Raw genomic sequence first — 69,890 nt, 5'->3', positions numbered from 1 at the left:
GGCTCCAGCCCCACTGAGAACCATAGAATGAGGGGATTTATTCCTTCCAGGGCTTTCCACCTGTAGAGGCCAAGTGTCTGCTGTTAGGAGGGCAAAATGCATTCTCATTCAAGTGAAGATCACAGTGAGCAAATGTGGGTTTTTAATTCCTGACCTTGGAGGTCTTTTTGCAACCAAAACATTTCCCTGGTTCTATGACTTCTATGATTCTGTGATTTCTGTGCATCAAGAGAAGCAGAGCCAGCAGGTCAAGGGAGCTGATTCTCCCCCTCTGCTCTGGTGAGACCCCACCTGGAGCTCTGTGTCCAGTTCTGGAGCCCCTAGCACAGGAAGGATCTGGAGGTGCTGGAAGGTGTCCAGAGAAGGGCCATGAGGATGAGCAGAGGGCTGGAGCTGCTCTGCTCTGAGGACAGACTGAGGGAGTTGGGGCTGTTCAGTCTGGAGAAGAGAAGGCTCTGAGGAGACCTCATTGTGGCCTTCCAGGATCTGAAGGGGGCTCCAAGAAAGCTGGGGAGGGACTTTTGAGGGTGTCAGGGAGTGATAGGACTGGGGGGAATGGAACCAAACTAAAAATGGGTAGATTGAGATTGGATGTGAGGAAGAAGTTCTTGCCCATGAGGGTGGTGAGAGCCTGGCACAGGTTGCCCAGGGAGGTGGTGGAAGCCTCATGCCTGGAGGTTTTTGCAGCCAGGCTGGATGTGGCTGTGAGCAACCTGCTGTAGTGTGAGGTGTCCCTGGCCATGGCAGGGGGGCTGGAACTGGCTGAGCCTTGAGGTCCCTTTCTGCCTGGCTGCTCTCAGCCACTCTGCCCCCAGCCTGTAGCACTGCATGGGGTGGTTGTGGCCAAAGTGCAGCACCCAGCACTTGGACTTGTTAAATGTCATCAAGTTGGACTCTGCCCATCTGCCCAGCCTGTCAAGGTCCCTCTGCAGAGCTCTCCTACCCTCTAACAGATCAACCAACTCCTGCTCCTAACTTGGTGTCCTCTGCTAACTTCCTGATGATGAACTCCATGACCTTTAAGCTCTCTTCCAACCCAAATGATTCTGTGACTCTAAAACATTACCACCTCCTTTGCAGGCTGGTTGGACTGGATGGTCACAGGATCACAAAATCCCAGAATGATCTGGGTTGGGAGGGACCTCCACAGGTCCTCTAGATCCTAGAGGTCTTTTCCAGCTGAACCAATTCTGTGATTCTGGGATCCCATGCAAGGAGCACTCCCTCATGTCTGTGCTGTTCACACTCCTCCAGCACACAAACACCAACAGTTTTTGCTTCTGTGGTCTGCTTAATCTTTCTGCTTCTCATGCCATGTCACTTGTCACCAGAAGGGACCTGCTCTTCTCATTGTGGCACCTACACAGGCAGCAAACCACCTTCTCACGAGCCAACAGCTTGGATTTCACTCAGGTTTACTTCCCCCAAAGCTTTCACAGTTTGCACATTCCTTCCCACAAAGTTTAACCCTTGCTTGCAGTAATTTATGGCTCAGGTGGAACAAGGGCTGGTAAAGAGCCACAGCTGAACCCTTCACTGTGCAGAGCAGCAGGGGGGAGCCCACACTGCCCTCCTTAGCCGTGAGGCATGTGCATGCATGGTGCCACCAGCTGCATGGACAGCATCATTGCTTCACCTTGAACACAAGAAATCAGAACCCAAGCTCCATTCAGGGGATGTTAGGAAGAAGTTCTTCCCAGCAAGAGAGATTGGCCATTGGAATGTGCTACCCAGGGAGGTGGTGGAGTCACCATCCCTGGAGGTGTTTAGGAAGAGCCTGGCTGAGGCACTTGGTGCCATGGTTGAGTTGATGAGATGGTGTTGGGTGATAGGTTGGACTCAATGGTCTCAAAGGTCTTTTCCAAACTGGTTAATTCTGTATTCTGATATCTTTCCAGAAAGGAGTTGGGAAGTTCATGGCCAAGCCTTGGGCTGGACTCTCCAATGCCCATCCATGCTCCAACCTCCTGCCACACATGCTCTAGAGCAGAGCATTCTTCACAGAATCACAGAAACACTCAGGTTGGAAAAGCCCCTCAGGATCACCAAGTCCCACCCAGAACCCCACTCTGCAAGGGTCACCCCTAAACCATAGCCCCAAGCACTACAGCCAAACCACCTTCAAACACACCCAGGCCTGGGGACTCCCCCACCTCCCTGGGCAGCACATTCCAATCTCTGACCTCTCTTGATGGGAAAAACTTCTTCCTGCTGTCCAGTCTAAACCTACCCAGTGCAGCTTGAGGCCATTCCCTCTTGTTCTGTCCCTAATTACCTGTGAGAAGAGACCAGCAGCAGCCCCTCCACAACCTCCTTTCAGGCAGTTGTAGAGAGCCAGGAGGTCTCCCCTCAGCCTCCTCCTTTCCAAACTAACCATCCCCAGCTCCTTCAGTCACTCTTCATCAGATTTATTCTCCAGGCCCTTCCCAGCTTCCTTGCCCTCCTCTGCCCTGGCTCCAGCACCTCCACATCTCTCCTGTACTGAGCTGCCCAAAGCTGGACACAAGACTCCAGGTGTGGCCTCCCCAGAGCTGAGTGCCAGGGGACAATCCCCTGCCTGCTCCTGCTGGACACAGCCTTGCTGATCCCAGCCAGGATGCCTTTGGCTTCCTTGGCCACCTGGGCACACTGCTGGCTCCTATTCAGCTGCTTGTCCCTTAGAACCCTCAGGTCCCTTTCAGCCAGCAGCTTTCCAGCCACACTGCCCCAAGCCTGGAGCACTGCTCTGGGTTGTTGTGCCCCAAGTGCAGGACCTGGCACCTGGCCTTGTTGAAGCTCATCCTGTTAACCTTGGCCATGGATCCAATCAATCCAAGTCCCTCTGTAGAGCCTCCCTACCCTCATGAAGATCAACACTCCCACCTCACTTGGTTTGCTGCCTTTCAGTCTGATTTTTCACACAAATCACAGATTCTGTGCCAAAATTGTGCTGTAGGGAGGCTGCCTGGTTGCTCAGCAACTGCATTTGTACAGAAGAAGGCTTGGGGTGCCTGCACGCCCCTGATGGAAAGAGAACTAGGTCAAGAGTTGGAGAAAGCTCCATAAAGAGAAGAGCAAGCACTGGTGACCAAGGCAAGGAACACTCCACTCGATTTTAGTTGAGGAAAATCAGCAGCAAAGTGTTGCAGGAAGAGAAGAATACACTGAAGGGGGCCAGCAGCAAAGCTCTGGGTAGAAAAGTGTTGTTTTGCTTTCCCTGTTCTTCATTGCTCCAATTAGCTGTCAAAAGGAAGGGAATAAAATGGGCTGCAAAGATGCTGAGGGGCCTGGAGCATCACTGTGAGGAGGAAAGGCTGAGAGCCCTGGGGCTGTGGAGCCTGGAGAAGAGCAGCCCCAGAGGGGATCTGAGCAATGCTCAGCAAGAGCTAAAGGAGCTGTGGGGGGCAAGAGGCTGGGGCCAGACTCTTGTCAGTGGTGCCCAGGGACAGGATGCAGAGCAACTGGCACAAACTGGGACCCAGGAGGTTGCATCTGAAGATGAGGAGAAAATTGTTTGGTGTGAGGGTGCTGGAGGACAGATGCAACAAATGCAAGGGTGCTCTGGAGTCCAAACATCCAAGTAGGTTTTCTTCCACTGGCTTCAGCTCTCCATCACTGTAATCACAGATTCATGGAATGGTTTGGGTTGGAAGGGACCTCAAACATCATCTAGGTGTAACCCCCCTGCCATGGGCAGGGACACCTTCCACTAGCCCAGGTTGCTCAAGGCCTCATCCAGCCTGGTCTTGAACCCCTCCAGGGAGGGGGCAGCCACAGCCTCCCTGTGCTAATATACTCTTGTGCAGAGAGTTAGGGCTAGAAGAGTTTGGTTTGAAGGAAACTTAAAGTCATCCCTGCTCCATATTGTCCCTCCTGGGATGCCAGAAAGCCAGAAGTGATGGAGGGATCCCATCCTTACACATCACCCAGCTCCCAGGCAAAGCCTATAAGACAATTACCTTCTGCTTTAACCTCCAACCACCTCAGCTCAAAGGTCAGTGCCCAGTAAATGAGATTTCTGCTCAATTGGCTAATCACCATTAATCTCATTAGAGTGATCCTCAGCTCCATCTGCTCTCTGATGCTTCTTATTGCCCTTTTCCCAATCCCTTCCATCTTTCTTCCTTCTTTTCATTCCCTAGGGCTTCTCCAAGTACATCTGTTTATCTTCTCCCATCGCCCTATTTGTAGTTCTCAAAGCTTTTTATTGTCCATTAACCAAAATTGCAGACCAGAATATTCCATTTTCTGAGTATCTCTTATTTTTAGTCCAACAAAATCACAGAATGGTAGGAATTGGAAGGGACCTCTGGAGTCCATTGAGTCCAGCACTCTGCCAAAGCAGGATCAGCTGGGGCAGGTCACACAGGAACATCTCCAGAGAAGGAGACTCCACAACCTCTCTGGGCAGCCTGCTCCAGGCCTCCAGCACCCTCACAACAAACAACTTTCTCTTCATCTTCAGATTCAACCTCCTGGGCTCCAGTTTGTGCCTGTTGCCCCTTGTCCTGTCCCTGGGCACCACTGACAAGAGTCTGGCCCCAGCCTCTTGCCCCCCACAGGTCTTTTAGCTCTTGCTGAGCATTGCTCAGATCCCCTCTGGGACTGCTCTTCTCCAGGCTCCACAGCCCCAGGGCTCTCAGCCTTTCCTCCTCACAGAGATGCTCCAGGCCCCTCAGCATCTTTGCAGGCTCCACTGGACTCTCTCCAGCAGTTCCCTGTCTCTTGAACTGGGGAGCTCAGAACTGGACCCAGGCATCCAGCTGTGGCCTGACTAAAGCAGAGTAGATGGGGAGGAGAAACTCCCTCAACCTGCTGGTCTCACAGAGATGATTCATTCCCCTCAGCACCTCTGGAGCCACTTCTTGACACCCAACCCTTCAGATATTGATAAACATTAACAAGATCTCCTCTCAGCCTTCCCTTCTCCAGACTAAACAGCCCCAGGTCTCCCAGTCCTATTGAAAATGCTCTTTGTTCTCAAGCTGGCTTCCTATATCTCCCAACCTCTGCCACGTTTTCAGCAGCTATTTTCTCCTGCCTCCTTTGAATAACTCACTCTGAAGCTCTAACTCAACACAGCCTAGCTCCAGAAACCCTTTCACCTTGTCTAAAGCCTTTCCTCTCCATTACATCTCCCTCTCCACTAAGTTTTATTCTCCTGGTTTTGGCCATTATTTCCAGCCTTAGCTCTATGGAGACTCTCTATCTCATCCTCTTCACAAGGCTTTTTCTCCACCTCTCCTGATTTTCTGCTGGCCCTCTGTGTCTGTGAACTTCTCCTTTATCAAAATAAGAACAAGAGAGAGAATAAGAGAGAGAAAATAAGAACAAGAGAGAGAATTAAAAGACAAATACAGGGAGTAGGATTTGCTGTGCTCTCTCAGTTTCCAAAGCATTGATTCAATCACCTAATCATCTACTGGGATTTTCTCCACTGCTGGAGGGGGGGAAAAATAATAACAGCTGCTTAAAAGGTAATCAAAAACTAATAATAACAAAAAAAAAGAGAGAAGCTTTAATGCAATGTGCAGAACAAAACTGGAAGTTTTGAATCCTCAGCTATGTCATTTTGGTGTCAAATTGTAAAAATCCCAGGCATTATCCAGCTGACAGTACACAGGCATCTGCTGCTATATTTAGCAGCCAGGAGAGAAGCTTAATAGCTAGGTTGTGGTTGCCATCATGGGACAATGCTCGGCTTCTACACCCTGAACCTTCTGTTCCCTGCTCCACTGCTTTGGAAAAAAAAGGAGGGAAAGTGAGAGAGAGAAAAAGAAGGAAAGAAGGAAGGAAAGAAAGAAGGAAAGAAGGAAGGAAGGAAGGAAAGAAGGAGAGAAAGAAGGAAAGAAGGAAGGAAAGAAAGAAAGAAAAAAGAGAAAGAGAAAGAGAAAGAGAAAGACAAAGAGAAAGAGAAAGAGAAAGAGTTAAGAGAAAGAGAAAGAGAAAGAGAAAGAGAAAGAGAAAGAGAAAGAGAAAGAGAGAAAGAGAGAGAAAGTGAAAGTGAAAGTGAAAGTGAAAGTGAAAGAGAAAGAGAAAGAGAGAGGAAGGAAGGAAGAAAGAAGGAAAGAAAGAAGGAAAGAAGGAAGGAAAGAAAGAAAACATAAAAAGAGAAAGAGAAAGCGAAAGAGAAAGAGAGAGGAAGGAAGAAAGAAAGAAAGAAAGGAAGAAAGGAAGAAAGAAAGAATGAATAGAGAAAGAAAGAGAAAGAGAGAGGAAGGAAGGAAGGAAGGAGAGAAAGAAAGGAAGGACAGAAAGACAGAAAGACATCAAGAAAGAAAGAAAGAAAGACAGAAAGACATCAAGAAAGAAAGACAGAAAGAAAGAAAGAAAGAAAGACAGAAAGAAAGAAAGAAAGACAGAAAGACAGAAAGAAAGAAAGACAGAAAGAAAGAAAGACAGAAAGACAGAAAGACAGAAAGAAAGAAAGACAGACAGAAAGAAAGACAGAAAGAAAGAAAGACAGAAAGAAAGACAGAAAGACAGAAAGAAAGACAGAAAGAAAGAAAGACAGAAAGACAGAAAGAAAGAAAGACAGAAAGACAGAAAGAAAGACAGAAAGACAGAAAGACAGACAGAAAGAAAGACAGAAAGAAAGACAGAAAGAAAGACAGAAAGACAGACAGAAAGACAGACAGAAAGAAAGACAGACAGAAAGACAGACAGACAGACAGAAAGAAAGAAAGAAAGAAAGAAAGAAAGAAAGAAAGAAAGAAAGAAAGAAAGAAAGAAAGAAAGGAAAGAAAGAAAGAGAGAAAGACCATCCAGAACTCAGATCTTAATTCTTTCAATGTCTACCCTGCAAGTACTCAGGGTACTTGAGGAGTTTCCTGCTGGAAGCTTTAGGGTTGCTCTGGAGGAGAGATTTGGGAGACACAGTCTTAAGTTAGCCTGAAATTGTGGGGTGCACGAAGACAGGTCAAAGGGGGTTATGCTCCCACTATGCTCTGCTGTGGTGAGGCCTAAATCCAGAATATTGGATCCAGATCTGGGCTCCCCAGTTCAGGAGAGAGAGGGAACTGCTGGAGAGAGTCCAGTGGAGGCTGCAAAGATGCTGAGGGGCCTGGAGCATCTCTGTGAGGAGGAAAGGCTGAGAGCCCTGGGGCTATGGAGCCTGGAGAAGAGCAGCCCCAGAGGGGAGCTGAGCAATGCTCAGCAAGAGATAAAGGAGCTGTGGGGTGCAAGAGGCTGGGGTCAGACTCTTGTCAGTGGTGCCCAGGGACAGGACAAGGGGCAACAGGCACAAACTGGATGCCAGGAGGTTGCATCTGAAGATGAGGAGAAAGCTGTTTGTTGTGAGGGTGCTGGAGGCCTGGAGCAGGCTGCCCAGAGAGGTTGTGGAGTCTCCTTCTCTGGAGATCTTCCAAAGCCAACTGGGCATTGTGATGCTGAGCAAGGTGCTGTGGGTACCCCTGGTGTAGCAGGGGGCTGGACTGGATGATCTGCAGAGGTCCTTTCCAACCCCCAGCATGCTGGGATTCTGTGAAATAACATTGGACATATGCAGACCATTGTGGCAACAGAGGCAGGCATTGAGTGCTTGGCCATGGAACTTGCCCTCAGCAGAAAGGCTGCAAATGCTGCATTGAACTGAGCCTCATGGAGCACACCTCTGCTTTCCTTGTGAAAGCCCTCTGGGCAAGAAAACCTCCTTGTCAGGCTCTGTGAGTACCTTGTGAACTTCAAGATTCCTGGGGCTGTTTAGTCTTGAGAAGGGAAGATTGAGAGGGGATCTGATCAATGTGTATCAATATCTGAGGGGTGGGTGTCAAGTGGAGGGGGCCAAGCTCTTTTCAGTGGTGCACAGTAATGAGACAAGGAACAACAGGCTCAAGCTTGAACACAGAAGGTTTCACCTCAACATGAGGAGGAACTTCTTTACAGTGAGGGTGGCAGAGCCCTGGAGCAGGCTGCCCAGAGAGGTTGTGGAGTCTCCTTCTCTGGAGCCTTTCCAACCCCACCTGGATGCATTCCTGAGCAGACTGCCCTGGGTGATGCTGCTCTGGCAGGGGGGTTGGACTGGATGATCTCTGGAGGTCCCTTCCAACCTCTAATGTCCTGTGACACTGTGAAGCTGGAAGCACAGCAGAGCCCTCAGATGGCAGAAGAGAAGGACATCTGGGGTGGGTGAGAAAAACCCAGGCTGGCACATCTGGGTTTGATTATGTGCTGCATGGACCAAGCCACACAGGGAAAGGCTGTTTGCTGGGATTAAGATTTCCACACCCCACTCCCCCTCTATTTTTCCCTCTTCTCCAAACTGCAGGTCAGAGCACACCCAGGGCTTATAGTTTCTTGCTCCCAGTGGTGCATAAATGTTGGATTTGGGAGAGTTTTCTGCTTTCACCTTTGTGTTCAGGGGCCTCATAAAGAGGAGAAGGTGCAGGGTTGGCGTAGGACCTTTCCTGTGCTGGGGACAAATGTCTGGGTTTGTGCTTTTGCCACCCCCCCTTCTTCTCTCTTGCTTTTACAGTGCATTCCACTGCTGTTTACAACTATTTGGAGAAAAAGACTCCATTTGCCCTGAGAGCTGCTTATGGGCTTGTAATGATGAAATAAAAAGCAGAATGATTTCATCCTGGCCATCAATGATGGCCTCAGCCAGGCAGTTAAAAAGGTCCCTGTGGTGAACAGGGCTGGGCTGAGCTGCAAGCCCACAACGTGTCTGCTGCAGGAATGGAGGTGGTGGTTAAGGCAGCCCTGGAGGAGAAAAAGACCATTTGAACAAACAGAATGGAATGGAATGGAATGGAATGGATTGGAATGGAATGGAATGGAATGGAATGGAATGGAATGGAATGGAATGGAATGGAATGGAATGGAATAGAATAGAATAGAATAGAATAGAATAGAATAGAATAGAATAGAATAGAATAGAATAGAATAGAATTAACCAGATTGGAAAAGACCTCAGAGACCATCCAGTCCAACCTATCACCCAACACCATCTCATCAACTAAACCATGGCACCAAGTGCCTCAGCCAGGCTCTTCCTAAACACCTCCAGGGATGGGGACTCCACCACCTCCCTGAGCAGCACATCCCAATGGCCAGTCTCTCTTGATGGGAAGAACTTCTTCTCACCTCCAGCCTAAACCTCCCCTGGCACAGCTTGAGACTGTGTCCTCTTGTTCTGGTGCTGGTTGCCTGGCAGAAGAGACCAACTCCCACCTGGCTACAGCCTCCCTTCAGGGAGTTGTAGAGAGCAATGAGGTCTCCCCTGAGCCTCCTCTTCTCCAGGCTAAGCAACCCCAGGTCCCTCAGCCTCTCCTCACAGGGCTGTGCTCCAGACCCCTCCCCAGCTTTGTTGCCCTTCTCTGGGGAAGGATGATAAGAAGCTTTTGGAGAAGGAGACCCTGGCTCATGCCAAGGGTGGTGAAAGCTGAATCTGTGCATTGGAGCTCTCCTGCTTGGCTGAGAAAGGACAACTCCCATCACTGGTGGTCCTATTGCAAGGGGCAGGGGAAGGAAAAGGAGATATAAACCCATGGAAGATCATGGATTCATAGAACGGTTTGGGTTGGAAGGGACCTTAAAGATCATCTAGTTCCAATCCCCTTGCCTTGGGCAGGGACACCTTCCACTAGAGCAGGTTGCTCAAGGCCTCCAGGTGTGATTTCATGGGTTGCTGAGTTCCCTGGCTTGGGATAACCACATGCTGCTTGGATGAAAGGGGAAGATGAATGCTAGCACAGCTGCTTGGGAAGGAATTGGAGGATGTGTGGAGGAATATTACCAAAGCTTAAGCAAATAGTTTGTCCATTAGAGCAATTTATTTGTCACAACTGAGCTGGAATGCAAGTTCTTGGGACAGGTGGCCAAGAAGCCTTCAATGACAGCCCAGCAGAGGGATCAGCTGGCTCTGGACAGCTGCAGAGCACAAAGATGTTGTGTTCTGACCTCCCATCTCCATGGTTTCCACAGGCTACACAGTACCCTACATGTGCCTGCTGAGGTTTCAGCCCTTGAAGGTCTGGCTGCACCTTCTCCTTAAGGCTCCCTCATGGACCACATGCGCACTATCCACAGCTTCCAGGTGCCCCAAGCCACACTGTGGGTGGTTTCTCACAGCATGCAGAGACATTGACACCATGAGAAGGGACCTGGGGCACCCCCAACACAAATACAGGGACCCCCTGGACCATCCTTCACCCTTTTTCTCCTTCCCTGTTCCTAGCTTTGCTTGTGCCGCTGAGCTGGTGCTGAGGTTCCACTACAACACAGGAGGTTCCACTTCAACATGAGGAGGAACTTCTGCACTGGGAGGGTCACAGAGCCCTGGAACAGGCTGCCCAGAGGGGTTGTGGAGTCTCCTTCTGTGGAGCCTTTTCAGCCCCATCTGGATGTGTTCCTGTGTGACCTGTGCTGGATCCTATGGTCCTGTCCCTTCCAACCCCTGACATCCTGTGAGAACATGCAGGAGCCTTGCCCCAGACCTCCTGCCAGGCTTTGGTGTTGAAGAGCTGCCTCTCACTCCTCCAGCTTCACCATGCCCAGCAGTGTGCCAGCTCTCCCTACCACTCACCTCCAGCCCCTAAATCCTTCTCTCCTCCAAGCCTTTCATAGAGTCACACACTGCCAGGTTGGAAGGGACTTCAAGGATCACCTGGCCCAACCTCTCTAGTTGAAATGAGGTGGCCCAGAGCCTTAGCACCGTCCTTTGGGACAGGGCAGTCCAAAACTACTCCCCAAAACTAAGCTTTCCCCCATCCCTTCCTTAAAAGGGTGATCAAACCATCTGGAGATGATGAAACCTCTGTTGTGGTGTTTGAAATGAAGCTGGGGGGGGATGGTGTGTCAGAGAGACCCTTGCACAGCCTGCAAAGTTCAAGGGTGGGCTTTAAAAGGCCATCAGCTTCTCCAAAAGCCGTGGCCCTTCAAGAGAAAGGTCTTTTTCGAGGGCCACGATGGCAGCAGAGTGCCTCTCAGATTGGCTCATCATCAGGCTTAAAAGTCAATGCTGATAAGGCCCCAATCCAGCAAAGCACTTAAGCAGGAGGGGTACTTTGGGTTAAGCACCTCTTTTGTCAGGGCTGAGTGAGCTTTCCAGCCTCAACTGCAGCCTCTTAACATGGAAATGACATTTTGTCCTCCTCCTCAGCAGAGCACTGGTAGCTTCTTGCCCTGCTTCAACAATCAGGAGCTGAAAGAGCTGACACTTGGGCTTGAATTCTTTTCCTCTGGAGGTGCAAAAGGGGTTCAGCCCTTCCTCCACAACATCCCACGGAGGTGTCTGAGGGATTACAGCACAGGTCCCACTGAGACCTCCTCCCTGCCTTTCAGAAGTCAGTTTTGGGGGTGCTCCACACCACCCATATGGGGCTATTTTGGGCTCCTTGAGGTGACACCTCAGCGGGGGAAAATGAGCATTCAGCTGAATTTATCAGTCTCAGTATGCCCCAAGTGGTCTCAGCTCTGCATGTTCAGACCTGGCTATCAGTCTTAAATCTACCCTGAGCTCAGCCCAGGGGACCATCACTGCAGGGGCGTTGGACAAGATGACCTTTGAGGGCCCCTTCCAAACTGTGATCAAAAATGATCTGGAGTCCTCAGCACAGACAGGGACCTGATGGAGCAGGGCCAGAGGAGGCCACAGCAATGCTGGCAGGGCTGGAAGCCCTCTGCTGTGAGGCCAGGCTGAGAGAGTTGGGCTTGTTCAGCCTGGAGAAGAGAAGGCTGCAGGGAGACCTTCTGGTGGCCTTGCAGTGCTTCAAGGGCTGAGCAGAAAGCTGGGGGCAGACTTTTGAGCAGGGCCTGTTGTGACAGGACAAGGGGGGATGGTTTGAACTGAAAAAGGGAGATACAGACTGGAAAGAAGGGAGAAAGATGGTAAGGCCATGACCTGGGTTGCCCAGAGAGGTGGTAGAATCCCCATCCTTGGAACCATTGCAGGTCAGGCTGGTTGTGGCTCTGAGGAAGCTGCTCAGATATCCCTTAGAATCACAGAATCAATAAGGTTGGTAAATACTTCAGAGATCCTCAAGTCTAACCTGTCACCCAGCACCTCCTGACAACTAAACCATGGCACCAAGTGCCACATCCAAGCCTTTTTTGAACACCTCCAGGGATGGGGACTCCACCACCTTCCTGGGCAGGACATCCCAATGGCCAATCTCTCTTGAAGGGAAGAACTTTCTCCTCACATCCAGCCTAAACCTCCCCTGGCACAGCTTGAGACTGTGTCCTCTTGTTCTGGTGCTGGGTGCCTGGGAGAAGAGACCAACCCCCACCTGGCTACAACCTCCCTTCAGGCAGTTGTAGAGAGCAAGAAGGTCTCCCCTGAGCCTCCTCTTCTGCAGGCTAAGCAACCCCAGCTCCCTCAGCCTCTCCCCACAGGGCTGTGCTCCAGACCCCTCCCCAGCTTTGTTGCCCTTCTCTGGACACCTTCAAGAGTCTCAATGTCCTTAAACTGAGGGTCCCAGAACTGGACACAGGACTCAAGGTGTGGCCTAACCAGTGCTGAGCACAGGGCACAATGACCTCCCTGCTCCTGCTGGCCACACTGTTCCTGATGCAGGCCAGGATGCCATTGGCCTTCTTGGCCACCTGGCCACACTGCTGGCTCATGTTTAGCTGCTATCAACCACTACCCCCAGATAGTACAGGGCACAATGACTTCCCTGCTCCTGCTGGCTCCTGGCTTCAGGCAGGGGGTTTGTTTGGATCAGATGGCCTTGACAAGTCCCTTCCAACCCAAAGCCCTGGCTGCTTCTTTGCTCCCTAGCAGCACACCTCAGTATCACAGTCTCACAGTATAACTAAGGTTGGAAGAGACCCCAAGGATCATCAAGTCCAACCTGTCACCACAGACCTCATGCCTAGACCATGGCACCAAGTGCCACATCCAATCCCCTCTTGAACACCTCCAGGGATGGTGACTCCACCACCTCCCTGGGCAGCACATTCCAATGGCGAATGACTCGCTCAGTGAAGAACTTCCTCCTCACCTCCAGCCTAAACCTCCCCTGGCACAGCTTGAGACTGTGTCCTCTTGTTCTGGTGCTGGTTGCCTGGGAGAAGAGACCAACCCCTTCCTGGCTACAAACACCTCTCAGGTTGTTGTAGAGGGCAATGAACCTAGGCACCTCCTAGGCACAAGCAGAGAAACCCCTCCTCAGCAGAGAGCTTCCAGCTCTCCCCCAGAGCACCTGCATGCAAAGAAATGACATCAGGGATGATTTCCCTCAAGCTCAGTAAAAAGCACATTAGGAAAAGGGAAGGGAAAAAAAACCACCCAAAAACCCATGAAAAAACCCACCCTTCCATTTCCAGGAGAAGCACTTGACAGCTGTGTTGAAATTACCTCTGGTAATTGTAAGTGAGTGGAAGAGGGTTTTTTTTTCCCTATTTGATTGCACCCAAGGAAAAAAAATGAGAATGTAAAGCGTGGCACTTATTAAGCTTTTATGTCTGACACTCAGACTGCTACCTGATGACATCTCCCCAGCAAACCCTGCAGATCCTGCAGCTAATGTGCTTGGAAATGGGAGAATTAGGGGTGGTGGAGAGTCACTCCATTTGAAATGAAATGGGCTGGCTTGGCTGGGGGGTGCTTTGGGGTTGGGGGTTTTGTTCCCCCAAGGTAGAGTGCCTCTGCACTGGATTGACAGCTGCCTAAACATGAGCCAGCAGTGTGCCCAGGTGGCCAAGAAGGCCAATGGCATCCTGGCCTGCATTAGGAACAGTGTGGCCAGCAAGAGCAGGGAGGTCATTATGCCTCTGTACTCTGCACTGGTTAGGCCACACCTTGAGTCCTGTGTCCAGTTCTGGGCCCCTCAGTTTAGGAAGGACATTGAGACACTTGAACATGTCCAGAGAAGGGCAACAAGGCTGGTGAGAGGCCTTGAGCACAACCCTGTGAGGAGAGGCTGAGGGAGCTGGGGTTGCTTAGCCTGGAGAAGAGGAGGCTCAGGGGAGACCTTCTTGCTCTCTCCAACTACCTGAAAGGTGGTTGTAGACAGGAAGGGGTTGGTCTCTTCTCCCAGGCACCCAGCACCAGAACAAGAGGACACAGTCTCAAGCTGTGCCAGGGGAGGTTTAGGCTGGAGGTGAGGAGAAAGTTCCTCCCAGAGAGAGTCATTGGCCACTGGAATGTGCTGCCCAGGGAGGTGGTGGAGTCACCATCCCTGGAGGTGTTCAAGAGGGGATTGGATGTGGCACTTGGTGCCATGGTCTAGTCATGAGGTCTGTGGAGACAGCCCTCAGGTTGGACTCGATGATCTCAAAGGTCTCTTCCAACCTTGGTGATACTGTGATACTGCAGAAGGTAGAAAACATCTCTCCTGTCTGCTGCCTGAGCTTTCTGGCTCTTCCCACTAATGGGATTCATAGAATCATACAATCAGCCACGTTGGAAAAGATCTCAGAGATGATCAGGTCCAACCTATTACCTAATAACCAACACCTCATGACAGCTAAACCATGGCTCCAAGTGCTACATCCAATCCCCTCTTGAACACCTCCAGGGATGGGGACTCCACCACCTCCCTGGGCAGCACATTCCAATGGCCAATCTCTCTTGCTGGGAAGAACTTTCTCCTCACCTCCAGCCTAAACCTCCCCTGGCACAGCTTGAGACTGTGTCCTCTTGTTCTGGTGCTGGTGGCCTGGCAGAAGAGACCAACCCCCACCTGGCTGCAACCTCCCTTCAGGGAGTTGTAGAGTGCAAGAAGGTCTCCCCTGAGCCTCCTCTTCTCCAGGCTAAGCAGCCCCAGCTCCCTCAGCCTCTCCTCACAGGGCTGTGCTCCAGACCCCTCCCCAGCTTTGTTGCCCTTCTCTGGACCTGTTCAAGTCTCTCAATGTCCTTCTTAAACTGAGGAGCCCAGAACTGGACACAGGACTCAAGGTGTGGCCTAACCAATGCAGACTACAGGACACAATGACCTCCCTGCTCCTGCTGGCCACACTGTTCCTGATGCAGGCCAGGATGCCATTGGCCTTCTTGGCCACCTGGGCACACTGCTGGCTCATGTTCAGCTGCTATCAACCACCACCCCTGGGTCCCTTTCTGCCTGGCTGCTCTCCAGCCACTCTGACCCCAGCCTGTATCTAATAGATACCATTAGAATCATGAAATAGAGTCATAAAATCACAGAATCATTTAGGATGGAATCACAGAGTGGTTTGGGTAGGAAGAGACCTCAAAGATCATCTGCTCCAACTCCTCTGCCATGGGCAGGGACACCTTCCACTAGAGCAGGGTCCTCAAGGCCTCATCCAGCCTGGGCTTGAACACCTCCATGGAGGGGACATCCACACCTCCCTGGGCAACCTGTCTCAGAGTCTCACCACCCTCACTGCAAAGAATTTCTTCCTAATCTCCTGTCTAGATCTGTAGCTCAAAGCCATTGCCCCTTGTCCTGTCACTACAAGGCCCTGTGAAAAGCCCCTCCCCAGCTTTCTTGTAGCCCCCTTCGAGTACTGGATGGCTGCTCTAAGGTCCTTTCAAGTCATCAAATGCAACCCTTAACCCAGCACTGCCAGGTCACCACTAAACCACCTTCATCAGCACCACATCTCATGGCTTTGAAGGGCTGGGGACTCCACCACTGCCCTGGGCAGCCTCTTACAGGGCTTGACAACCCTTTTGGGGAGTAAACCTTTCCCAATGGCCAACATAATCCTCCCCTGGTGCAAGCTGGAGAGGTTGTTTCCTCAGCTGACCTGAGTATCACACCAGCTTCCCTGTCACTGAGGGAGGGAATCATAGAATGGTTGAGGTTGGAAAAGGCCTTCAAGAGTCCAACCATCAACCCAACACCACCATGGCCATCAAACCATGGCCCAAAGTGCCATGGCCACAGGCTTCTGGAACACCTCCTGGCCTGGTGACTCCACCACCTCCCTGGGCAGCCTGCTTCAGTGCCTGACCGCTCTCACAGCAAAGAAATTGTTCTCTCCAAGCCTCCCCTGGAGCAGCCTGAGGCCATTTGCTCTCATTCTAACCTGCAGGCTCCCTTACAAATGAAGCTCTCCTCAGCATTGCCACCAGGCAGGTCCTAGGCTGAGCTTTTCTAGCCCAGTTTCACAGGTTGCAACAATGCCATGCACGTGATGTGACGCTCCAGCAAGCCAAATTCTTTGCCTGCCTAAGGGTTTGAAGCAAGAAACTTCCAACACACTGAGTCATTGAGGCTGCCTTTAAGGGGCAAGTGCAGGGAGGGACAAAACTCTGGCTTAGGCCACCCTGTTAAAATCCACATAAACCCCCACACAAATAGCCAAAGGAGGGAAATAAAAGCCTGTAAAATGTTCAGGCCAAATTAAAGAGCCTGGAAATGCTGGAAACAGCGTTGCCATGGTTTCATACTCCCACAAGATGCTGTGCCAACTGCACTCCCCGGTTCCTCCAGGCAAACTGGGAGGCCCAGGGCCATAAAGGCTGATGGATGTAAGCACCAGGGCAGGGCTGGCTCCTCACCCCATGGCTCAGAAGGGCATTCCCTCAGGATCAAGAGAGCTGGGAAAAGCCACGTGGCACCCAGTCCTCAGCAGGAGCCTGGTGGGTGAGCCTATGGTGCCACAGTCACAGAATCACTGTGCTTAGAAGTCTCCTTTAAGATCATCAAGTCCAACCAGCACTGCCAGGACACCACTAAACCATGGCCCTCAGTACCACATTCACAAAGCTCTGGAACCCCTCCAGGGATGGGGACTCTACCACTGCCCTGGGCAGCCTGGGCCAGGGCTTGACAGCCCTTTTGGGGATGAAATTGTTCCTCATATCCAGCCTAAACCTCCCCTGGTGCAACATGAAACATTTCCAAAGAAGGGCAGCAAAGCAGGGGAAGGGTCTGGAGAACAGCTCTGGTGAGGAGCAGCTGAGGGAGATTACTCTGGAGGAGGCTGAGGGGAGACCTCATTGCTCTCTACAGCTCCCTGGAAGGAGGATAGAGTAGAGGTGGGGGTTGGTCTTTTCACCCTACTATCAGGTGAATGAATGAGAGGACATGGCCTGAAATTGTGCCAGGGGAGGTTTAGGTTGGAGATGAGGAACAATTTCTTTGCTGCAAGAATGGTCAGGCACTGGAACAGGCTGCCCAGGGAGGTGGTGGAGTCACCACCCCTGGAGGCGTTCAAGCAACCTGTGGCCATGGCACTTGGGGACATGGTTTCATGGCCATGGTGGTGGTGGATTGATGGTTGGACTGGATGAACTTGGAGGTCTTTTCCAGCCCAAAGAATTCTCTGAGGCAGTTTCCTCTTGTTCTATCACTTGTTCCTTAGGAGAAGAGACCAACTCTCACCTCCAACAAGGTGTCAGTGCAACAAGCTGAAGCCTCTCCGTTGCTGCCACTCACCATGTTCTCTGGAATCAGCCATGCTCAGCTAACCAGCAACCAGAACAAGAGGACACAGTCTCAAGCTGTGCCAGGGGAGGTTTAGGCTGGAGGTTAGGAAGAAATTCTTCACAGAGATTGGCCATTGGAATGTGCTGCCCAGGGAGGTGGTGGAGTCACCATCACAGGAAGAGCCTGGCTGAGGCACTTGGTGCCATGATTGAGTTGAAGAGATGGTGCTGGGTGATAGGTTGGACTCAATGATCTCAAAAGTCTCTTCCAACCTGGTTTATTCTATTCTATTCTATTCTATTCTATTCTATTCTATTCTATCCTATTCTCAAGCAGCACTGGTGGCTCTTAGAGCTCTTTGGACCATCTTGGTTCCCACAGTAGGGCTGAGCTGAGGCTGTGCTCACCTGAGCAAATGACTTGTAAACATGGAAAAGGCCTCTGGGTGGACCATTAATGGTCTTTCACTGAAGCACAGAAACACTGAGCTTGGAAAAGACCCTCAGGATCAGCAAGTCTTTGTGTGAGTAGAAAAGGTTTCAGGGCTGCCAAATGTCTGGCTGTGGTTAACAGCTCAAGGTAAGCACCAGAGAGGAAAATCAACCTTGCAGGACAATGAACCCAAACCAGTTAGAAGAGAAGCACCTCCCCTTGTGCCTCTCTGCTGCAGCACAGGCCACAGAACATCTGGTCTGTGAGATCCCCCCACAGACCTGGGCTTCCTGCACAGGACCTCCAGATGGGGACCAGCAAGAAGTGTTTGCCTTCACTGCTGCTACCAAGAACCTCTTCTGCAGCCCACGTGGCTCTCACCCTGATGAGGAAGGCTCTTACAAGCCACTAACCAACATCCTTAGCAGTGCAGGCAATCCACATGGGTGTCACAGAGTCCCAGCATGGTGGGGGTGGGTGGAAGGGACCCTGCACATCATCCAGTCCAGTCCCACTGCTACACCAGGGGCACCCACAGCAGTTTGCTCAGCATTACAATGGCCGGGGGGGTTGGAAGCTCTCCAGAGAAGGAGACTCCACAACCTCTCTGGGCAGCCTGCTCCAGGCCTCCAGCACCTTCACACCAAACAACTTTCTCCTCCTCTTCAGATGCAACCTCCTGGCATCCACTTTGTGCATGTTGCCCTTTGCCCTGTCCCTGGGCACCACTGCCAAGAGTCTGGCCCCAGCCTCTTGCCCCCCACAGCTCCTTTAGCTCTTGCTGAGCATTGCTCAGATCCCCTCTGGGGCTGCTCTTCTTCAGGCTCCACAGCTCTCAGCCTTTCCTCCTCACAGTGTTGCTCCAGGCCCTTCAGCATCATTGTAGCCTCCTCTGGACTCTTTCTTGTCTCTCTTGAACTGGGGAGCCCAGAACTGGACCCAGGACTCCAGAGGTGACCTCCCTAGTGCAGAGTAGAGGAGGAGCAGAACCTGACACATCTCCTGACAAACAGAGGGCAAAGAAGTGAGTTGGTTGTACCTGAGCATAGCCATGGGACCTGCTGGAAGCCCCACTCCTGAAGTTCTTCAGCTGAAGTGCATCTTCACAGGGACCAAGCCTGCAGCCTCATTCCCTGTTGTCTGCAGGGTATCTGCAGCATCTGGGTGAGGACCTGCCACGTGAAGTGCAGCTGACAGGATGAAGGCAGCCTCCTAAAACCTGCTTTGATTTCTTTAATGAGCTGCTTGCTGCCAAGGATGAAAGGAAGGAGCATGGCAGCAAAGACACCTGGGAAGAGTTATTGATGTTGGGTTTAGCACATCTTGATGGGGGGGCAAAATAAGCAGCCCTATTTTGTGGCTTTATACAGGAGCTGACTTGCAGCAGGCTCTGTAAAGGTGTGCACAGGGAGTGTTGAAGCCCTTGGATATGATGTTGGGAAGGGCCTCAAGAATGACACCTAGGGGACATACTGTCCCCTGCAGTATCTATCCTTCCTCCTCAATCCCACCTGCAAAGTCCTACAGCACCACCAGTGGGGAAGGGGCCAAGGATGAGAGCCCATTGGTCACATCATTAGCTGACATCTAATTAACCACAGGATGGGTTTGGTTGGAGGGGACCTTTTAAGGTCATTTAGTCTAACCCCCCTGCACTCAGCAGGGAGACCTGCAACTAGTGGTCATCCTAGTTGGGTTACACTTGGGCTCAATGATCTTAAAGATCTTTTCCAAGCTTAATGATTCTACCATTCAAGAGCAGGTTGCTCAGAGCCACAGACAACCTGTCCTGCAGTGGTTCCAGGGATGGGACATCTATCAGCCCTCTGGGCAGCATGGGACAGAATCTCACCATCCTCAGTGTCAAACATTTCTCCCTTCTCTCCACTCTCAGTCTCCCTCTTTCAGTTCAAACCATTCCCCCTTGTCCTGTCACAGCAGGCCCTGCTCAAATGTCTGTCCCCAACTTTCTGCTCAGCTCTTGAAGCACTGCAAGGCCACCAGAAGGTCTCCCTGCAGCCTTCTCTTCTCCAGGCTGAACAAGCCCAACTCTCTCAGCACCATTCCTGGACTCATTGCAGGTCAGGCTGTCTGGCACTCTGAGCAACCTGCTCCAGTTGCAGATGTCCCTGCTGCCTGCAGAGTCCCTTGTCCTGTGCTTCCTGAATGCCTCAGCCTGACAAAGTGTTAATATTTCTCTGGCCTGACCTTAATGTGTGATTATAAACTCCAGCACAGGAGGTTCCACCTCAACACGAGGAGGAACTTCTGCACTGGGAGGGTCACAGAGCACTGGAACAGGCTGCCCAGAGGGGTTGTGGAGTCTCCTTCTCTGGAGCCTTTCCAGCCCCATCTGGATGTGTTCCTGTGTGACCTGTGCTGGATTCCATGCTCCTGCTCTGGCAGGGGGGGTGCACTCAGTGATCTTTGGAGGTCCCTTCCAAACCCTGACATCCTGTGAGCTTGTGAGAACATGCAGGAGCCTTGCCCCAAACCTCCTGCCAGGCTTTGGTGTTGAAGAGCTGCCTCTCACTCCTCCAGCTTCACCATGCCCAGCAGTGTGCCAGCTCTCCCTACCACTCACCTCCAGCCCCTAAATCCTTCTCTCCTCCAAGCCTTTCATAGAGTCACAGACTGCCAGGTTGGAAGGGACTTCAGGGATCACCTGGCCCAACCTCTCTAGTTGAAATGAGGTGGCCCAGAGCCTTAGCACCGTCCTTAGGGACAGGGCAGTCCAAAACTACTCCCCAGAACTAAGCTTTCCCCCAGCCCTTCCTTAAAAAGGTGATCAAACCATCTGGAGATGATGAAGCCTCTGTTGTGGTGTTTGAAATGAAGCTGGGGGGAAGGGGGAGCGTCAGAGGGACCCTTGCACAGCCTGCAGAGTTCAGAGTCCTGCTCTTGCAGGGGGGTTGGACTCGATGACCTCCTGAGGACCCTTCCAGCCCCTGGCATCCTGTGAGCCTGTGACCGTCGGGTTTTTGTTCTGCTCTCGAAGGTGCAGCCTTGGGGCAAGCATTTGCCCTCTTGCCCTGGATTCTTCAACCCATAAAAGAAGAAAGAAATGCCAAGCCTTGGCCAGTTATGAAAACACCGAGACATTAGCACTCACTTTGCATAGTGCTTACTATTCACGAGACAAATAATGCCTCGAATGTCATCTGAATGAGCTGGATTCTCCTGGGGGAGATCTCCGGAGGCTAACAGGCATAGGATTAAAAGTTCAGGGCAGGTGGAACCAAACCCTCGCAGCAGGAGGCTGCAGGAAACCTTTTGCATGTGAGGGGAACCAAATCCTACTGTTGCAGGAGCCCAAAATGAACCGAAGAACTGTAGTGCTTCGGCAAGGCAAAGCCTCCTAAGCCTAAGGTGCCACAAACACATCTAGATGAATGATTTGAGAGCAGGTAGATGTCTTAATATTGAAGATGTCAGCTGCAGTAATGTGTAAGTAATTATGATGTGCTTTCAGTCACTTTTTTGTCAGGGGTACAGACTGATGGCCCTGGAGACTGCAGGCATCAGGCTAGAAACTGCAAATCCTCCTTTCTAACAGAGTGAGCACAAGCTTTGCCTGGCACATGCTCCCAAAGGGGCCAAAAGCAGGACTGATCTATTCAGCTCTGGTGGAATCTTGGCCAGAAGAAAATAGCCCTGCCTTTGGTACTCTGTGGAAATAGGTTTGTATATGGAACGTGTATGGTCCTGCACCTGGGGGCACAGCAGCCCTGTGAAGGCTCCAGGCTAGGGGCAGAGTGGCTGGAAACTGCCTGGTGGAACAGCACCCAGCTGATGATGAGCCAGCAGTGTGCTCAGGTGGCCAAGAAGGCCACCAGCATCCTGGCCTGGATCAGCAATGGTGTGGCCAGCAGGAGTAGGGAAGTGAGGGTTCCTCTGCACTGGGCACTGGAGAGGCTGCACCTTAATCCTGGGGTCAGTTTTGGGTCCTTCACTCCAAGAAGGACATTGAGGGTTGCAGTGGGTCCAGAGAAGGGGAACAAAGATGGGGAAGGGTCTGGAGAACAGGGCTGGTGAGGAGCAGCTGAGGGACCTGAGGTTGCTCAGCCTGGAGAAGAGGAGGCTGAGGGGAGACCTCATTGCTCTCTACAGCTCCCTCAAAGGAGGCTGGAATGAGGTGGGGGTTGTCTCTTCTCCTTAGTGTCAGGTGATAGAAGGAGAAGAAATGACCTCAAGCTGCACCAAGAGAGGTTTAAGTTGGACATGAAGAACAATTTCTTTCCTGTAAGAGTGGTCAGGGATTGGGACAGGCTGCTCAGGGACCTGGTGGAGTCACCATGCCTGGAGGTAGTCAAGAAAGGAGTGGACATGGCACCTGGGGACATGGTTTAGTGGCCATGGTGGTGTGGGACTCAGTGACCTCAGAGGTATTTTCCAACCTGAACAATTCTGTGATTCTCTTCTGCCCAGCTCCCCTATTAAGGAATGCTGGTCATTTGCAAAGCAATTTGAGAACAAATGGCAAGGAAGCCACTCCCCAAGCTCCCAGGCCTGTAAAAATTAATTCCTCTCATGGGGGGGAAAAAAAAGAAAGAAAGAAATGAAGAAAAAAAATTAAATCATTAAACTTCATGACAGAAACTCAGCAGCACTCTGCCCTGTGCTACTCTCTTCCCCACTGTGGTTAACTTGCCCTGTTTTGTCCTCCCCTGATCGAACCCACTGCATGTGTCACAGAGTCATAGACTCAAGAGTCTATGATTCAATCATAGAATCAATCAATCAGGTGGGAAAAGACCTCAGAGATCATCAAGTCCAACCTACTACCTAACACCCAACACCTCCTGACAACTAAACCATGGCTCCAAGTGCCACATCCAAGCCCCTCTTGAACACCTCCAGTGGTGGTGACTCCACCACCTCCCTGGGCAGCACATTCTAATAGCCAGTTACTCTTTCTGGGAAGAACTTTCTCCTCACCTCCAGCCTAAACCTCCCCTGGCACAGCTTGAGACTGTGTCCTCTTGTTCTGGTGCTGCTTGCCTGGCAGAAGAGACCAACCCCCACCTGGCTACAACCTCCCTTCAGGGAGTTGTAGAGAGCAAGAAGGTCTCCCCTGAGCCTCCTCTTCTCCAGGCTAAACACCCCCAGCAGCCTCTTCTCACAGGGCTTGTGGGATCATGGAATCAGAGAATGGTTTGGGTTGGAAGAGGCCTCCAAAGGTCATCCATCCCAACCCCCCTGCAACCAGCAGGGACATCCTCCACCAGATGAGGTTGCCCAGAGCCCAGTGCCATCCTTACCTGGCTCAATTAGCACCAGCCCACAGGATAAACATCTGAAAGGAGGAACTCCCCAGCCTGATGAGCAGGCTCTGTGCATGTTAAGCATGATAACAGTAGGAGAAACAAGAACCTGTGAGAAACACCAGTGAGAGCTATCAAAGGGACTTCTGGGGCTCACGTGCCAGAGCTGGGGCTACAGCTGGGCTCAGGCATCTGAGTTTTGCTGATCTTGAGGCTCATTAGTGAAAACACAGCTGTTTTCTCCAGGAAATTGTCAGCCTCTCCATGTCACAGTGGCTTGTGGGGGAGAAGCTGGTTTAATCACCACCTGGAATTAGACAGCAAGCGTTTACAAGCTACAATAGGCTCTCCCCTGGGGAAGAGCACAGAGCTTGCTTAACTCTTCTGCTGCTGCTGCTGCCGCTGCTCAACCCACGTTTCTACTGAGTTCTGTTTGTCTGGCAGTGCTGGGGGATCCTGGGCTGCATCAGAAGAAGTGTGACCAGCAGGATGGGGGAGGTGATTCTGTCCCTCTGCTCTCCTTTGCTCTGGTGAGACCCTACTGGTGTCCAGTCCTGCTGTCCCCAGCAGAAGGAGGACATGGAACTGTTGGAGCAGGTCCAGAGGAGGCCACAAAGATGATTGAGAGGTGGAGCACCTCTCCTATGAAGATAGGCTGAGAGAGGTGGGGCAGTTCAGCCTGGAGAAGAGAAGGCTTGGGGGAGACCCTAGAAGATCATTCCAGGGTTCTAAGGGGACTACAGAAGAGCTGGAGAGGGACTTTGGACAAAGGCATGGAGTGGCAGGCCAAGGGTCAGTGGCTTCAAACTGGGAGAAGCTCCATTTAGATTAAACACTAGGAAGAAATTCTTCCCCAGGAAGGTGGTGAGGCACTGGAACAGGTTGTCCAGAGAAGTTGTGGAGGATCCAGCCCTGGAAAGTGATCATGGGTTGATGATCATGGGTTTAAGGCTGGTGAGAGGCCTTGAGCACAAGCCCTATGAGGAGAAACTGAGGGAGCTGGGATTGTTTAGCCTGGAGAAGAGGAGGATCAGGGGTGACCTCATTGCCCTCTACAACTACCTGAAAGGTGGTTGTAGACAGGAAGGGGTTGGTCTCTTCTCCCAGGCAACCAGCACCAGAACAAGGGGACACAGTCTCAAGCTGTGCCAGGGGAGGTTTAGACTCGAGGTGAGGAGAAAGTTCTTCACTGAGCGAGTCGTTCGTCATTGGAATGTGCTGCCCAGGGAGGTGGTGGAGTCACCGTCCCTGGAGGTGTTCAAGGGGAGATTGGATGTGGCACTTGGTGCCATGGTCTAGTTGTGAGGTCTGTTGGGACAGGTTGGACTTGATGATCCTTGGGGTCTCTTCCAACCTTGGTTATACTGTGAGACTGTGATACTGTGATGAGGCCTGGAGCAACCAGGTGCAGTCGGAGGTGTCCCTGCCTGTGGCAGTGGTTGGGAACTAGGTGGTCTCCGAGGTCCCTCCCAACCCAACCCATTCTGTGATTCTTCTGCAGCTCTGACACTCCCCAGACGAATGTCTGGTACCCAGAGAGCTGCAGGCCAGGCAGAGGAGGGGTGGTGTGAATGCTGGCCTTGCTTCTGCAGCATCTCTGCAGCGCTGGAGACAGCCAAGCATGGCTCTGGCGCGGTGCGAGCGCTTTAACAGGAATGCAAAGTGGTGTGGGAAGGAGGAGAGGGAGCCAAGCAGCTGGCTTCCATTAATCATCAGCTCCCTTGGAGGATGGGAGGATGACTCTGGGGTGGTGAAGCCCAGACCTTATTGGCTGGGGAGAGGGACTGAGGGGAGGTGGGTGGTGTGGGCAGGCTGGGCCGTGGTGGTTTGGAATATTGAGGAGCAGTGATGGGAGGTGGGGGGATAGCTCTGCAAGCAGCATTGAGCCAACAGTGAGATAAACACAGTCATCTGGGGGCTGACTTCAGGATTTGGGGGGAGGGCTGGCAAGTGTGGTTGTTACACACACTGCTATTTTGTGGGTTTTCTTAATCCTTCCATCTCTGAGTTCTCCTCTTTCTGTCCTCCGCAGCTGATTCATCCTTGTTTGCTCTCGCTCGCTAGCAGCGAGATGCTGAGGGAGCTGAACTCCTAACAGCTCCAGCTGGGGGAAAAAGGCAGAATTAGAGAGTAGTATAGGTTGGAAGGGACCTTTGAAGGTCATCTAGTCCAACTGCCCTGAAGCAGCAGGGTCATCTCCAACTAGATCAGTTTACTCAGGGCCACATCAAGTTTGACCTTGAATGTCTCCAGGGATGGGGTCTCAACCACCTCTCCGGGCAACCTGTTCCACTATTTCACCACCCTCACTGTGAAGAGCTTCCTCCTAATGTCCAGCCTCAAAGCTCATCTTGCCTAACTCCCCTGCAGGCAGCAGGGACACCTCCAACTAGATCAGGCTGCCCAAAGCCACATTGGTTCTGATCTTGAATGTCTCCAGGGATGGAGGCTCAAGTCCATCCCTGGGCAACCTGTTCCAGTATCTCACCACCCTCATTGTAAAGAACTTCCTCCTGATGTCCAACCTAAATCTCCCCAACCTAAATCTCCCCAGTTTCAAACCATTGCCCCTCACCCTATCCCCACAGGCCCTTCTAAACAGTCCCTCCCCAGCCTTCCTGTAGGTCCCCTTCAGATACTGAGATGCAGCTCTAAGGTCACCCCAGAGCCTTCTCTTCTCCAGGCTGAACAGCCCCAGCTCTCTCAAGCCTGTCTATGTAGGAGAGGTGCTCCAGCCCTCTGCTTCATCTCAGTCCAACCTGACCTTGAATGTTTGCAGGGATGGGGTTCCTACTACCTTTCTTTCTACTACCTCTCTGGGCAACCTGTCCAAGCACTCCACCACCCTTGTGGTAAAAAGTTTCTTCCTTATACCTACTCCCAAGCTGCCTCCTTTTAGTGCGAACCACTCCAGCTGCTACCAAACCCAGCACTTCTGATTGTGTTTTTAAGTGTGTTTTTGGAAGCACAGGTGAAAACCTGCCTGTGTCAGACTCTGCTCCCAGTTTCTGTCCCTTTTGCATCTAAATGAGAGCCCTCCCACACACACACTCCTGAAGGAACATCACTTCTTTATGTAAATATCACCCTGCTTCCCTAAAGACCTGGCTCTACCCGATGTAAATAACATCACAGCCCCTCCAGGCCTGTCAGTGCTCAGCATTAATGAGCCTGCAGTACCGTTGCTTCTCTCTCATTTGGCTTGGCAGGGAGGGAGAATGCTGAAGCCTCTCAATGTCTTATTCAGAAAGTTTGGGAGATGGAAAGCACACCTGAGTGAAATGTCAGCCCCCACCCCTGAACTCATGGGGGAAGCATTCCTGCAGCTTAGCATCACGGAATGGTTTGGGTAGGAAGGGACTTGCAAGATCATTCAGTTCCAGCCCCCCTGCCCTGGGCAGGGACACCTCACACTAGCCCAGCTCACTCAGGGTGTCAAACAGCTCCAGGGAGGGGACATCCACAGCCTCCCTGGGCAACCTGTTCCAGTGTCTCCCCACCCTCACTGCAAAGAATTTCTTCCTATCTCCAGTCTAAACCTCCCTTCTCCCAGCTCAAAGCCATTGCCACAGTGTTTACTGTGTGCATGAAAAACCCTTCCAGTGGTGAAAAACTGTTTGTGTCTGCACCAGAGCTATCTGCTAATAATTAAACAGAAGCACCCAGATGGTAGAACACTGCAAGAGGTTGCCCAGGGAGGAGGGTGAAGCCCCTTCCCTGGGGATATGCAAGGTGAGGCTCACCAGGGCCCTGGGCAACCTGATCTAGTTGAGGATGTCCCTGCTGAGTGCAGGGAGGTCAGACTGGATGACCTTTGGAAGTCCCTTCCAGGCTGGACCACTCTATGATGGTCAAAATGGTGACTTTCTACAAAGTAAGTCCCCACACACAGGTCAGACAGGACACATCTGCTCTCTGCTCTGCCCTGGTGAGGCCACAGCTGGAGTACTCTGTCCAGCTCTGGGCTTCCCAGATTAAGGACAAGGAGCTTGCTGGAGAGGGATACAACAAAGGGATACAAAGATGCTGAGGGCACTGGAACATATCTGTGATGAGGGAAGGCTGAGAGAATTGGGGCTTAGAATGTCTGAAAGAGAGCAGACTGAGGAAGGATCTCATCAGTGCCAATGACTTTTTAAATGGTGGGGGGCAGGAGGATGGGGCCAGGCTTTTATCAGTGGTGCCCAGTGACAGCACAAGGGCTAAGGGGCACAACACTGACCATAAGAAGTTAATTCTAAACATGAGGAGGAGCTTCTTGAATTTAAGGGTGACAGAACCCTGGAGCAGGCTGCCCAGAGAGGTGGTGGGGCATTCAAAACTGTCCTGGATGTGTTCCTGTGTGACCCTGACTGGGCCCCATGCTCTTTAACATCTTTAGTGATGATCTGGATGAGGGCATCGAGTCCATCATCAGTAAATTTGCTGACGACACCAAGCTGGGGGCAGGAGTTGATCTGCTGGAGGGTAGAGAGGCTCTGCAGAGGGACCTCAACAGGCTGGGCAGATGGGCAGAGGCCAAGGGCAGGAGATTTAACACATCCAAGTGCCGGGTTCTGCACATTGGCCACAGCAACACCAGGCAGAGCTACAGGCTGGGGTCAGAGTGGCTGGAGAGCAGTCAGGCTGAGAGGGAGCTGGGGGTGCTAGTTGACAGTAGACTGAACATGAGCCTGCAGTGTGCCCAGGCAGCTAAGAGGGCCAGTGGCATCCTGGCCTGCATCAGGAACAGTGTGGCCAGCAGGAGCAGGGAGGTCATTCTGCCCCTGTACACTGCACTGGTTAGGCTGCACCTTGAGTCCTGTGTCCAGTTCTGGGCCCCTCAGTTTAGGAAGGAGGTTGACTTGCTGGAACGAGTCCAGAGAAGAGCAACGAAGTTGGTGAGGGGTCTGGAGCACAGCCCTGTGAGGAGAGGCTGAGGGAGCTGGGGTTGCTTAGCCTGGAGAAGAGGAGACTCAGGGGTGACCTTATTGCTCTCTATAACTACCTGAAGGGAGGTTGTAGACAGACAGATGTTGGTCTCTTCTCCCAGGCAACCAGCACTAGAACAAGAGGGCACAGTCTCAGGCTGTGCCCGGGGAGGTTTAGGCTGGAGGTTAGGAGAAAGCTTTACACAGAGAGAGTGATTGCCCATTGGAATGGGCTGCCTGGGGAGGTGGTGGAGTCACCATCACTGGAGGTGTTCAGGAGGAGACTTGACAGGGTGCTTGGTGCCATGGGTTAGTTGTTTGGGTGGTGTTGGATGATAGGTTGGACTTGATGATCTTGAAGGTCTCTTCCAACCTGGTTTATTCTATTCTATTCTATTCTATTCTATTCTATTCTATTCTATTCTATTCTATTCTATTCTATTCTATTCTATTCTATTCTATTCTACTGACTCAGTGATCTGCAGAGGTCCCTGCCACCACTCTGGGTTTCTGTGTGATTTGTGGCTTTTCTTCTAGTGGTAGGAAGCAATTGTCACAATTCATGACCAAGTGGAATGGATGTTTTTGTACTGTTTGGGTTTGGGTTGGGTTTTTCTTTTTCAGTGTGTCTTGACTGAAAATCAAAGCCATGGTGGCTGCCAGCACTGCCCACTGACTTCAGGCCCAGCCATGCCAGGAGGATATGGGATGGGTCATCCTGATGTGCAGGCAGCATTAAATTCCTCAGTGCAGTGGTGTCTCTCCTCCAAAGCCTCCACACTTAGAATCACAGAGTTGTTTAGGCTGGGAAATACCTTTAAGATCATCAGGTCCAACCATTAACCCAGCACTGCCAGGTCACCACTAAACCATGACCTTCAGAACCACATCTACACAGCTATTTGATCCCTCCAGGGGTGGGGAAACCACTACTGCCCTGGGCAGCCTCCTGCAGGCCTTGGCAACTCTTTTGGGGAGGAAATTGTTCCCAATGCCCAACCTAAACCTCCCCTGGTGCAGCTTCAGGCTCTTTCCTCTTGTCCTTTCATTTGCTGCTTGGGAGAAGCAACCCCCACCTGGCTGCAGCCTCCTCTCAGGGAGCTGTAGAGAGCAATGAGGTCTCCTTTCAATCTCCTTTTCTCCAGGCTGAATGCCCCCAGTTCCTTCAGCTGCTGCTCACCAGCCCTGTTCTCCAGATCCCCCACCAGCTTTGTTGGCCTTCTCTGGACCCACTTCAGCACCAAGATGCCTTTCATTTGCCATCTGTATAGGTGAGATCTGGAGGGGACCAGGAGCTCAGGAGCAAGTAAGCCAGGATTTAAGCACAGCTTTCCATGGCAAGTCCTCAGCTCTGAGGGCTGAGGTTAGTGGGAAGCATCAGCCCCAGAGAGCAGAACCACTGGCTCTCACCTTCTGCTTAACTCACTCCTGTCTCAACACAGTGGTAAGAGGGTGGTCACTCCCACAGCTCAGGTGCACACAGAATCATGGAATCACAGAATTGTCAGGGTTGGAAGGGACCTCAAGGCTCAGCCAGTCCCAACCCCCCTGCCATGGCCAGGGACACCTCACACTACAGCAGGTTGCTCACAGCCACATCCAGCCTGGCTGCAAACACCTCCAGGGATGAGGCTTCCACCACCTCCCTGGGCAACCTGTGCCAGGCTCTCACCACCCTCATGGGGAACAACTTCCTCACATCCAATCTCAATCTACCCATTTCTAGTTTGGTTCCATTCCCCCCAGTCCTATCACTCCCTGACACCCTCAAAAGTCCCTCCCCAGCTTTCTTGGAGCCCCCTTCAGATCCTGGAAGGCCACAATGAGGTCTCCTCAGAGCCTTCTCTTCTCCAGACTGCACAGCCCCAACTCCCTCAGTCTGTCCTCAGAGCAGAGCAGCTCCAGCCCTCTGCTCATCCTCGTGGCCCTTCTCTGGACACCTTCCAGCACCTCCAGATCCTTCCTGTGCTAGGGGCTCCAGAGCTGGACACAGGACTCCAGGTGGGGTCTCAGCAGTGGAGCAGAGGGGGAGAATCACCTCCCTCCACCTGCTGGCTCTGCTTCTCTTGCTGCAGCTCAGGATGTGATTTGCTTTCTGAGCTGCAAGTGCCTGTTGCCATGTTGTGCTCTCCTGGTTCAGGGCTCTGTGGGCTGAAAGAATTATTTTGCACAAGTGATGAAGCAGTGCTCAGGCTTGTGGCCATCTTGGCCATCCACAATGTCAGTGTGAAATCAGTAAGTGCTTGGTTTCCTTGCCTGTTTTGATGGAGCCTTGGAAGAATGTGCTGTAAGAGCATCTCATCAGTGATGAAAGGCTAGAAGGGACAACTCTCAACATTCACAGACTGCATTGGGTTGGAAGGGACCCTCAAAAGTGATCTGGCAGTCCAGCAGGGACCACTCCCAACTAGATCAGGCTACCCAGGGCCACATCAAGTCTGATCTTGAGTGCCTCCAGGGATGGGGCCTCAACCACATCCCTGGGCAACATGCTCCAGTATTTCACCTCTCACATCTGCTCCAGGCAAACCTGACCTGAGCTCCACTTTCACCAGCTAAGGGACAGAGCAGGACCTGCTCCTAGCATCCCTCTGCCCGGTGCATCCCCGCAGGACCCCAGCAGCCTTTGGCATTCCAGCTCCAAAGCATCTGGCTCCCTCTTGTGCTCCCCGTGTTTATGGCAGGAGAAGTCAGATGGGACAAAGTCCAGCTGCTGGAACCTACTGGGAAAGCTGGCCCCTGCTCATCCCCTCAAGGCCAGCCCAAGAAGCAGACGATATCAGTAGCTGCCAGTGAAGGCCTGACCTGATATGGACCACCTCCATATTGTGGTACCCTTCAACTTGCCAGGAAACATCACAGAATCATCAGGGTTGGAAGGGACCTTGAGAATCATCCAGTTCCAACCCCCCTGCCATGGGCACCTTCTACTAGATCAGGTTGCCCAGAACCACATCCAGCCTGGCTGCAAAAACCTCCAGGGATGAGGCTTCCACCACCTCCCTGGGCAACCTGTGCCAGGCTCTCGCCACCCTCATGGGGAACAACTTCTTCCTCACATCCAATCTCAATCTACCCACTTCTAGTTTTGTTCCATTCCCCCCAGTCCTATCACTCCCTGACACCCTCAAAAGTCCCTCCCCAGCTTTCTTGGAGCCCCCTTCAGAGCCTGGAAGGCCACAATGAGGTCTCCTCAGAGCCTTCTCTTCTCCAGACTGAACAGCCCCAACTCCCTCAGTCTGTCCTCATAGCAGAGCAGCTCCAGCCCTCTGCTCATCCTCATGGCCCTTCTCTGGACACCTTCCAGTACCTCCAAATCCTTCTTGTAACAGGAGCTCCAGAACTGGACACAGAGTTCCATGTGGGGTCTCAAGAGAGTGGTGTAGAGGGGGAGGATGAAAGACTGTAAAGAGCAAAGCTCCATTACCTCTGTCCAGGTGGAATCCTTCCCTCTCCCTCCCATGCCTGTCACTGTGGAGCAGGAAGTTCATGGTGTGCTGAGGGGGGAGGTACAGATGGCAGTGCTGCTACTTGGCCCCACTCCTGCAGGAGCTGGGTGGGTTTGCTCCAAGGTGGAAGCCATGGCTGACAGTCACAACTCGTCCCTCATCGAGCTATGAGCAGCAGGCTGTGTGTGGTGCATATGGAGCTGAACACTCTGCTCCCCCCCAGCCAGGGAGCAGCTTCATCAAGAGAGCAAGAGCTGTGTGAAGAGAAGCATGGCCACAAGGTCAAGGGAGGTGATTCTCCCTCTCTACTCTGCTCTGCTGAGACCCCACCTGGAGCACTGTGTCCAGTTCTGGAGCCCCTCGCACAGGAAGAGTCTGGAGGTGCTGGAAGGCGTCCAGAGAAGGGCCATGAGGATGAGCAGAGGGCTGGAGCTGCTCTGCTATGAGGACAGACTGAGGGAGCTGGGGCTGTGCAGTCTGGAGAAGAGAAGGCTCTGAGGAGACCTCATTGTGGCCTTCCAGTATGTGAAGGGGGCTCCAAGAAAGCTGGGGAGGGACTTTTGAGGGTGTCAGGGAGGGATAGGACTGGGGGGGGTGGAACAAAACTAGAAATGGGTAGATTGAGATTGGATATTAGGAAGAAGTTGTTCCCCACGAGGGTGGTGAGAGCCTGGCACAGGTTGCCCAGGGAGGTGGTGGAAGCCTCATGCCTGGAGGTTTTTGCAGCCAGGCTGGATGTGGCTGTGAGCAACCTGCTGTAGTGTGAGGTGTCCCTGCCCATGGCAGGGGGGTTGGAACTGGCTGAGCCTTGAGGTCCCTTCCAAGCCTGAGAGTTCTGTGATCAGCTTTCTGGGGAAGAAAGGACAATGTGCAGCAGGTCCTGATCTGTGCTGCTCCTTGCACCAAGGTGGTGGCAGGAATGAGTGGGGAAATCCACCTGGAAAATGGTCTTAATGCTCTGGGAGTGGTGCCTGCTGCCATTAGAGGAAGGATTTCCTCTTCACTGAGTTACTGGTAGATTTCCTTAAAGGTTCTTCAGTGGGGTCAGGAGACAAAGGAAAGCAAAGAGGTACTTGTTTGCCAGCAGTCAGGATTACAGAATCATGGAATTCTTTGGTTGGAAAGGTCCTCTAAGATCATTGAGTCCAACCTTCCACCCACCACCACCATGGCCATTAAACCATGGCCCAAAGTGCCATGGCCACAGGTTGCTTGAACACCTCCAGGCATGGTGACTCCACCACCTCCCTGGGCTACCTTTCACCTTGGGTAGTGCTTCTGAGTCTCCAGTATGGCCAGATGAAGCCTAAAAATGGTCCTAAAGGAGGAGTTAGCTTCTAGTATGCTGTTTAACAAAAGGAAACAGCCTCAAGTTGCACCAGGGGAGGTTCAGGTTGGATGTTAGAAGAACCTTCTTCCCTGAGAGGGTTCTCACACACTGGAACAGGCTCCCTGGAGAGGTGGTTGAATCCCCATCCCTGGAGATGTTTAGAAGATGTGTTGATGTGGTGCTGAGGGCCATGGTTTAGCACCAGCCTTGGGAGAGTTAGAGAATGGTTGGACTCAGTGATCTCAAAGCTCCAACCCAAACCATCTGATAACTCCATGACAAAATCACTCTTTCTTTCTTGCTAAACATCTGCTGTTTTCCATGGCATCTGCAGCATGAAGGAACAAATCCCTGCTCCACTTGTGGTGTTGGTCTCCTGAAGCACTGTTTGTATTTCACAGCAAACACCTTTGAGATATCCTGCAAGGTAACTGTTTGTTTTCCTGCTATGGAAAGCAGTAGCTCAGTCAGCCACAGGATGGACGTGCCACAGCCTCCCTACTGCCACCAGTAAAGACCCTCTGCTGCCCTGGCCTTGAACAGCAACAAGGAAGCATCAAGGGCAGCAAAGCGGCTTCTCTTTTGCCCCCTTCACTCCTAGAAGGACATTGGAGGGCTGAAGCATGTCCAGAGAAGAGCAATGAAGCTGCTAAAGGGTCTGGAGAACAGGGCTGGTGAGGAGCAGCTGAGGGAACTGGGGGTGCTCAGCCTGAAGGAGGCTGAGGGGAGACCTCTCTACAACAGCCTGAAAGGAGGTTGGAGCCAGGTGGGAGTTGGGCTCCTCTCCCTAGTATCAAGTAATAGAATGAGGAAATGGCCTGAAATTACACCAGGAGAGGTTTAGGTTGGAGATGAGGAACAATTTCTTTGCTGTGAGAGTGGTCAGGCACTGGAACAGGCTGCCCAGGGAGGTGGTGGAGTCACCATGCCCAGGGGTGTCCAAGCAACCTGTGGCCATGGCACTTTGGGACACGGTTTAATGGCCATGGTGGTGGTGTTAAATTCATGGTTGGACTTGATGATGTTGAAGGTTTTTTCCAACCCAAACAATTCTGTGACACTGCAGAGGTGGGATGTTTGTGGCTGCTGCAAATCTCAGCTGAAAAAGTAGCTTGACAATGGAAAGGAAGATAAAGCCTGGAGCCTAACAACAGCTCCCCTTCAACTGATCCACCCCCGAGCCAGCTCCCCATTTACTGAGCACTCCATAAACAAAACAAGGAAGGCAAAGCTCTTTTTGTCTGCAGAAATGACATCCTGGGTGTGAAAGCAGGGGACAGCAGATGGGGAAGCACCAGGCAAACAATGAGACAATGCCAGCCAGAAGGGCCGCGGAGCTGCTGCCAAGGACGTGGGGGCAAAGGGGAGCTCGGGGAGTGAATCTGAAGAGCAGCTCTTACAGCTGAGCCAGGATTCAACAAGCAAACGCTGTGATTCAGCTGGGAGGCTCTCAGGAGCTGAAGGGGGTTGAGTGAAAACGGCTTGCCAGGCAGCTGAGACCTGAGTGACAGCTGGAGCAGAGCTGCAAGCTTGTTGTGCAGTCAAACCCCACTGCAGGAGCAACTCGGACAGGGCTAAAGCAGTCAGGATTTAAGCTGACACCAGTGCCACTGCTTTGTCAGCCTAGCCCTCAAACTGTCTTGAGGTGAAGGAGAAATACTCATGCTGGGAATCAGGAAAAAAACCTCAGGCCCTTCAGGAAAGAGAGTAATAGAATGGTTTGGGGTGGAAGCGACCTCAGAGATCACCCAGACCCAACCCCCCTGCCATGGGCAGGGACACCTCACACTAGCCCAGGTTGCTCAAGGTGTTAAACACCTCCAGGGAGGGGGCATCCACCAGCTCCCTGGGCAACCTGTTGCAGTGTCTCCCCACCCTCACTGCAAAGAATTTCTGCCTAATCTCCTGTCTAAAGCAAAGGGAAGAGCAATCTGGACACCAGGAAAAAAGCACTAATTTCATTAAGGGATTATCCTCCAGGGAGGATTTTCTCTTTGTGAGGTTGAAAAACTTGCTTAAGCTCTGTGGGCAGTACTCAAAACAGCCCTGAAGAGCTGTCTGAGCTCCACAGGGAGCAGAAGAAGGGCTGAGTGGAGACCACACAGCTCTCTACAACTCCCTGAAAGGAGCCAGGGGAGGGTTTGTCTCTTCTCCCTACCATCAGCTGATAGAAGGAGAGGAAATGGCCTGAAGTTGTGCCAGGGGAGGTTTAGGTTGGACATGATAAACAATTTCATTCCTGCAAGAGTGGTCAGGTCCCTTTAAACCCCTAACATCCTGGGATCCTGTGAATCTGCTCAAAATGCAGCTAACAACAGGGAAAAAGTAGCTGCAGCTAGGTGGAAGGGGCCCAGAACAGGTTGCCCAGGGAGGTTAGATAGATAGGATAGAATAAACCAGGTTGGAAGAGACCTTCAAGATCATCGCGTCCAACCCATCAACCCAACACCACCTAAACAACTAACCCACGGCACCAAGCACCCCATCAAGTCTCCTCCTGAACACCTCCAGTGATGGTGACTCCACCACCTCCCTGGGCAGCACATTCCAATGGGCAATCACTCTCTCTGTGTAGAACTTCTTCCTAACCTCCAGCCTAAACCTCCCCTGGCACAGTTTGAGACTGTGTCCTCTTGTTCTGGTACTGGCTGCCTGGGAGAAGAGACCAACCCCCACCTGGCTACAACCTCCCTTCAGGGAGTTGCAGAGAGCAATAAGGTCTCCCCTGAGCCTCCTCTTCTGCAGGCTAAGCAACCCCAGCTCCCTCAGCCTCTCCTCACAGGGCTGTGTTCCAAACCCCTCACCAACTTTGTTGCCCTTCTCTGGACTTGTTCTAGCAAGTCAGCCTCCTTCCTCAACTGAGGGGCCCAGAACTGGACACAGGACTCAAGGTGTGGCCTAACCAGTGCAGTGTACAGGGGGAGAATCACCTCTTGCCTGGAGTTATTCAAGGTGAGACTAGATGAAGCCCTGGGCAACCTGATCTGGTTGGGGCTGTCCCTGCTGACTGCAGGGAGGTCAGACTGGGTGAGCTTTGGAGGTCCCTTCTGGCCCAGCCCATGCTGTGATTGTGTCAGTTCATCAGACTCCAAGCTCATTTCTTTCTTGTTCTGAACTTTATTTGGTATCTGGGGGAGAATGGACTTCCCAGGCCTGCAAGTGGGAGAGCCACACAGAGAGGAGTGCAGGCTGCAGCACTACAGTCTGCACGAGAAGCATCACACCAAGAGCATCAGCGCTGCCTTCCTACCAGCTCTGCCTCGTACTGCTCAGCTCCCTGGTAAAGCGGAGCAGCTCAGCCTGTTCTCCTATAACATCAATGTGAGCATCCTGCTCAATCACCAAAACATGAGGGAAACGGGCTTTCAGGTGGCCACACAGCCTTTGGTACCTCTCCTTTTCCCCTCTGCTGCTCTCCTTCAGGTAGATCCTTTCCTTACGTAAAGCCCTGTAAAGTTTTGCAGACAGGTCTTCAATCTGCTCTCTGGTTCTGGAGATCTGTCCCACATCAGCCCCATGTCCAGCACTCTTAATGTGCAGGGTAGTGGTATCACAGTCAGTGATGGCAGAAATGACAACACCAGCACCTCCCTGGAGTGTGCTGGGGTGGAAGGACTTCATGTAGAGATACACATCTGCGTCAAGAACAACCACTTGGGTTTCCCCATCCGCATCAGGCGCAGAGCTACTCAGCCCTCTGTTAGCCTGGGTGTCTTGCAGCATCCGCCTTGGACTCTGGTGGGACTTACTCTCTCCTCTTCTGTCCTTCTCTGAAAGGCATTTTGCTTTGAGTAGGAGAAAGTCTCTCAGCAATTTGATGTCTGGGAATGACCCTTGAACTGCAACGTGCCCATCGGGCTGCAGAGGGCCAAAGCTCAGTGCTGTGCTCTTCCCTTGGATTTCTTGTAGCAGCTCTTCCAAGACAAACTGCTCTTTGAAAACAGACATATTGAGGACAGAGGTGACAGAGCTGAAGACCTGGACATTGGAAGGGGAGAAGGTGAGTGATGGGTTAACAGAGCAATGGAAGCCCAAGGGGAGGGAGGAATAACACGCTTACGTTCTCACAGTAAGGCGTTACCCTCAGGGGGTAGTGTCTGGAGAGCCTCCTGTCCTCCAGCTGATGGTCATCCTTCTTCAGAACGCTCTCTACAACTGAAGACAAAGGCAGAGGCACTCAGTGCACAGCCTGATGGCACAACACCTTTCACAGAACCTTCATAGAACCATTAAGGTTGGAAAAGACCTCTAAGATCATTAGGTCCTTGGTCACCATGGCCATCAAACCCTGTCCCAAAGTGCCATGGCCACAGGTTTCCTGAACACCTCCAGGCTCAGGGGAGGCCTTAGTGCTGTCTACAGCTCCCTGAAGGGAGGTTGTAGCCAGGTGGGGGTTGGACTCTTCTGCCAGGCAACCAGCACCAGAACAAGAGGACGCAGTCTCAAGCTGTGCCAGAGGAAGTTTAGGCTGGAGGTGAGGAGAAAGTTCTTCACAGAGAGTTGTTGGCCACTGGAATGTGCTGCCCAGGGAGGTGGTGGAGTCACCATCCCAGGAGGTGTCCAAGAGGGGATTGGATGTGGCACTTGGTGCCATGGTTTAGTTAGTCAGGAGGTCTTGGGTGGTAGGTTGGACTTGATGATCTTTGAGGTCTCTTCCAACCTTCTTGATTCTGTGACTCTATAAGAAGTTCAATCTAAAGATGAGGAGGAGCTCCTTTAATTTAAGGGGGACAGAGCCCTGGAGCAGGCTGCCCAGAGAGGTGCTGGAGTCTCCATCTCTAGGGATATTTGAAGCCCACCTGGATGTGCTTCTGGGTGACCTTCTCTAGGTGACCCTGCTTTGGTAGGGGGGTTGGACTCCATGATCTCCAGAGATCCCTTCTAACCCTCCCCAGTCAGTGATTCTGTGAGTGTTCAGGGAGGGAGGGAGAGACAGCCAGCCTTCTCAGAATATTAATTAGCAAGAGATTCATTTGCAAAGGCCTTGCTGCAAATTCATGTTGTGCAGGGTGTCAATTTATTCCTCACCCCAAACACAAGGCTCTGCACAAAGCATGCTCAGAGTCATGGCTTCAATAAACAGAAGAGCCCAAAACTTTTAACTGGAAGAGAGGTGTTAAGTCTCCCAGCTCTCTAACATCCTCCTAACAGGAAACAATTAAAAATCATTAGGGTTTAGGCTTGACATAAGGGTGGGGAACTGGTAGAGCAAGTCCAGAGGAAGCCACTAAGATGACTGAGGGCTGGAGCACCTCACCTGTGGGGACAGGCTGAGAGAGTTGGGGCTGTTCAGCCTGAGGGATCAATTCAGTTCCAGTATTTGAAGGGGGCTACAGGAAATCTGGAGAGGGAATTTGTAGGGTGTTGGGTAGTGATAGACTTTACTGTGGTGTTCCAGGATCTGAAGGGGGCCTCCAAGAAAGCTGGGGAGGGAACTTTTGAGGGTGTCAGGGAGTGATAGGACTGGTGGGAATGGGTCCAAGCTAGAGGAGGGAAGATTAAGATTAGACCCTAGGAAGAAGTTCTTCCCCATGAGGGTGGTGAGGCACTGGCACAGGTTGCCCAGGGAGGCAGTGGAAGTCCCATCCCTGGATGCTTTTAAGGCCAGGCTGGATGTGGCTGTGAGCAACCTGCTGTAGTGTGAGGTGTCCCTGCCCGTGGCAGGGGGGCTGGAACTGGCTGATGCTTGGGGCCCCTTCCAACCCTGACAATTCTGTGCTTCTGTGACTTTTTACAAAGGCATGGAGTGACAGAACAAGGGTTAATGGCTTCAAACTGGAAGAGGCTGAGACACTAGGAAGAAACTCTGTACCACTTGGGTGGGTAAGGCACTGGAACAGGTTGCCCAGAGACGTCATGGAGGCTCCAAGCACCTTCATGAGTTGGATGGGGCCTTGAGCAACTTGGGTCTACAAGGAGCCCAGGGTAGTGGGGTTGGAACTAGGTGATCTTTAAGGTCCCTTCCAACCCAAACTGTGCTTCTAGCCCTTCTGGGGATGGTTCTGCTGACTACAACACATCAGCCTAAATACCTTTCTGATCTTCAAAAGTGATGTAGGCAACTCCTTTCAGCCTTGTTGGATACTCCACTTCTTCCACATCTCCACCATTATTCCTTGCCTTCTGGAAATGAATGGTGAGGATGTCAGCCATGACATCCTCCTGCAGCAGGCCATCAGGAACACCAGCAATGACAACCTTCCTGGCTGCCTTCCGGGCTTCTCTCGCTGCTGCCTGCACACACAGACGAGGCACACTCTCAATGGGAGGAGCAGGGCTGGCCCCCACCCCTGAAGTGACCCCCACCCTGGAGTGACCCCCTGCAATGAGGTGACCCCCACTCCTGAAGTGACCCCCACCCTGGAGTGACCCCCTGCAATGAGGTGACCCCCACTCCTGAAGTGACCCCCACCCTGGAGTGACCCCCTGCAATGAAGTGACCCCCTGCAATGAGGTGACCCCCACTCCTGAAGTGACCCCCACCCCTGAAGTAACCCCCACCCTGGAGTGACCCCCTGCAATGAGGTGACCCCCACTCCTGAAGTGACCCCCACCCTGGAGTGACCCCCTCCAATGAGGTGACCCCTCCACTGAAGTGACCCCCACCCTGGAGTGACCCCCTGCAATGAGGTGACCCCTCCACTGAAGTGACCCCCACCCTGGAGTGACCCCCTGCAATGAGGTGACCCCTCCACTGAAGTGACCCCCACCCTGGAGTGACCCCCTGCAATGAGGTGACCCCTCCACTGAAGTGACCCCCACCCTGGAGTGACCCCCTCCAATGAGGTGACCCCTCCACTGAAGTGACCCCCACCCTGGAGTGACCCCCTGCAATGAGGTGACCCCTCCACTGAAGTGACCCCCACCCTGGAGTGACCCCCTGCAATGAGGTGACCCCTCCACTGAAGTGACCCCCACCCTGGAGTGACCCCCTGCAATGAGGTGACCCCTCCACTGAAGTGACCCCCACCCTGGAGTGACCCCCTCCAATGAGGTGACCCCTCCACTGAAGTGACCCCCACCCTGGAGTGACCCCCTGCAATGAGGTGACCCCTCCACTGAAGTGACCCCCTCCAATGAGGTGACCCCCTCCACTGAAGTGACCCCCTCCAATGAGGTGACCCCCTCCAACGAGGTGACCCCCACCCCTGAAGTGACACCCACCCTGAAGTGACCCCCTCCAATGAGGTGACCTCCACCCCTGAAGTGATTCCCTCCACTGAGGTGACCCCCACCCCTGTGGTGACCCCCACCCCTGTGGTGACCCCCACCACTGAGGTGACCTCCACCCCAAAAGTGACCCTAACCCCACAAGTGACCCCCATCACTGAGGTGACCTCCACCACTGAGGTGACCCCCACCCCAAAAGTGACCCCCACCCCAAAAGTGACCCTCACCCCAAAAGTGACCTCCATCACTGAGGTGACCCTCACCTCCTTTAGCAGAGACAACAAATGCATTTATTAGGCCCATTAAGAGACTGGTTCAGACTGGCTCTTAGGAGGAAGTTCTTCAGTACAAGGGGGTGAGACTCTGGGAGAGGCTGCCCAGGGAGGTTGTGGATGCCCCCTGCCTGGAGGTGTTCCAGGACAGGTGGGATGAGGCCTTGAGCAGCTGAGTCCAGCTGGGAGGTGCCCTTGTCCACGGCAGGGGTGTTGCAGTAGATGCTCTCTAAGGTCCCTTCCAAGCTAAGCCATGCTGTGATGCTATGACATTGTGAAATTCATGAGAGCTGGGATCTGGGGCTGTGCTCTGCCTCAGCCACCTCCACTCATCAAATGGGTAACCTTGCAAAGCCAGGAGAACACAGTCCTGGGCATCTGAGGCTCACAGTGCACCAAACAACTAACTGAGCACAGGACTTTCATCTGAGCCAAGCCTCCCAGAGCCGCTCCAGACCTGAAACCCATCCTCAACAGCAACTGCAGGCCAGAAACCCATCCTCAACAGGAACTGCAGGCCTGAAACCCATCCTCAACAGCAACTGCAGGCCTGAAACCCATCCTCAAGGGGAACTGCAGGCCTGAAACCCATCCTCAACAGCAACTGCAGGCCTGAAACCCATCCTCAAGAGGAACTGCAGGCCTGAAACCCATCCTCAACAGCAACTGCAGGCCAGAAACCCATCCTCAACAGGAACTGCAGACCTGAAACCCATCCTCAAGGGGAACTGCAGGCCTGAAACCCATCCTCAAGAGGAACTGCAGACCTGAAACCCATCCTCAACAGCAACTGCAGACCTGAAACCCATCCTCAAGAGGAACTGCAGACCTGAAACCCATCCTCAACAGCAACTGCAGACCTGAAACCCATCCTCAACAGCAACTGCAGGCCTGAAACCCATCCTCAACAGGAACTGCAGACCTGAAACCCATCCTCAAGAGGAACTGCAGACCTGAAACCCATCCTCAACAGCAACTGCAGACCTGAAACCCATCCTCAACAGGAACTGCAGACCTGAAACCCATCCTCAACAGGAACTGCAGACCTGAAACCCATCCTCAACAGGAACTGCAGACCTGAAACCCATCCTCAAGAGGAACTGCAGACCTGAAACCCATCCTCAACAGCAACTGCATCCCTGCCTCTTGCTAAGAAAAGGATTCTTTTCCTCCCATTCTTACTACACAGACATAGAGAAGAATATTTCACCAGGAAGGTCACTGCAAACCCCACTACAAGTGGTGGAATGCCAAGGAAATTTTCCAACAGTTCACTGAGCTTTTGGAATGAAGAGAAGAATTCAGCATGTCTGCATGGCAGCACTCAGGGGAACCAACTGTCCGCCAGCTCAGAGACACTGTGCTTGAGCACAGAATCACAGAATGCTTTGGGTTGGAAGGGACCTTCAAGATCATCTAGTTCCAAACCCTCTGCCATGGGCAGGGACACCTTCCACTAAGCCCAGGTTGCTCAAGGCCTCATCCAAGCTGGCCTTGAACACCTCCATGGAGGGGGCATCCACAGCCTCCCTGGGCAACCTGTGCCAGTGTCTCACCACCCTCACTGCAAAGAATTCCTTCCTAAACTCCAGTCTAAATCTTTCCTCTTCCAGCTCAAAGCCATTGCCCTTCATCCTGTCATAGTATCACAGTATCAGTCAGGGTTGGCAGGGACCACAAGGATCCTCTAGTTCCAACCCCCCTGCCATGGGCAGGGACACCCCACACTAGATCAGGCTGGCCAGAGCCTCATCCAGCCTGGGCTTAAACACCTCCAGGGATGGGGCCCCAACCACCTCCCTGGACAACCCATTCCAGGGCTTCACCACTCTCATGGGGAAGAACTTCCTCCTCACCTCCAGCCTGAATCTCCCCACCTCCAGCTTCATTCCATCCCCCCTAGTCCTATCACTACCTGAGATCCTGAGAAGTCCCTCCCCAGCCTTCTTGTAGCCCCCTTCAGATACCGGAAGGCCACAATGAGGTCATCTCAGAGCCTTCTCTTCTCCAGACTGAACAGCCCCAACTCCCTCAGTCTGTCCTCATATGGGAGGCATTCCAGCCCTCTGATCATCTCTGTGGCCTCCTCTGGTGTTGTAAAAAGTCTCTCTCCAACTTTCTTGTAGCCCCTCTGAGGCACTGGAAGGTCCCTATAAGGTCTCCCTGGAGCCTTCTCTTCTCCAGGCTGAACAGCCCCGGCTCTCTCGGCCTGTCCTCATACGGGAGGTCCTCCAGCCCTCTGATCATCTTTGTGGCCTCCTCTGGACCTGCTCCAGCAGCTCAGTCTCTTTATTGTGTTTGGGGCACCAGAACTGGATGCAGTGCTCCAGGTGGGGAGTCACTCCATCTAAATTCTTTAGATTTCCATCTACATTCTGCCTAAATTCCTTAGACAAAGTTCCTTCTGGTCCTGGGCTGAATAAAAGATCAGGACCAGCACAGCAGTTATCAAGCCTGCAGAACATGCTGCTGGGGGAGCAAATGCTGCACTGATGTGTGTGGACCACCACCACCACAGTGCTTCTGAAGGCTGCAGGGAGAGAGATTATCAGGCCTGCAGAACATGCTGCTGGGGGAGCAAATGCTGCACTGATGTGTGTGGACCACCACCACCACAGTGCTTTTGAAGGCTGCAAGGAGAGAGATTATCAAGCCTGCAGCTTCACTGAAGTGTGTGGACCACCACCACCACAGTGATCCTGAGGGCTTCAGGGAGAGAGATTATCAAGCCTGCAGAACATGCTGCTGGGGGAGCAAATGCTGCACTGATGTGTGTGGACCACCACCACCACAGTGCTTCTGAAGGCTGCAAGGAGAGAGATTATCAAGCCTGCAGCTTCACTGACGTGTGTGGACCACCACTACAGTGCTTCTGAAGGCTGCAAGGAGAGAGATTCAGCAAGACTGTGCAACCATGCAGGCTTTTAATCCACAGAGACAGGAGGCCTTATTTTATCACCCATCCCATTTCAAAAGAGCCAGGAGCTGTAATTATATTAGGCAATCGTTTTGGTGGTAAGGTTCATGTGAAAGCAAGTTTCTGCAGTAATGAGGCAACATGAAGAGAATGCAAACAGGGTGCTTCCCTGATTGGCAGGGCTTTAGGCAGGGTGTTCTCATGCTTCACACGGCCCCTGCAGCCCCTGCACGAGCGGCAGCACTCAGCTGCCAGACAGCATCTCACACCTTGCCAGCTGGTATTTGGGAACAACACTCCAGTGCCTGCTATTGGGGTTAGGATAAAAAAACACCCCAAACCCACACACCCATCCCATGAACACTGAATCACTTCTCAGAGTGGGCTGTGCTCTATGAGTGGTCTCTGTTCTAAGAGTGGGCTGTGTTCGGTGGCTGTTGCAAGGCAGAAAGCGTAGACTCATGGAATGGTTTGTGCTGGGAGGAACTTCTAAAGGCCATTTAGTCCAACATCTCTGCAGTCAGCAATGACAGCTGCAGCTGGGTTGCTCAGGTTCCTCTGAGCTCCAGCCAACCTGACTTGGAATGATTCTACCACAATAGATAGAGAATAGAATAGAATAAACCAGGTTGGAAGAGACCTTCAAGATCATCGAGACCAACATATCATCCAACACCACCCAATCAACTAAACCATGGCACCAAGCATCCTGTCAAGTCTCCTCCTAAACACCTCCAGGGATGGTGACTCCACCACCTCCCAGGGCAGCACATCCCAATGGCCAATCACTCTCTCTGTGCAGAATTTCTTCCTAACCTCCAGCCTAAACCTCCCCTGGCACAGCCTGAGACTGTGTCCTCTTGTTCTGGTGCTGGTTATCTGGCAGAAGAGACCAACCCCCACCTGGCTACAACCTCCCTTCAGGTAGTTGTAGACAGCAAGAAGGTCTCCCCTGAGCCTCCTCTTCTCCAGGCTAAGCAACCCCAGCTCCCTCAGCCTCTCCTCACAGGGCTGTGCTCCAGAATCACACAGAATGCACTGAGCTGGAAGGGACCCTCGAAGATCTTCTTGTCCAACCCCCCTGCAGTCACGGGGGGCATCTTCAACTAGATCAGGTTGTTCAGGGCCACATCAAGTTTGACTTTGAATGTCTCCAGGGATGGGGCCTCAACCACTTCTCTGGGCAACCAGTTCCAGTATTCCACCACCCTCAACTTCCTCCTAATGTCCAACCTAACTCATCCCTGCTCTAGCTTAAAATCGCTGCCCCTCGTCCTATTGCTATAAGCCCTTCTGCCACCTCTCTGGGCAGCCTGGGGTCTCGCCACCTCGGCACGCCGCTCCTCTTCCTCGACGTGCGGCGGGGAAGGTGGTGCCGGCCCCGCACCGCTTCCCGCAGCACCGGGCAGCGGGGCCGCGGCTCCGCCGCTTGGGAGGGCAGCAGAGGCTGCAGAGCCTGCCCTCAGCCCGGGAGGGCATCGCACCACCGACTGGTCTGGGTGGGAAAGGACCGGCAGAGGTCATCCATCCCAACCTCCCTGCACTCAGCAGGGACATCTGCAACTGGAGCAGGCTGCTCAGAGCCCCAGACAACCTGACCTGCAATGCTTCCAGGGATGGGGACATCCCCCACCTCTCTGGGCAACCTGGGACAGGCTCTCACCACCCCCAAGGTGAAAAATTCCTTCCTTCTCCCCAGTCTCAATCTCCTCTTTTCAGTTTAAACTTTCACTCCTTGTCCTGTCACAGCAGATCCTGCTCAGAAGTCTGCCCCTAGCTTTTTGCTCAGCCCCTGAAGCACTGCAAGGCCACCAGAAGGTCACCCTGCAGCCTTCTCTTCTCCAGGCTGAACAAGCCCAACTCTCTCAGCCTGGCCTCACAGCAGAGGGCTTCCAGCCCTGCCAGCATTGCTGTGGCCTCCTCTGGCCCTGCTCCAGCAGCTCCCTCTCTGTGCTGAGGACTGCAGAGCTGGCCCCAGCCCTGCAGGTGGGGTCTCAGCAGGGCACAGCAGAGGGGCAGAATGCTGCTGGGGATCAGCCCAGGACACGGCTGGGGCTGTGCTGGCAGCACTGGGTGCCAGCTCCTGTCCAGCTCTGCCCCCAGCAGCACCCCCAAGTCCTTCTCCACAGGGCTGCTCTCCAGCCCTTCATCCCCCAGCCTGGACTGATGCCAGGGGTTGCCGTGACCCATGTGCAGGGCCCTGCCTTGTCCTTGTCGCCCCCCCGAGGCTCACACGGGCTGGCTTGCCCTGCTGGCAGGCTTAGGGGCCCCGGGGCTCCTACCACTGGCGCAGGGGGGGTGCTCTTCCCGCGCGGGCAGCGCGGCCGGGGCAGGCCCGGAGGCGGCAGCCGGGCCGCGGGCAGCGCCAGCCCTCCCCTGCCTCCCGCCGCAGCCTCCCGCCGCAGCCTCCCGCCGGGCCCCGCCGCTCCCCCACCGCCTTCCCGCCCCCAGACACTTGCCATGGCGGTGCCCCGCCGTCCCGGGGAGCGCTGCCCGGCCGCTACCGCGGGGGAGCTCGGTGACGAGCGGCAAGGCTCGGCCTGCCCCGGGCGCGGTAGTGAAACCGAAAGGGAAGCGGCGGCCCGGGCCCTCCTCCGGACCGCCCCTGCGGGCCGCGGCCGGGGGCGGCTCGGCGAGGAGACACAGCCCGGGCTCCGCGGGGGGTGGGGGGACCCTCGGCACCTTGCGCACTGCTGCCCAGCGAAGCCCTGCTGTCCACAGACCCCCGGGAGCCGGCTAACCCCTGGTAACCAGCTAGTTAACCACCAGCATCCAGCGACCCCCCGGGAGCCAGCTAACCCCTGGTAACCAGCTAGTTAACCACCAGCATCCAGCGACCCCCCGGGAGCCAGCTAACCCCTGGTAACCAGCTAGTTAACCACCAGCATCCAGCGACCCCCCGGGAGCCAGCTAACCCCTGGTAACCAGCTAGTTAACCACCAGCATCCAGCGACCCCCCGGGAGCCAGCTAACCCCTGGTAACCAGCTAGTTAACCACCAGCATCCAGCATTCCCCCGGGAGCCGGCTAACCCCTGGTAACCAGCTAGTTAACCCCCAGCATCCAGCGACCCTCCAGGAGCCGGCTAACCCCTGGTAACCAGCTAGTTAACCACCAGCATCCAGCGACCCTCCAGGAGCCAGCTAACCCCTGGTAACCAGCTAGTTAACCACCAGCATCCAGCGACCCCCCGGGAGCCAGCTAACCCCTGGTAACCAGCTAGTTAACCACCAGCATCCAGCGACCCCCCGGGAGCCGGCTAACCCCTGGTAACCAGCTAGTTAACCACCAGCATCCAGCGACCCCCCGGGAGCCGGCTAACCCCTGGTAACCAGCTAGTTAACCACCAGCATCCAGCGACCCCCCGGGAGCCAGCTAACCCCTGGTAACCAGCTAGTTAACCACCAGCATCCAGCGACCCCCCGGGAGCCAGCTAACCCCTGGTAACCAGCTAGTTAACCACCAGCATCCAGCGACCCCCCGGGAGCCGGCTAACCCCTGGTAACCAGCTAGTTAACCACCAGCATCCAGCGACCCCCCGGGAGCCAGCTAACCCCTGGTAACCAGCTAGTTAACCCCCGGCATCCAGCGCCGCTGCCTCACAAGGACAAGTAACTCTTCTTCACGCTTGCAGCCCAAGAGAACTTCACTCCAGTAGGTAGGCAAAAGGATCCCGCCCGTTACAGAGACATAAGCACAGTCACAGGATGTCAGGGCTGGAAGGGACCTCCAAAGCTCATCCAGCCCAAGCCCCCTGCCAGAGCAGGCTCACCTACAGCAGATGGCACAGGAACCCATCCAGGTGGGGTTTGAGTATCTCCACAGAGAGGGAGACTCCCTCCACACACCCCCCGGCCAGCCTGTTCCAGGGCTCTGGCATCTCCCAGTGCAAAAGTTCTTCCTCCTGTTTCCATGGAACTTCCTATGCCTCAGCTTCCACCCACTGCCCCTTGTCCTGGCATTGGGCACCAAACACCAGCTAAATGCTGCTACTCTTGGGAGTGCTTTTCTTGTTTTGGCACTAAAATTGTTTCCCCGCCTGGATGTGGCACCATTGTGGCTTTGGATTTGGAAACAATCATCCACTCAGCAGTGAGAAAAGCAAGGGGTTTAGAGATATTACCTTGAAATGGGGAGAGGGAGAGGGAGAGGGAGAGGGAGAGGGAGAGGGAGAGGGAGAGGGAGAGGGAGAGGGAGAGGGAGAGGGAGAGGGAGAGGGAGAGGGAGAGGGAGAGGGAGAGGGAGAGGGAGAGGGAGAGGGAGAGGGAGAGGGAGAGGGAGAGACCACAAGGATCATCTAGTTCCAACCGCCCTGCCATGGGCAGGGACACCCCACACTACATCAGGCTGGCCAGAGCCTCATCCAGCCTGGGCTTAAACACCTCCAGGGACAGGGCCTCAACCACCTCCCTGGACAACCCACTCCAGGGCTTCACCACTCTCATGGGGAAGAACTTCCTCCTCACCTCCAGCCTGAATCTCCCCACCTCCAGCTTCATTCCATTCCCCCTAGTCCTATCACTACCTGAGATCCTGAGCAGTCCCTCCCCAGCCTTCTTGTAGCCCCCTTCAGATCCTGGAAGGCCACAATGAGGTCACAGAGCGGGGGGCGGGGGGAGGGGAGGTTTGGAGAGGTTCGGAGAGGAGAAAAGAAAGAGAAAGAGAAAATGAGAGAAAGAGAAAGAGAGAAAGAGAAAATGAGAGAAAGAGAGAAAGAGAAAATGAGAGAAAGAGAGAGAAGAGAGAAAGAGAGAGAGAAAGAGAGAGAGAGAAAGAGAGAGAAAGAGAGAGAAAGAGAAATAGAGAAATAGAGAGATTGAGATAGAGAGAAAGATAGATAGAGAGAGATAGAGAGACAGAGAGAAAGAGAGAAAGAGAGAGAAAGAGAGAAAGAGAAAGAGAGAAAGAGAGAGAAAGAGAGAGAGAGAGAAAGAGAGAGAGAGAGAAAGAGAGAAAGAGAATTAACCAGGGTGGAAGAGACCTTTGAGATCATCAAGTCCAACCTATCACCCAGCACCATCTAATCAACTAAACCATGGCACCAAGCACCCCATCCACTGTCTTGTTAAACACCTCCAGGGATGGTGACTCCACCACCTCCCTGGGCAGCACATTCCCATGGCCAATCTCTCTTGCTGGGAAGAATTTCTTCCTAACACCCAGCCTAAATATTTCAGAGCTCATTTTTATTTGAGGTACTTAAACCCTGGGTTTTCTCACTCCTCCCACACACTCTGATTCTTTATAAGGCCTTTAAACTTCTTCCCTTGATAAGACCATGAAACTCCTTCCTTTTCTAAGACCTTTAAGCTTCTTCCTTCCCTAAGGATTTCTTTATTAGCACTGATCAGTGAGGTACATTTGTAATTTGTGACATTTTTTACCTTGATCAGGTTTTCCCCTCCATTTTGAGGCTTCTTATCAACATTTCAGGACTCTGACACACACAATCTCCATGAAACCTCCAGCACTGCAACTTTTTGGATGATAATTCTTTCATAACTGTCAGGTAATCAGTTTCAGGCCCTTCAATGCTCTGAACAGTAAGAGGTGCTGCAGCCACATGCATCTCACCCAGCAGTAAACTGAAACTGAGCTGTGGTGCTGACAGCTTTGCAGTGTCCCCTACCCAGCTCCATCTATTGCATGCTAACAGGGTCACAGAATCGTTTGGGTTGGAAAGGACACTGAAAATCATGGAGTCCAATCATCACCCCAGCACTACCAGGCCACCACTAACCCATGGCCCTCAGCACCACATCTACATGGCTTTAGAATAGAATTAACCAGGTTGGAAAAGACCTTTGAGCTCATCAAGTCCAACCTATCACCCAACACCATCTCATCAACTAAACCATGGCACCAAGTGCCTCAGCCAGTCCCCTCTTAAACATCTCCAGGGATGGTGACTCCACCACCTCCCAGGGCAGCACATCCCAATGGCCAATCTCTCTTGCTGGGAGGAACTTCTTCCCAACATCCAGCCTAAACCTCCCCTGGCACAGCTTGAGACTGTGTCCTCTTGTTCTGGTGCTGCTTGCCTGGCAGAAAAGACCAACCCCCACCTGGCTACAACCTCCCTTCAGGGAGTTGTAGAGAGCAAGAAGGTCTCTTCTGAGCCTCCTCCAGCCTAAGCAACCCCAGCTCTCTCAGCCTCTCCTCACAGGGCTGTGCTCCAAACCCCTCCCCAGCTTTGTTGCCCCTCCAGGGATGAGGACTCCACCACTATCCTGGGCTGCCTGTTCCAGGGCTTGACAGGTTGTGCAGCTTGAGGCCATTTCTTCTTGTCCTATCACTTGTTCCTTGGAAGAAGAGACTTGAGCCCACCTGGCTCAGGAAACTGTAGAGAGAGATCTCCCCTCAGCCTCCTCTTCTTCAGGCTGAACAGCTCCAGTTTCCTCAGCTGCTTCTCAAAGAACTTTGTTCTCCAGGCCCTTCATCAGCTTTGTTGCCCTTCTCTGGGCACACTCCAATGCCTCAGTGTTCTTCTCAGCCCAAAACTGAATGCAGTACTCTCAGTGTGGCATCACCAGTACCCGGTTCAGGAGTATGATACTTGCCCTGGCCCTGCTGACTACACTATTGCTGATCCATGCCAGGATGGTCTTGGCCTTCTTGGCCACCTGGGCACACACTGGCTCATCTTCAGCTGGCAGCACCCCCAGGACTTTCTCTGCTGAGCACTTTCCAGCCACTCTGCCCCAAACCTGGAGCCTTTGTGGGGCTGTTGTGACCCAAGTGCAGGACCCAGCACTTGGCCTTGTTGAACCTCATCCCGTTGGCCTTGGCCCATGGATCCAGCCTGGGCAGATCCCTCTGCAGAGCCTCCAGCAGACCAACAGCTCCACTCAATTTCATGTCATCCACACAATGAGGGAGGTCTTGATGCCCTCACCCAGATCATTGATAAAGCTGTTTACAGAGAACAGGCTCCCTTAATAACATATACCTGAGGGCTATTTGTAGTGCTCTTCTTCTGCCAGTTTGGTCCATTGTCCTTTTCCTGCACACTAAGCTGCCAAATAAATTCTTTTCAAGGTTACACCCACGCTGCTTCCAAGTGAGGATGACTGTTGCCAAACCATTTCAGCCCCCAGCAGGGCAGCAAGTAAAAAGGCAGACAGCAGAAAGGGAAGAACACTCCACCTTGGAAAAGAAATCCTCATTACATGGCATTTCTCTTTTATTGCAAAGCTGGTTTAGAAGGAGAACTGGTAGGACAAGCTGGAAACCAAAGGGGCACTTGGGGACTTGGTATTGAGTTGCTGGCTATTAAGTTATCAGAGGCTAGGAGAAGGAAACAGCTTTCTGACAGCTAAAAGCACTACTTCTGTTAAAACCTTTACTCTAAGGTGCAGTTTGAGTAAATCTGTGGTGGTTTTACACTCCCTCATTTTCTCTCCTACTTTTGAGAATGCAGATGTTATGAAACGACAGGGAAACTGTCATCAAGGATTTGAGGTATGGGAGCACACAGCAGCCTCAGCAAGGCTGGAGCTCCTTCAGAGCCACCTCTTGAAGCCATGGCAGTGGGTAAAAGCAGGTCTGCAAGGAGACTTTTTGAGGGAGGTTACATATGGCTTTTGGAAGCAAAGAGGAAGAAGGGGGAGTAAATACAATCCACTGTGGAGCAGGAGACCTGCCCAAAGTTTGCAAGGTCTTAGAAGTGTCAAGTACTGGTGAAAGCTTTAATCAGGAACCTCTGAAGCAGCAAGTAGTGACTCTGACTGAATTGCCAGGGAAGGCCTTTGGTGTTCCATAGGTGAGAAGGACAAGTGGTTCTTTTCCACACACAGACTTCAGAGCTCGAAAGCACAATGGCTGCAGCGTGACCTCTGCCTCTGATGAAGCAAGAAGAGGCAGAACTTCCTGAATCCAACTTACATTTCCCCTCATGGCATTCTAATTATCCTCCTCAAAACAAACCCAGGTTGCTCTATTCAATACATATTTGATTGCTTCTATTTCCCCACCACCATTACTGGGCCTCTGAAAATGGATTTCAACCATGTCCTGGATGCTTTCTTCATCCTCCTCATCTATCCCTGGAATTCCTTGCAACAGAAGGGTCTTCTTGGACACCCCACGGTAGACCTGTTGAGGGAAGAAACCAAACTGGAATTACACACCAGGTGCTGGAAGGACAGCTAAAGGAACTGGCAGGTACTGGGAATAAACATAATGTGGTGGGCTACACCCACCCTGAAAACAGGGGGAGAGGGCTTGTGAGAGATTTTTGCCCTCCCTGGAGGGTGATTTCCTCCCTGGGAAATCGACTTGGTCTGTTCCACTCCCCCCTGCCTTGTCCAGCAGGGGTATAAGAGGGAGGACATTGCAGACATTGCAGCCATTGCTCTTTCCCTTCCTTCTGCTTCATGGGGACAAAAGAGAGTTAGTATAATAGTATCAGTCAGGGTTGGAAGGGACCACAAGGATCCTCTAGTTCCAACCCCCCTGCCATGGGCAGGGACACCCCACACTAGATCAGGCTGCCCAGAGCCTCATCCAGCCTGGGCTTAAACACCTCCAGGGACAGGGCCCCAACCACCTCCCTGGACAACCCATTCCAGGGCTTCACCACTCTCATGGGGAAGAACTTCCTCCTCACCTCCAGCCTGAATCTCCCCACCTCCAGCTTCATTCCATTCCCCCTAGTCCTATCACTACCTGAGATCCTGAGAAGTCCCTCCCCAGCCTTCTTGTAGCCCCCTTCAGATACTGGAAGGCCACAATGAGGTCACCTCTGAGCCTTCTCTTCTCCAGACTGAACAGCCCCAACTCCTTCAGTCTGGCCTCATAGGAGAGGTGCTCCAGCCCTCTGATCATCTCTGTGGTCCTTCTCTGGACACCCTCCAGCACCTCCAGATCCCCTCTGTAATAGGGGCTCCAGAACTGGAGGCAGTACTCCAGGTGGGGTCTCACCAGAGCTGAGCAGAGGGGGAGAATCACCTCCCTTGCCCTGCTGGCCACACTTCTCTTGCTGCAGCCCAGGATCTGATTGGCTTTCTGGGCTGCAAGTGCACACTGCTGGCTCCTGTTGAGCTTCTCCTCCACCAGCACCCCCAAGTCACTCCTCAGGGCTGCTTTCCAGCCACTCACTGCCCAGCCTGGATTTGTGCCTGGGATTGCTTCCACCCAGTTGCTGCTGGCTTGCTGCTCCCCTGCCCCGTGGTCCTCCCTGCTGCTTCCACACTTTGCAAAGGACTGGTTCTGTATCTCATACTTTCCTTTTCCTTTCCCCATCCATCCTTGTTCCTTACCCTTGTGAACCCTGCCTGTCATTGTTACATAAATATACATATATATATACTGTTTAAAGAAAAATTCTTTGCCTCTCTACTTCCAAGCTGAACCCAAATTATCTCTTGGTGGATTTGCTCCCCTCCCTTTTTTTTCTCTCTCTACTGGGGAAGAGGAGGGAGGGAAATGGGGGAGGGATTCTCAGCCTTGCCCCCATCTGAGCTTTTAAGCCCCAGTTAAGGCTCATACCACCACAACATATCCTTGGTCATTCCTGGATCAGGTATGGTTTGGATCAGAGGATGGCTTTGATCAGATATGGCTTTGATCAGACATGGCTAGGATCTTAGATTCCATTTTAATACAGTGTGGTGTGTTTCTGTCAGAATACAGAATGAACCAGGTTGGAAAAGACCTCAGAGATCATCAACTCCAACCTATCACCCAACACCTTCTATTCAGCTAAACCATGGCACCAAGTGCCTCAGCCAGGCTCTTCTTAAACACCTCCAGGGATGGGGACTCCACCACCTCCCTGGGCAGCACATCCCAATGGCCAATCTCTCTTGCTGGGAAGAACTTCTTCCTCACATCCAGCCTAAACCTCCCCTGGCACAGCTTGAGACTGTGTCCTCTTGTGCTGGTGCTGGTTGCCCTGTGACAGCCATTTGTAGTGAGAACCTGTCACTATAAACCTAACTTCCATACTCTTGTTATACACCACCAAGTTCTAGCCTGCCTCACTGGGGTGTCAGGACAGTTCTGCTTGGGAAACACCTTTTAGGTCATCCAGTCCAACCCTTAACCCAGCACTGCCAGGTCACCACTAAACCATGACCCTCAGCACCACATCTCCATGGATTTTTAATCTCTCCAGGAATGGTGATGCCACCACCACCATGGGCAGCTGGGCCAGGGCTTGACAACACTTTCAGGGAAGAAATTGTTCCTCATGTCCAACCTAAACCTTCCAAGGCACCACTTGAGGCAATTTCCTCTTGTCCTGTCACTGGAAACTTGTGAGAGGTGACCAACCCCCAGCTCACTATGGCCTCCTTTCAGGGAGCTGTAGAGAGCAATGAGGTCTCCCTTCAGTCTCTTCTCTTCCAGACTAAACAACCTCAGGTGCTCCTCACCAGCCCTGTTCTGCAGACCCTTCACCCTTGCCCTTCTCTGGACACACTAAAGCACCTCAATGTCTTTGTAGTGAGGGGCCCAAAACTGAACCCAGCACTCAAGCTGTGGCCTCACCAGTGCCCAGGACAGGGGGATGATCCCAGCTCTGCTCCTGCTGGCCACACTGTTGCTGATCCAGGCCAGGGTGTTGGTGGTCTTCTTGGCTCATCTTCAGCCACTGTCAACCAACACCCTGAGGTCTTTTTCTGCCAGGCACTTTCCAGCCACTCTGCCCCAAGCATGGAGCATTCATGGGGTTGTTGTGACCCACCTGCAGGACCCAGCAGTGGCCTCGTTGAACCTCAGCCCATTGATCCAGCCTGGCCAGGTCCCTTTGCAGAGCCTTCCTTACCCTCCAGCAGATCAGCACTGCCACCCAATTTAGTGTCATCTGCAAACCAAGGGAGCCTCAATCCCCTCATCCAAATCACTGATGAAGACATGAAAGAGAACTGTCCCCAGCACTGAGCCCTGGGGAACAGCACTGGTGACCAGCCACCAACTGGAGTGAACTCCATTCCCCACCACTCTCTGGGCCAGGTTTTAGCCCAGCAAACCTCTCCAAACCATGAGCAGCCAGCCCTACACTCCTCCACTTCACACACATGCTACATCTGGGGATCTCTGCTGACTCCAGACAGCGTCACCCCACAAAATCCCCACCAACCCAGACACATGGCTGCAAAGGACACTTGCATCCATCCCATCAGTAGACACACTCATGCTTTAATTACATAGCCCTGATTATATACACAGTGCTGAGGTGATCACAATCTAGTCACACAAAGGCAAAGGAGACTCCAGTGAGCAAGCAGACTGGTGTTGCTGGGGGAAAAAAGTCCTTATTTGAGGTGCATGAATGAAAAAAGGAGCAAATCTCTGCTAGAACAAGAGGCTCTGCTGAGACTGTCACACACATCACATCAGGGGTGAGTAGGACAGTGCTTTGTGACTCCAGAGATGATGTGTCTACAACTGCCCTACTTCACAAGCAGTTCAGTATCTGACTCCTGTCTGGCACAGCCATTATGCCAAGTAATGAGATAATTTAATCAGGGAAAGACACCCCCCCACACATTCCCCCCCCCTCTTTCAATTAAATTATGCATTTCAGATGGCAAACCAGAAGATTATCATCAGAGCAGCAGACTGCAGACTCATGCTGGCTACTGAGTTTCCTAAAGGCTTCCCCCAAAGCTTCTGTAGTTCTCCAAACTGAAAGTTCTGCCCACATCTCCCATTCCCCACCTCTCTCCTCCTGTTTTAGGGGGCTCAGCCTGGACTGGATTCTCTCACCTGACATTTGTCCGAGTGCATGGTGGTGCTTGGGGACACAGAGAGCCAGAAGAACCTTCCATTCACAAAGAGGGGGTATTCAGTGCACCTCACAAAGCTTTGAGCTGCTGTAATGGAGAATAACAACAGAGGAGTCAGAGCACTGCAACCCAAGATGCTCTTTTTCAGTGTACCAAGGAACAGATTCCTCTCTCTTCCAGGAACTCAGATGTGCTAGCACACTCGCAGAGCCGTCACATGCATTCAGCAAACAAGTTTGTCTGGCATTTCCACACAAGCAAAATCATTAACTACCCACAAAAGCTTCTGCAGTAAACCTAAAGCAGCTGCTCTGGGTGGCTGTGGCTCCAGCAATCTTCACAGGCTTGCACACAGTTGGGCAATCTGAAAGCCTGCCCAATCTCTTTGACGTGGAACAAGAGCTACAATCAAACACGTTCCCCTCATCTTCTGTTTTGCAGTGCAAGTGTTTAGAGATGCAGAGAAAAAAAGGAGGGTTTGGCAAAGTGAAGACAGAAGTAAAGCTCACAAACTGCATGCCAGGTCATGACTGAGCAGAAAGGAGGAGGATGAAATGCTGCAGAGAATGACCTGGGAGTGCTGGCGGACAAGGTCACTGTAAGACCACAGTGTGCCATCACGGTCACCTGGGGTGCATTAGGAAGACTGTGAGCAGCAGGTCAAGGTTCTCCTTGCCCTCTACTCTGCCCTAGAGAGGCCATATCTGGAGTGTTTGGTCTAGTTCTGGGCTCCCCAGTTCAAGAGAGACAGGGAACTGCTGTACAGAGTCCAGTGGAGGCTCCAAAGGTGCTGAGGGGCCTGGAGCATCTCTGTGAGGAGGAAAGGCTGAGAGCCCTGGGGCTGTGGAGCCTGCAGAGGAGCAGCCCCAGAGGGGATCTAAGCAATGCTCAGCAAGAGCTAAGGGAGCTGTGGGGGGCAAGAGGCTGGGGCCAGACTCTTGTCAGTGGTGCTCAGGGACAGGACAAGGGGCAATGGGCACAAACTGGAAGCCAGGAGGTTCATCCTGGAGGTGAGGAAAAAGTTGTTTGGTGTGAGGGTGCTGGAGGCCTGGAGCAGGCTGCCCAGAGAGGTTGTGGAGTCTCCTTCTCTGGAGAGCTTCCAAAGCCATTGTGACTGAGCAAGCTGCTGAGGGTGCCCCTGCTTTAGCAGAGGGGCTGGATGATGTGGACTGGATGATGTGCAGAGGGCCTTTCCAACCCCACCATGTGTGGATTCTGTGTGATTCTGTGCCTGCTTTGCTTACTTAAGAGCTGCATGGGTGAACCCACAGCTTCTCCTCAGCTCCTGCACTCCCTGTGGGCAGCACTCAGTGCTTCACACAGGATGTGACAGGGGGTGGACAGGACATGCTGGCCTGTCCACCTAGCTCACAAACCATCTGACACAGTACCTCCAGGTTTGCAGAAGGTAATGGCAGCTGTTCTAGACTGCCTGTCATATGCCACATCTTTCACTTCTCCTGCTGCTCCTTTTCCAGCCTTGTAGAAATTGAGCTCCAACTTATCTCTCATCCAGTCGTCAGGGATGGACAGGTCAGGTATATCTGAAACATTGATCTCCTTCCCAGAAATGGTGACATGGAGCTGAAAAACAGGCAATTGTCTTCCCTTCCCTTTGTGCACTGAACAAGACACTGAGCCAAAACACTGAGCTTGAGCCTTTTTAAGGACTGCAAGTTTGTATCTGTACAGGTCCCTATTCCAGCTGATTACCTCCACTCTGATTGCCTTGTCAAGTGGGACAGGTTGTGCTGTCACCTCCACTGGTTTGTTGTCCAGGATCACAGTGTGTTTACCCTTATTCACCAGCATCTGGGCAACTAAGGGAAAAATCACAAGTTTGCAGGTATTAAAAGCTTTGTTTAATCATGACAAACCCAAAACTATTCCCCAGGCTCTTAAGCAGAATCTCCTTTGGCACCAGGGTGAGAGAAATAAATAGAAGCTAGGCAGCCAGGTCCCACTACCCATGTCTTCAGGCATGCTGTCTCCATAAAATCCCAGGGGTCAGAGGCACCAGGTAAAATCAACTGCATCTGTAGAACTGGCATGTTACAGAGGGAACTGAGGGGAGTGAGCCCATCATCAGTACATTTGCAGATGACACCAAGCTGGGGGCAGGAGTTGATCTGTTACAGGGTAGGAGAGCTCTGCAGAGGGACCTTGTCAGGCTGGACAGATGGGCAGAGTCCAAGGGCAGGAGACTGAACACATCCAAGTGCCAGGTTCTGCACATTGGCCACAACAACCCCAGGCAGTGCTGCAGGCTGGGGTCAGAGTGGCTGGAGAGCAGCCAGGCAGAAAGGGACCTGGGGGTACTGGTTGATAGTAGGCTGAACATGAGCCTGCAGTGTGCCCAGGTGGCCAAGAAGGCCAATGGCATCCTGGCCTGCATCAGGAACAGTGTGGCCAGCAGGAGCAGGGAAGTCATTGTGCCCTGTGCTCAGCACTGGTTAGGCCACACCTTGAGTCCTGTGTCCAGTTCTGGGCCCCTCAGGTTAGGAAAGATGTTGAGGTGCTGGAAGGTGTCCAGAGAAGGGCAACAAAGCTGGGGAGGGGTCTGGAGCACAGCCCTGTGAGGAGAGGCTGAGGGAGCTGGGGTTGCTTAGCCTGGAGAAGAGGAGGCTCAGGGGAGACCTTCTTGCTCTTTACAATTACCTGAAGGGAGGTTGTAGCCAGGTGGGGGTTGGTCTCTTCTGCCAGGCAACCAGCACCAGAACAAGAGGACACAGTCTCAAGCTGTGCCAGGGGAGATTTAGACTCGAGGTGAGGAGAAAGTTCTTCACCGAGCGAGTCATTCGCCATTGGGATGTGCTGCCCAGGGAGGTGGTGGAGTCACCATCCCTGGAGGTGTTTAGGAAGAGCCTGGCTGAGGCACTTGGTGCCATGGTTGAGTTGATTAGATGGTGCTGGGTGATAGGTTGGACTTGATGATCTCAAGGTTCTTGTCCAACCTGGTTAACTTCCATTCCATTCCATTCCATTCCATTCCATTCCATTCCATTCCATTCCATTCCATTCCATTCCATTCCATTCTACAGACTGCACCATCCCTCTGCTGCCTTAGATTGACCCATCGTGGGACATGTACCCTTAGGGAGACAGGAAGCTACTGTGCAGAGTCCAAGGAGGCTACAGAGGTTCTGAGGGGCTCTCTGTGAGGAGGAAAGGCTGAGAGCCCTGGGGCTGTGGAGCCTGCAGAAGAGCAGCCCCAGAGGGGATCTGAGCAATGCTCAGCAAGAGCTAAAGGAGGTGTGGGGGGCAAGAGGCTGGGGCCAGACTCTTGTCAGTGGTGCCCAGGGACAGGACAAGGGGCAATGGGCACAAACTGGAAGCCAGGAGGTTCCATCTGAAGATGAGGAGAAAGTTGTTTGGTGTGAGGGTGCTGGAGGCCTGGAGCAGGCTGCCCAGAGAGTTTGTGGAGTCTTCCCTGGAGAGCTTCCAACCCCACCTCGTCACTGTGATCCTGGGCAAGCTGCTGTGGGTGTCCCTGCTTTAGCAAGGGGTTGGACTGGATGATCTCCTGGGGTCCCTTCCAACCCCACCATGCTGGGATTCTGGGGTTCTCTAACTGCTGTCAGAAGAAGGTGCTGCCCAGAGTAAAGAAAATGATCAAATTTGGCTGTCAAAACATTTTGAGTCATCCTTGACCACAGTCTGTGAGGTAGAAACATAGCCCCAACACCAAGCACTGTTTGTGTTAGCTGAGAGCAGAAGCCTGGGGATCCAACACGACCCTGCAGTGCCTGCAAGAGTTTTTGCTGCTGATTGGTATCATGACAGTGAAAGCTTCTCTGTGTATTCTTTGTTTGGCTGTCCTTGACTTTTTTCCCTCTCCAAATGCTTATGTAAACCTTTGCCCCTTGGCCATGAAATGTATCAGACACTGGAATCATAGAACCACTTTGGTTGGAAGAGATCTTTCATGGAGTCCAACCATTAACCCAGCACTGCCACTAAATCATGGCCCTCAGCACCACATCTACACAGCCTTTCAATCCTTCCAGGGATAGGGACTCCCACCACTGTCCTGGGCAGCCTGCTCCAGACCTTGACAAGCTGTTCAGGGCAGAAATTGTTCCTCATGCCCAAATCAAGCCACCCTTGGCACAACTTGAGGCTGTTTCCTTTGCTCATACAATTATAGAACTGCTCTGGGTGAGAAGACCTCTAAGTGCAATGAGTCCAACCATCATCTAACTTTATCAAGTCTGGTGCTACACCACATCCCTTAGCACCCTATCTTGTCCTACACTTGCTCCTTGGGAGAAGAGACCAACCCCCACCTCACTCCAACCTCCTTTCAGGGAGCTGTAGAGAGCAATGAGGTCTCCCCTCAGCCTCCTTTTCTCCAGGCTGATCACCCCCAAGTTCCCTCAGCTGCTCCTCACCAGCCCTGTTCCCCAGACCCTCCACCAGCTTTCCTGCCCTTCTCTGGACCTGCTCCACCCCCTCCTTGTCCTTCTTGTAGTTAATTTGATACTTAAAATGCACATCATACCTTCTTCATCCTGAAAGGTGATCAGTGCTTGGTTTTGATCCAGTCTGAAGGCGATTTTTGTCATTACAGTAAAATAGCAGTGAGTGTTCATGTCCACACAGTCATCCTTCTTGTCATCCATGTGACTGAATTTCATCTTAACTTCTGCCACCTTCTTCTTAAGCTTAATGGTTTTAGAATCAAAAGGCGGGGGGGGGAAAGAGAGAGAGAAAAGAAGGTAATTTCTGGAAGGTTGGGGTTTTTTTCCCCCAGAAGAGTCAAATGAATTGTTGTTTTCCATTGAGCCTTGGGGGTTTGAAGGTTTGGCACTCAAGCAGGCTGAAATCACATCTGGTGAAGCAACTACAGCCTTTCTAACTCCACTAACCAGTTGTACTTCTCTATTCCTGGGATATTTGCCAGTGAGGTTTGGGGGTTTGGTTTGAGGGTTTGGTTTTATCATTAACTTTGACTTTCAACTTGACCTTAACAAGTGGAGTTCACTTCAACTGAAGTCCACAGGGATTTCCACCTGCAGGATGGAGAATACTTTTGGTATCCCAAATGGGATGGCATTTAATAAGTCCAAGTGCCGGGTGCTGCACTTTGGCCACGGCAACCCCATGCAGAGCTACAGGCTGGGGTCAGAGTGGCTGGAGAGCTGCCAAACAGAGAGGGACCTGGGGGTGCTGGAGAGGCCTTGAGCACAGCCCTGTGAGGAGAGGCTGAGGGAGCTGGGGTTGCTTAGCCTGGAGAAGAGAAGGATCAGAGGTGACCTCATTGCCCTCTACAACTACCTGAAAGGTGGTTGTAGACAGGAGGGGGTTGGTCTCTTCTCCCAGGCAACCAGCACCAGAACAAGGGGACACAGTCTCAAGCTGTGCCAGGGGAGGTTTAGACTCGAGGTGAGGAGAAAGTTCTTCACTGAGCGAGTCATTCGTCATTGGAATGGGCTGCCCAGGGAGGTGGTGGAGTCACCGTCCCTGGAGGTGTTCAAGGGGAGATTGGACGTGGCACTTGGTGCTATGATCTAGTTGTGAGGTCTGTTGGAACAGGTTGGACTTGATGATCCTTGGGGTCTCTTCCAACCTTAGTTACTGTGATACTGTGATACTGTGATCCCAAATATGCCAAACACAAGTGGCAGAGCCATTGGTGCTGCCATTTAGTGTTGCCTCACTGCATCACAGCTCCACCAGAAGGGGAATTCTGCTGCTCACCAGCCTTGTATGTTGGCCAGATTTCAGAGTATCAGTCAGGGTTGGAAGGGACCACAAAGATCATCTAGTTCCAGCCCCGCTGCCACGGGCAGGGACACCCCACACTAGATCAGGCTGGCCAGAGCCTCAGCCAGCCTGGGCTTAAACACCTCCAGGGACTGGGCCTCAACCACCTCCCTGGACAACCCAATTTGCCAAACACAAGTGGCAGAGCCATTGGTGCTGCCATTTAGTTTTGCCTCATTGCATCACAGCTCCACCAGAAGGGGAATTCTGCTGCTCACCAGCCTTGTATGTTGGCACCTTAGTAAAACAGGGAAGGATATCCAAGGATTTGATCCCTAGGATAGATTAAAACTGTTCATGGAGAAGCTGGTTGAGAAAGGCTACTTTGGTGGACCTGAGGGAGTCTGAGGTAACTCTTTGCTTTCCCTTTATGTAACTATTTCACATTAAAACCCTGTGTGGAAGAAAACCAGCTTATGTCAAGATAAAATAACCAGAGGAATGACACCTACCCTTAAAACTGGCATCTTATTTAGGAGCCTGCTGTCTTTCCATGCCCTTTACTGCTAATGGAAAGAGAGAGACTCTTCCTGAAGATAACTCAGGCCTTGGGTGGAGGCTTCTGGTCACACTCACTCTCCTGCCAGTGAAGCCTTCCCCTCTCCTATGACTGCAGAGGAAATTTTAGGAGGCTGGACTTAGCTGACATCTCCTGCACTGAGAAATGCCCTTCAGAAAGCTCAAGCTCATCTTCTGAGCAGTAAAGAAGGGAGCACATGGCTAGTGGCTCAATCTCTCTGCAAACAGCACATCAGCAGTGTTTTCATGTCACTGTGAATTCCCCCAGATATTTGGGCCATGTTCCAATTTGAAGTGCAATCAAGCTTCCAGCAGCTGAAGTGGCCCAAAGTGCCCATTTCTGGGCATCTCAATCTGCAGCAGTTTCACCACTCTATACCCTGCTATGGTATCAACAATATTCAGCTGGCTGGAATTGCTTTGGGTTAGGAACTGGCTGGAGGGCCGAGCCCAGAGAGTGGTGGTGAATGGTGCCACAGCCAGCTGGCAGCCAGTCACCAGTGGTGTGCCCCAGGGATCAGTGCTGGGCCCTGTGCTCTTTAACATCTTCATTGATGATCTGGATGAGGGGGTTGAGTCAGTCATCAGCAAGTTTGCAGATGACACCAATTTGGGAATGGATGTTGGTCAGTTAGAGGGAAGAAGGGCTCTGCAGAGGGACCTCGACCGACTGGACAGATGGGCAGAGTCCAACAGGATGGCATTTAACAAGTCCAAGTGCCAGGGGCTGCACTTTGGCCACAACAACCCCATGCAGAGCTGCAGGCTGGGGTCAGAGTGGCTGGAGAGCTGCCAGGCAGAGAGGGACCTGGGGGTGCTGATTGACAGCTGCCTAAACATGAGCCAGCAGTGTGCCCAGGTGGCCAAGAGGGCCAATGGCATCCTGGCCTGCATCAGGAATAGTGTGGCCAGCAGGAGCAGGGAGGTCATTGTGCCCTGTACTCTGCATTGGTTAGGCCACACCTTGAGTCCTGTGTCCAGTTCTGGGCCCCTCAGTTTAAGAAGGACATCGAGACACTTGAAGGTGTCCAGAGAAGGGCAACAAGGCTGGGGAGAGGCCTTGAGCACAGCCCTGTGAAGAGAGGCTGAGGGAGCTGGGGTTGCTTAGCCTGGAGAAGAGAAGGCTCAGGGGTGACCTCATTGCCCTCTACAACTACCTGAAAGGTGGTTGTAGACAGGAAGGGGTTGGTCTCTTCTCCCAGGCAAGCAGCACCAGAACAAGAGGACACAGTCTCAAGCTGTGCCAGGGGAGGTTTAGACTCGAAGTGAGGAGAAAGTTCTTCACTGAGCGAGTCGTTCGTCATTGGGATGTGCTGCCCAGGGAGGTGGTGGAGTCACCGTCCCTGGAGGTGTTCAAAAAGGGATTGGATGTGGTACTTGGTGCCATGGTCTAGGCATGAGGTCTGTGGAGACAGGTTGGACTCGATGATCCTTGGGGTCTCTTCCAACCTTAGTGATACTGTGAGACTGTGATACTGTGCTTTCTGAGGTGGAGTAACACGAAAGAGACCAGAAACATGAGAAGCTGAAAAGAGGCTGAGACAAATGCTCCATGGCCTGCACAAGGGATTTACTCTCTTCCCTCCATTTTCCTGCTCAAGAAATAGACAGTGAGAGCCCTTGAAACACCACTGATATGTGCATCTTGAATTCCAGCTAAGCATTTTCTGCCTGCCTGCCCTTCCTCTCATGTTTCCAGTACCTCACCTACCTGCATTTCTTTCCACACCCTCCACCAGGGGAACAAGAAAACTTCAAGCTGTGTTGTACACAGAACTCAGTCAAGTTCCAGCTGCTGGGCACCTGCCCCCAGCTTCCAAAGGACAAACTGCAAAGCGTGTTCCACCCTTACCTGAGTGCTCTGTGGCAGCAGTGAAGTGTGTTTCACAAGGTCTTCTTGGAGCTGCTCAATCTCTCTCTTCAGACCAGCATTCTCTTGGTTGATCAGTCTGAGTTGTTGCTGCAGCCCCCAAAAGCATGAAAGAGAGGCAAAATGAAGTGCAGAGAACACAAACCCCCAACTTTCAGCAGAACCTGCAGGCACTAGAAACTGTTTCAGCCTTGAATCATTCTACAGAGCAGCCACATGGGATCCATTCTTCACAGAGCTTTAACTACCCCCAAGATAAAGTCATTCACTGAGGAGCAGCGAACTGCAGTTAAGAGAGGGGTTAGGAAAGAGCAGTTGGTGTTTGCCAGCACATAAAATTCACAGCTCCTTTGCAAGGTCAGAGCCTGCAATAACACACAATCTGCTGTACTAGGTGCCATCTTAGGAACCCCTATTTCCTTTGAGGTGACCAGTTGAGGACAGCTTCTGACACACTTCTCCTCCCTCTTTACACTTCAGCAAAGAAGGAGGGAAACCTCTTCCACCTCCTCTCTGCTCCTCACTTCCTCCACACCAGTGAATCCTCAAAGGACATACAGCCCATAAAGACTAAATCCAGGATTTCCTGGATTTAGGGAGCACTACAGAATGAGAAGGAAACCCCTAAGGTGTAGCCAGCTCCAGCCATCCACAACTAAAAGGGGATCTTCTCAAAGTTCAGCAGTATCTAAATGACAGGAGTCAAGAGGATGTGGCCAGATTCCAGTCAGTGGTGCCCAGTGACAGGACAAGGGGCACAAACTGGAAGCCAGCAGGTTCTGTCTGAAGGTGAGGAGAAGCTTGTTTGGTGATGGAGCTCTGGAGCAGGCTGCCCAGAGAAGTTGTGGAGTCTCCTCTGGAGAGCTTCCAAAGCCACTTGGACATTGTGATGCTGAGCAAGCTGCTATGGGTGCCCTGCTTTAGCAGGAGAGTTGGACTGGATGATCTCCAGAGGTCCCTTCCACCCCCTTCCAGGCTGGGATTCTGTGAGAGGATGGCTCTGTTACAGTCATTAACCACTTGAAGCATTTAGACAAGTTCCCATGAGCTGAAGGTAAAACACACCAAACACCAGATGATGATCATGATCAATTCTGGGTATGAAATCCAAACATTTATGACTGGAGAACCAAACAAACTTCCAGACAATCTCATGCCCAGCTTGAAGGTAGTTAACTCACTGATTATATTTTCATAGCTTGTCAGAGTGAAGTTGTAATTTCTCATCAGTGACTTACAGGCTGAACCAAACATCACCAAGAACACCTCAACAGCCTCTGGAAACTCTCCCTGGTGTGGTATCATTGACTGCACATGACACACAGATCACAGCATCATAGAATTGTTAGGCTTGGAAGGGACCTCAAGGATCAGCCAGTGCTAACCCCCCTGCCATGGCCAGGGACACCTCACACTACAGCAGGTTGCTCACAGCCACATCCAGCCTGGCTGCAAACACCTCCAGGCATGAGGCTTCCACCACCTCCCTGGGCAACCTGTGCCAGGCTCTCACCACCCTCATGGGGAACAACTTCTTCCTCACATCCAATCTCAATCTACCCATTCCTAGTTTTGTCCCCCAGTCCTATCCCTCCCTGACACCCTCAGAAGTCCCTCCCCAGCTTTCTTGGAGCCCCCTGCAGATCCTGGAAGGCCACAATGAGGTCTCCTGGGAGCCTTCTCTTCTCCAGACTGAACAGCCCCAACTCCCTCAGTCTGTCCTCAGAGCAGAGCAGAGCAGAGCAGCTCCAGCCCTCTGCTCATCCTCATGGCCCTTCTCTGGACACCTTCCAGCACCTCCAGATCCTTCCTGTGCTAGGGGCTCCAGAACTGGACACAGTGCTCCACATGGGGTCTCAGCAGAGTGGAGCAGAGGGGGAGAATCACCTCCCTGGCCCTGCTGGCTCTGCTTCTCTTGCTGCAGCCCAGGCTCTGGTTGGCTTTCTGGGCTGCAAGTGCTGACTGCTGGCTCCTTTTGAGCTTCTCCTCCACCAGCACTCCCAAGTCCTTTTCTTCAGGGCTGCTCTCAAGCCAGCTGCTGCACAGCCTATATCAGTGCTTGGCATTGCCCTGATCCAGCTAAAGGTCATTAACCAATTAATTCTAGAACCAATTAGTTCTATAAAGAAAAGCCTTCTTAAAGAGGTTCTGGCTCTTGCCCAGCTCATTGTCACCCAAGCAATGCTAATGCCCTGGGTGCTCTAACATCTGGGAGCTGACAAAGCAGTGTCAGTTTCAGCTGAATCACACAAAGCTGAACATCATCTGTCAGTGGAAAAATCTTGGAAGCCTGGTTTTGTCTGTCTTCAGCTTCTGTAGAAAACAGGTCTCAGTTTTGCCTTCACTCTTCCAACATCACCATAAGCCTTACTTTGTTGCACTGGTTCTTAATCTGCCACCAAAGAACCATGTGTAGAACATCCTGGCCACACAGCCCTGCCAACCAATAGAAATGTGTACAGTGAAAAGGAAATACTCACAGTATCATAGTATCAGTCAGGGTTGGAAGGGACCACAAGGATCATCTAGTTCCAACCCCCCTGCCACGGGCAGGGACACCCCACACTAGATCAGCCTGGCCAGAGCCTCATCCAGCCTGGGCTTAAACACCTCCAGGGACAGGGCCTCAACCACCTCCCTGGACAACCCATTCCAGGGCTCCACCACTCTCATGGGGAAGCTCCTCCTATTTTCTCTCATCAGCACCTCCTGAACTCCCAAAACACTAACAGCTATGAGCAAGCCTTCTCCTTACCTCATGGGTCTCCCTAGACATAACAATGTCCTTCTGCTTTTTCTCTTCCAAGTCCTTCACCCTGGCCAGCTCCTTAGCATACTCTTCATCAGCAAGCTTTTTAGAGAGAATAAGGTCAGCTTTTGCTTTCTCAGCTCGTTGAACTCTTTCCTGGAGAGCAAAAAGGCAAAGATTTTTAAATGGTTTGGGTTTTTTTTCCTTCCACACAAACAAAACTTTAAGTCCTTTATATTGAACATCTTGGAGAAATACTCTTAGAATCATAGAATTGTCAGGGTTGGAAGGGAGCTCAAGGCTCAGCCTGTTCCAACCCCCCTGCCATGGCCAGGGACACCTCACACTACAGCAGGTTGCTCACAGCCACATCCAGCCTGGCTGCAAACACCTCCAGGCATGAGGCTTCCACCACCTCCCTGGGCAACCTGTGCCAGGCTCTCACCACCCTCATGGGGAACAACTTCTTCCTCACATCCAATCTCAATCTACCCACTTCTAGTTTGGTTCCATTCCCCCCAGTCCTATCCCTCCCTGACACCCTCAAAAGTCCCTCCCCAGCTTTCTTGGAGCCCCCTTCAGATCCTGGAAGGCCACAATGAGGTCTCCTCAGAGCCTTCTCTTCTCCAGACTGAGCAGCCCCAACTCCCTCAGTCTGTCCTCATAGCAGAGCAGCTCCAGCCCTCTGCTCATCCTCATGGCCCTTCTCTGGACACCTTCCAGCACCTCCAGATCCCTCTTGTAATAGGGGCTCCAGAACTGGACACAGTACTCCAGGTGGAGTCTCAGCAGAGCAGAGTAGAGGGGGAGAATCACCTCCCTTGACCTGCTGGCTCTGCTTCTTAGTCTTATAAGTGTAGTTAGCTGTGAGACCAATACCAGCATGTACCATCCAGGACTAGAGAACAATGAAAACATGTTCTGTCGGGGGGGAGACTTGATTTGGTTTCAGAAAGATGGATTTGAGGTCTTCTAAGGATCTTTCAGCTCATTTCTACCCAGGCAAGTGGTGGGAGTCACCATCCCTTGCTCAAAGAACAAGCAGATGTGATTCTTTGGGACATGGTCTGGTGGTCATGGAGGTGTTGGGTAGAAGGTTGGATGTTGGACTAGATGATCACAGAGGCCTTTTCCAACCTTAATGATTCTATGATTGCTATGTGCTTCACAGAACTTGCCTTCCATTTCTTCAGTTCTTCTTTAAGTACTTCCATCTCTTCTTTTGATGTGTCACAAGGATCAGGGGCTATCACAGTCTGGAAAGAAAAGGCAGGCAGAGGTTTTACACTCTGTTAGGCAGTAAGTAGGACACTGCAGCAGAATAAACCCCCAAACCCTCTGCAGCTGGATGAAGCACTTGGCCATGGTAATTTCCAATGTATGTTCCTCACATGAAGCCCAAAGTCTTTAGCCTGGTTAGCTGTTTTCCTCCAGTGGTGTGGAGGCACAATATGTGGTGACTCAAACATTTTGAGAGATCAGTTATGCTTTGTAATTAAACCCTGCTGGAACCTGCATGCCAGAGCATAGCATGTGCCACAGAATCCTTTCCAAATCCATTCAGACACTCAGGCCAAATCAGTGAACTGTTTTAATGGCCAGAAGACAGGACACAAATCTAAGCCAATGGATCCTGGACAGCAGCTGTTACTTGCTAACTACTCAACTGGCAATAGCCACAGGGTATTGGCTTGATAGCCTTCAGGATGGTGTGACAGGATGGACAGGTGAGGGCAGAGCAATGAATGTTGTCTACCTCCATTACAGCAAGGTTTTGCCCTTCCTATAACATTCTCATAGGGAAGCTTAGGAAGTGTGGGTTAGAGGAGTGGGCAGTGAGGTGGGTTGAGAACTGGCTGAACTATTCTATTCTATTCTATTCTATTCTATTCTATTCTATTCTATTCTATTCTATTCTATTCTATTCTATTCTATTCTATTCTATTCTATTCTATTCTATTCTATCCTACCCCATCCTATCCTATCCTACCCTATCCTATCCTACCCTACCCTATCCTATCCTACCCTATCCTATCCTATCCTATCCTACCCTATCCTATCCTACCCTATCCTACCCTATCCTATCCTACCCTATCCTATCCTATCCTATCCTATCCTATCCTATTGAAGGACAGAGTTCAGAGGGTTGTGACCAACAGTGCAGAGTGTAGTTGGAGGTCTGTGGCTTCTCCAGGGCTGAGAACTGGATCTAGTCTTATTCAACATCTGCATCAAAGAGCTGTGTGAAGGGAAAGAATGAACCCTCAGCCAGTTTGCTGATGATACCAAACTGGGAGGAGTGGCTCACACCCTGCCAGGCTGTGCTGCCATTCAGCCAGACAGGGACAGGCTGGAGAGCTAAGCAGAGGGGAACCTCATGAAATTCAACACAAACAAGTGTAGAGTCCTGCTCCAGGGAAGGAATAAACCCTTACACCAGGACAGGTGAGGGGTTGGCCTGCTGGAAAGCAGCTCCATGGAGAAGGACCTGGGAGTGCTGGTGGACAAGTTCCCCATGAGCCAGCAATGTGTCCCCATGGCCAAGGAGGCCAATGGGGTCCTGGGTTGCATAAGAAGAGTGTGGCCACCAGGAGAAGAAAGGTTCTCTTTGCCCTTTTCTCTGCATTAGGCCACTGGGTTCAGTTTTGAGCTCCCCAGTTCAAGACAGACAGGGAATTACTGGATAGAGTCCAGAGGAGGCTCCAAAGATGCTGAGGGGCCTGGAGAATCCCTGTTAGGAGGAAAGGCTGAGAGCCCTGGGGCTATTGAGCCTAAGAGGGGATCTGATCAATGCTCAGCAAGAGCTAAAGGACCTGTGAGGGGCAAGAGGATGGGGTCAGATTCTTGTCAGTGGTGCCCAGGGACAGTACAAAGTGAAAGCCAGGAGGTTCCATCTGAAGATAAGGAGAAACTTGTTTACTGTGAGGGTGCTGGAGCCCTGGAGCAGGCTGCCCAGAGACATTGTGGAGTCTCCTCCTCTGGAGAGCTTCCAAACCCAGCCGGCCATTGTGCTGCTGGGCAAGCTGCTGTGGGTGCCCCTGCTCTGGCAGTGGGGTTGGACTGGATGATCCCCAGAGGTCCCTTTCAACCTTCACCATGCTGGGATTCTGTGACAAATAGTAAAAGTAAGTTGGCTCTGTGGCCCTCCACATGGAACTCAGCCCCTCAATCCCACAACTGTTCATTTGCTTTCTCAGCAGCTCCTCCAAGAGAATGGAACACTTCCAAGCTCAGGGAGATTGGACAAGGAAATCTAACATCAAGCAGGGGGAAAGTGATAAAAGAAGCATTTCAGAGTGTAAGTACTTCAGGGCAGGAGTTCACCAACAGGGGAAAAACTACAACTGGACAAAGCCCAAGGAGAGAGAAAATCTTCTCTGTCCTGTTTTGTTTCTATGGCTTCAATGTTCTGCAGAAAGGAAAAGGGAAAAAAAATCTAAAGAGTTCTGTGGGAAGAATCCCTCCCTCCTGCCTAAGATGGCATAGAACTTGAACATGACCCATGAATGACAGGCATGCAAAAGAGCTAAATTAGGTAGTCTTGTCAATTAGAATAGAATAGAACAGAATAGAATAGAATAGAACAGAATAGAACAGAATAGAATAGAGTAGAATTGATTAGAATAGAATAGAATAGAATAGAATAGAATAGAATAGAATAGAATAGAATAGAATAGAATAGAATAGAATAGAATTAACCAGGTTGGAAAAGACCTCAGAGATCATCAAGTCCAACCTATCACCCAACACCATCTAATCAACTAAACCATGGCACCAAGTGCTCCATCCAGGCTCTTCCTAAACACCTCCAGGGATGGTGACTCCACCACCTCCCTGGGCAGCACATTCCAATGGCCAATCTCTCTTGCTGGGAAGAATTTCTTCCTAACATCCAGCCTAAACCTCCCCTGGCACAGCTTGAGACTGTGTCCTCTTGTTCTGGTGCTGCTTGCCTGGCAGAAGAGACCAACCTCCACCTGGCTACAACCTCCCTTCAGGGAGTTGGAGAGAGCAATGAGGTCTCCCCTGAGCCTCCTCTTCTCCAGGCTAAGCAACCCCAGCTCCCTCAGCCTCTCCTCACAGGGCTGTGCTCCAGACCCCTCCCCAGCTTTGTTGCCCTTCTCTGGACACCTTCTAGCAGCTCAACATCTTTCCTAACCTGAGGGGCCCAGAAGTGGACACAGGACTCAAGGTGTGGCCTAACCAGTGCTGAGCACAGGGCACAATGACTTCCCTGCTCC

General features: G+C 52.2%; 2 protein-coding genes across 2 annotated transcripts; both read right to left on the bottom strand.

Annotated features, from left to right (window-relative positions):
* Positions 1–35,901: 35,901 nt before the first annotated feature.
* On the bottom strand, positions 35,902–45,476 carry RBM43 (RNA binding motif protein 43). The gene is made up of 4 exons (XM_054173592.1): positions 45,297–45,476; positions 38,688–38,889; positions 36,716–36,810; positions 35,902–36,633 (listed from the first exon to the last, which is right to left on the bottom strand). Exons 1-4 carry the CDS (start codon positions 45,474–45,476, stop codon positions 35,902–35,904), a joined length of 1,209 nt encoding a protein of 402 aa, XP_054029567.1.
* A 5,289-nt stretch (positions 45,477–50,765) lies between these two features.
* NMI (N-myc and STAT interactor) lies at positions 50,766–67,014 on the bottom strand. Its single transcript, XM_054173583.1, has 9 exons — positions 66,985–67,014; positions 66,828–66,905; positions 65,656–65,805; positions 62,883–62,990; positions 59,247–59,409; positions 56,459–56,565; positions 56,137–56,329; positions 54,726–54,832; positions 50,766–51,107 (listed from the first exon to the last, which is right to left on the bottom strand). The coding sequence occupies exons 1-9, from the start codon at positions 67,012–67,014 to the stop codon at positions 50,916–50,918; spliced, it is 1,128 nt and encodes a 375-aa protein (XP_054029558.1). The 3' UTR covers positions 50,766–50,915.
* Positions 67,015–69,890: the final 2,876 nt, after the last annotated feature.

Source organism: Dryobates pubescens, chromosome 2 (assembly GCF_014839835.1).
Source record: "Dryobates pubescens isolate bDryPub1 chromosome 2, bDryPub1.pri, whole genome shotgun sequence".
Lineage (NCBI taxonomy): Eukaryota > Metazoa > Chordata > Aves > Piciformes > Picidae > Dryobates > Dryobates pubescens.
Note: the sequence above shows the minus strand (reverse complement) of the source record. Positions and strands in the feature narration are given on the sequence as shown.

Excerpts from the sequence above, each read along its gene's own strand:
- RBM43 (XM_054173592.1), bottom strand. The coding sequence starts at position 45,476 with ATGGCAAGTGTCTGGGGGCGGGAAGGCGGTGGGGGAGCGGCGGGGCCC. Across the intron at positions 38,890-45,296 it reads GCACCCCCCCTGCGCCAGTG|GCAGCAGCGAGAGAAGCCCG; the intron begins GTAGGAGCCCCG and ends CTGTGTGTGCAG. Across the intron at positions 36,634-36,715 it reads TAACGCCTTACTGTGAGAAC|GTCTTCAGCTCTGTCACCTC; the intron begins GTAAGCGTGTTA and ends TCCAATGTCCAG.
- NMI (XM_054173583.1), bottom strand. The coding sequence starts at position 67,014 with ATGGCCAAGTGCTTCATCCAGCTGCAGAGG. Across the intron at positions 56,566-59,246 it reads CACCTTTCAGGATGAAGAAG|TTGCCCAGATGCTGGTGAAT; the intron begins GTATGATGTGCA and ends TTTTTCCCTTAG. Across the intron at positions 54,833-56,136 it reads TACCTTCTGCAAACCTGGAG|CAGCTCAAAGCTTTGTGAGG; the intron begins GTACTGTGTCAG and ends TCTCCATTACAG.